The 72,089-nt window shown below is 40.6% G+C and overlaps 1 protein-coding gene across 1 annotated transcript; it reads right to left on the bottom strand.

Moving 5' to 3' along the window:
- Positions 1–40,090: 40,090 nt before the first annotated feature.
- On the bottom strand, positions 40,091–55,135 carry TSPAN8 (tetraspanin 8). The gene is made up of 8 exons (XM_051632631.1): positions 54,959–55,135; positions 50,282–50,344; positions 47,515–47,643; positions 46,835–46,909; positions 46,642–46,749; positions 44,891–45,040; positions 42,963–43,046; positions 40,091–40,382 (listed from the first exon to the last, which is right to left on the bottom strand). The coding sequence occupies exons 1-8, from the start codon at positions 55,016–55,018 to the stop codon at positions 40,329–40,331; spliced, it is 723 nt and encodes a 240-aa protein (XP_051488591.1). The 5' UTR covers positions 55,019–55,135; the 3' UTR covers positions 40,091–40,328.
- Positions 55,136–72,089: the final 16,954 nt, after the last annotated feature.

The following is a 72,089-nucleotide window of genomic DNA, read 5'->3' as shown; positions in this document are numbered from 1 at the left end:
GATTCTGCTCACCAAGCAGAGAGATTTGCAGGTCCAATAGCTGAAAAATAATGAGATCATGTCTGAAAGCCAAATCTTCCATTTTCTTCAGCTCGTCACATGAGGAACTGCAGAAGTTTGCATTCAGTAGGGCCCACTAATAAATTTCATTTGATAGCACATGTGGAATTTAATTTGCCACTGTTTCACCTACATTTGGTTCAGCTGCATTAGTAGTTTATATTTTTAAACCATATATCCATGCCACTGTGCTAGAACAGGCTTCCCTGATTTTGTCTGGAATGTATATTTAAATACAATAATATTTCTAAACAACTGGCATAATAACAACTACATTGGGCTACTCAAGCACTGTTCAGTTTATTCGCTATAGAGTCTCCAAAAAGATGCAAACACACTTGACAGAAAATCAAACCTGAAACCTTTACTGAGTTTCAGTAATCCCCCTGACATGTCAAACATGGCAATTTCTGCTAAATTACTCTTCTGCTCCTGTGCCCTCACAGCAGTTTGTTGAACAGTCTCTACAGGACATTTGCATGTGATTATAGTCCAGAGTTACAGGCTCTGGGAAGAAAAAACTCTCTCTTGGTTCGTCACTCCAGCAGCAGTGCTACAGACCTGTAGTCTTGCAGTAGAAATTGCACCACAATGAGACCAGAAAGAAGAGAGACTGGGAACTCTTGACCTGAAGTCCCAAAGGGCAGCCTGCAAAGGCTTTTTACTGCCAGGATGGGTTTTATTGCATCTATTGTTGTATCCACTGAATTCACAGTATTGACTTGTGGATAAATTTTCTTATGTGTCTAGTAACCTTGTGCACTAGACAGATGCAGTGTAGTTTCTGTCAACTTGTGTTTGCCAGTGATCTTACCCAACATGATAGAAGTTGGACCATCTCACTGAGATCCATTTACAGAATCCAAACCTTTGATCAGTCTTGTATGGATGTTTTGCCTCAATCTTGGTAGTTTCCATTTAGACAGTACAACAAAAAACCCAATAAAACCTAGCTCAGCCGCAGAGCTAATGAGGCTTGGACATTTTATCCTCACTGTACAGCAGTGATGATCTGTTTATATACCACCTTTTATCCAGGCAGATTCCAAAGAAGTACACAAAACTGTGATTGTGTATACAAGACTTCACTCAGTGCGAGCCTGTGGGTCCCTCAGGAGTGGAGTTCTGCAGCTGTTTAAACAATGCACAGCAGAACTCAGCAGTTCAGGAAGGAAGACATTTTCAGGCCAAGGCTGGAAGAGCAATTTAGACTCAAGATATGTTAACCTTCATGTTTGGCTGAAGAGGTATAGCCAAATGCCAGCTTCAAAAGGAACCTGGGCAGTAGCACCTTTACCATCTCACTTGAGCTTTTCGTGTCATGGCTCTGAAATGCAGTAAGGTAGTCCTTACAGACGACTTGGGACAGTGAGGTTCCTCAAAGCAGCTTTCACACGGTAAAATGGCTTTCTACTCTGAGAGTTTAACCCAGGAAATAGAGAGGGTCACGTTCAATACTGCTAAACTATCTTTTCTAAACAGAAGTTTGCTACACTGGAAGTCAGAGGGCAAGCATGTGCTGAGGGCAACACCTACCCTTCACTCATTGTTCATGGTCTTAATCCAGCTCCTGCAGCTAAGTTTACCAAAGCAATTTTTATCAGTCAGTTTTTTGAAAAGCAGCAGGGTTAGGCACTATCTTGGGGTCTGGTCTGGCCTTCTCAAGAGTTTAGGCACTGCTTAACAGTGCAGAACTGCAATTTGAATTTGGGTATCTCAAGCCTGTCTACATTTGTCTTTGGACTCCTGAGTGAGTTAGGAATCTAACTCTAGAAGAGACTTTTTAATTAACTAAACGAATCCGGCTTTCCAATTTGCATGAGGAACACCCATACACTTAAACTCCAGAGGGAGCTAGAAGCCATTCCTAAGAACTAGAATCCTGAGACAGAAACAGCCCAGAGAAGACTGCTGCTCCCCTCACCCAGACACAGGTGTCACCCTCAGCTCCAGCCAGACTTTTTGCAGGAGCTGTTACTGCTCTGTTTCTCCTTCCAGGGCAGGGAAGGTGCATTATAGTTTGTGTCATCTGCTGCCTACCTTTGAAGACAGTGGAGAGCAAGAGGCACTTTCAGGACTTGATTCTCCTGACCAAATCAGATACCTGGGGCAGGATATGGTTTAAGAAAAACATATCAGAAGTAGGTACTTAAGTGGAAGTAATATGTCTGAGCTTTCAGAACAGTCATGGAGATCTGGTCAAGGTATTCTCTGGAGACCAGAGAATAACTCAGTTCATACCATGACACAGTCACCTATAGTGGGCTGAACTGCCCTGTGATTCTCCTTCTCTGTCTAGACTATATATCCACTGACCACAGCAGACATTTGAAAACCTGGGTCACATTTAGACAACTACATGTAGATCCTGTATTCAGCTGTCAGTCTGGAGATGAATCTTACCCCTACCTTAATGCCGAGGTGAATTCCAGGCTATTTCTCACCACTTTCTACAAAGGGAGAACAGATAGCTTGGGAGTGAGCAAGTTCATGCTCTCATCATCTGAGATGTGTTCCCATAGCAGTGGCTTTCCTCAGCTGCCAGCCTGAGCTGAGACTGAGCAGGTCCTATGCCAACTCTGGGTGCTCTAATCTTCCTCCTGTCTGCCATGGTGAAAAGAATATGTCAGGCAGCATGAACAAGTGCCTGTCTCCAGTAGGAAAAGGGTAATTATGTTGCTTCATGGCCTCTCCTGCAATCCTAACATTTCCGCTTCCCAAAGCTAGTCTAAGGAATGTGTCCAAGCTGAGGAAGGAGCACTCATGTTGGGACAGGAGAACTGGTGCCAGGGTAGGAGTAATGGAGCTACTGGCTCTCCCAGAGCCATTCTGTGTATCAAGGCAGCAACCTACGCAAGCAGCAAACTTGACAAACCTGACAGTCACCCACATAAGCAGTTTGTGCACCCAGACCCCAGGAGCTTGGCTGTGCTCTGATACTGCTGTCATAGCAGAACCCATCCCAGCACTCAACCACTTTTCATATTTATTAAAAATACATCTTGCAGTATTGTGAGGATCCTGTGACAATCTCTTATCTGAAAGGTGCTGGCTCCACCTAACTTTGCTCCCAGATACCTGGTTGCCAAGTTTGTGTACAGACAAGATGAAACACATATGAGGGTTAAGGGGATTGTTAATTAAGTGATTCTGCTATCATACTGTAAGCTTAATCTTGGCACCATAGAAGCAGGGCTACTGAACTCACCAGAGGAAGGAAGAAAGGGAGATCAGGCCCTGGAGCTCATTCAAGTTAGAGTTCCAGTTCTGCAATCAGGTTCCCTGGTGTCAATAAGGTTTTTTTCTTGGGCTCACATTGGCAAATGGGGACTTAGTTACATATTTCTGATTAAAACTAAACAGAAAGTGACTGTGCAACCTTTTCCTTATGCTAAAAATGTACAGCTGTGTGCCAAATATGCAAGATTAAAGAATATAACAGAACTGAACCAGTATAAAAATAGGCTACAGTAAGCATACATTTTTATAGCTACATATTTTTTCCAGTTGAAGCCACCCAGTCCATCTTTCTTCAAATAATTGTCATTAATCAAATACAAATACAGGCCCCATGGGCCTAACTCAGATTTAAAGCTAAGCACATGTGTGAGTGTTTGTTGGTCTGGAGTCTTAGTTGTTGCAGTTTTATTGAAAAATATTCTACAATAGATTTATTTTCCTCCACCTCCCCTCCTCCCACCCAACAAATCAAGTTACAGTGGGATGGATCCAATCACATATATCAAGTATAGTCTTACCCACCAAAAAAAAAAAAACAAACGCTGAAACAAATCTGCTTTTTCCATTGTCAACAGCAGATACCATCAAGAGTCTTGCTTTAAATCTTACAGGCAGAGAGCAGACACAGCACCATGCAGCACAGCAATGGTTACAGAGGAAACAAGTAAGCTCTTCAGGAAAAGCAGGAGCTAAAGTTCAGGTAGGTCACTCCTCCCTCAGGCAGTTCCTCCCAATATGCCAGAGACACAGCAGCTTTCTGACACACAGCAAGTGCCCAGATTTGAACTCAGAACAAAAAGACAGCTTGTGCTCTGAACTGTCAAAACATGCCTCATGCTCTTGCTATTCTGGGAGAAGTCTTACTGATTTCAGCAGGATTCCTTATGATTGTAAAGATGAGTGTCTGAGCTTTTGCACAACTTACTGTATATACATTATATTCTTAAAGAAGTTTTTACTGTGTATACAGGTGCATGTATTTAGATCTATGCATACTTAGGTGCTGTGTGTACGTACATACCTTCCATTCATATACATACACAGAGGAAAATTATTTTCCCACCCACAACTAAGAGGAACAAAGAAAAAGCCCAAAGCCTGATAACCCTTGGTACCCCAACAAACTCAAAGAACCCAAGAAAGCATGAAGAAACAAGAGAGCAGAATGTGGCCTTCTCCTCCTACCATGAGGAGTCCAGACTATAGCCTTACCGTGGTCCCAGGCTGTAATAGCATCCTCAGCCACATCTTTCTGTGAAAACCTCCTTTCTGCAACATACTCCAGCATTTCACATTCCTCCTCTCCACAACAGAGCTTTTGGATACACGAAGTCAGCCAGACTTTTTTTTTTTTTCCTTTTTTTTTTCCCCCCACTTCTAAAATCCTATGACAGATACTTTTGTTTCCAGCTGCCCCATGACTTATTGTAGCAGGAAGATCTGTCATTTCTCTGTATCCCTGTGATAAACCTTTCAGAGAACTCTGCATTTTGGAAATGCTGTTTGTGCTGAAGTAGGTGTTTAACATGTTGAGGAAAACAAGACATCCTGATGCTACTTAAACTCAGTCTGGCCCTTGAAGAAGGATCTGTACAGGGAACAGCTTAGAGTAAACCCTCCACCTTTCCTTTAGGAACGTAACTTAAGATTGGCAGCTGTTACACAGATTTCCAGAGGAATCACAAATGAGTTTGCAGGTTCGTGTGGTCTCTTTTCCACACACCTTCTGCAAACCTTGGACATGACTGAAACAGAAGATAAATTACTCAGGTTCTATGAGGTCAAGGAGCAAGGCCGTCCATGAGGAAAAATTGTATAGAGGGTAAGGGTCGAGGTATGCCTCAAATGTTCTCAGTTATCTATTTTACTACAAACCAAACACGAGAAGAGAAAAGGACTTCTTAATTCCACTCTTCTTCTTCCCCCTTCTTGTAGTAAGGGGATTTGCCTAATTCTTTACAGCTGACCCAGCCCTTCCACCCTGACAATCTTTGTGTAAAGTTTACAGCATGCAGCTGTGGCCCTTCTGCTCAGGGCAAGAAATGTTAACCCTTCCCCTGACAATCCTCGAAGTGGTTATTATATACAGTCCATCACACGAGTCTGATTTGAGACACCACCAGATGGTTGTTATTTAGGTGAAAGCAGACCCAAACAGAATAATAGTCCAAAACACTACAGGGTCAGTTACTAAACTAAATTTGTGATCAGGAGTTGGAAGGAATATGTTGGCATGGAGAAGGGGCATGGATGAGAACTGTTTGTGCTCACTAGTCCCCTTGCATTCCTTCTCTTGAAGAACTTTCAAACAGAAGTGGACAGCTTTTTCTTATATTAACTGTCTTGTTTGGGGGCTTGGGTCAGTTTTTTGTTTTTATTTTTAAAATGTTCTGAGCTGTTCTGAAACACAAACCTTTTTAATGAAAGGTTGAACTTAATTCACAGCAGAGCCAGAAAGAGAGAGCCAACCTTCCGCTGGCACTTCTGCATCTGAAAAGTGAAGAAAACTGACACCTGGAAATGTTGACATTTTGGAAAACAAATCTTACCCAGTTTGACTACAAGCAGGATGCTGGCAAACAACATGACATTGAAGCAGAAGGAATGTAGGAAAACTTACAAAACAAAACCTGAGAGGACTATTAAGGAAATAATGTGTATTGCATAGTGCCATGGCTAATGAATTTGTATTTCCACGTTTCAAGTAATGGACAGAACATGGTAGATACTGCTTATCTTTGCCCTCATAACCACTGCACAGGTATTAACACTAATGATTGAAGTAGACTATTGAAACTGTTGGATTTATACTGCTCTACCTCAAATAAGCACAACAGTTTCCTTTAGGGCTTTGCAGATAGTCGGTATTTCAGTTTGGAGGCCAAGTTATACACCGATTTGCTTCAGATTGAACTGAGATTAGATTTTCTTTGGGTTTATTTTCCTCACCAAAGTGAGAAACCAGAAAAGTTCCGCTTTACAGAAAATAAACAAGCAAATAAAATGGAGGGTAAGACCCCTGATGCTGCTGGAGGATTGTTCATCCTTTCAGGCTGGAGCCAGCTGGTCCATTGCTGCAGGAATGTGATATGGCCACCTGGCCACCACTCCCCGACTGACTACAGATCTTGGGGGACTCAGGGAGACATCCCTATCCCACAAGACATGCACCACAGACTGCAGCACTTTAATCCTTCTGCTGGACTTCTCCCCTCCTTTCCCCATCTCTCCCCCTTAAACCTGTGTCCCACCAGCATACTGTGCTGGAACGGCTCTGCCAGGTCAGAGCGAGGGCTGTGCTGGTTGGTGGTAGTGCCTTCACCTGGGAGGGGGAACTGCTGGTTTTGGTGATGGGAATTTCTCCCACCTGGGGAGTACTGGGGTCATCAGCCAGAACAGTCTGGATTACATAACCAGTATATTTTGTAAACAGGCTTTGCTGCAAACTGGACAACTTCCTTTCCAACCTACTGTACTTGGGGCAGTATTCTGTTCTCTGGACATAAAGTGTTCACCCTTTTTAGCTTCAGGCACCTCATGAGTTAGTTCACTTAATGTCTGAAACACCCTTTCTTCAATGTTTATAAGGGAAGACCATCGTCATCACTTTTCTACCATGGAAGCGCTAGCTCAGCAGCAGGCAGGGCTGGGGGAACAAAGCCCAAACACTTCCCTTGCTGCATCTTAGTAGAGAAGTCCCTGTTACAATGACATGCTCTCCACTGGTGTCCATACACCCTCATACATACTGTCATTCACATCCCTTCTCCATTTGGGCTAGTTTATAAGCTGCTCAAGAAAAGAGATTTTTGAATGATAGCCTGCTGTGTAGATTTGTGGTGCAAATAGATGTATTATGACAATGTTTGGAATGCAAAGGCAAATAAAATAAAGCCCTAACATTAACCTACATTTAGTCCAAGCAGAATAGAATTAGAATATAAAATAAGAATTAGTATATAAAAGGAAGGTTTGTAAACCAAAAACAATTTGCAAGCAAAAAAACCTCAGGAGCAAATCTCCACTCATTTGGTGGGTATATTTTCATCCCATAATGCTAGCCTTGTTGCATTGTTTTTTTCTTATTTTCTCTACTATTATATCTAATTTTTTTATTATTTTAATAGAAAACTCAAGAAAGTTTGTGTTGTAGGAGCTTTTCCTGTGATAGGAACCAACAGAAACAACATCACAATCACTTGGGGGCCCTTTAGCTTAAACAGTACTCAGGCTGGGTATTTTGAAAAACACTATCTTCAGTAAATAAACCCATATACTAAGGTTTTCAGAGCCTGAGCTATCGTGGGTCATACCATAGAAACAACCTTCCTCCTGAACCTGGTTTTTCTTATCAGATTATTGGCATTTCATCTAGCTATTTATGGAAAAAGTAACCAGAATCCTCCAAGTCTGTCTCTGGAGACTACATTCCCAACTCAGCTGAAAGGTAGACATATCTGTGGGTCTGAAATTTCTGCAAGGGTAGAAGACTTTGGTCAGTTTCTTGAAAGATGGGATTATAATGGAAAATAGTGTTAGTATAAAGAAATAGCACTGGTGGTATAATTTGGCAGAAAAATAAAGGCCATCCGAACAAAAGGGTTTGCATTTCTGGAAAAATAATTTTAGTTTTGTGCCAACACTGTCTGGACTGAACAAAAATATGATTTACACCTTTCTCAAACCTTGAACCCGTTGCCAAAAGTACGTAAGAAAAGTCAAAATCCTAAGGAGTAAATTTCTTGGGCTGCCATTTCCAACTAGTAAGTTTGATAAATAAAACTTAATTTTTACATCTGCCATAGATTCTAGAGTATGATTAATAGCTCGAACGTTGTGGCCAGTAGCCAATGTATGTATGTGATTACAGCAATCTTAAATATAGTACATTTTGAATAAATATGCCAAAAAAGAGTATAAAAAACACTCCATGCATGCTTGGAAAAAATCTTGTCTCAGTGTCAAATATTAAATCCTTATGAAAGTTAAATACCACAGGCATCGTTAGGCGGAATCACAGAAGCATGGGGTGCCACTGGCATCAACTCAGCTTTGGGAGCTCGATCATTGAAACACCATTTCTGTTCATTTTGGTTTTTATGTTTTGTTTCAGCTGATTTCCTACATATGGTAGTGAAAAAAAACCCACCCAAACCCTAAGCCCCCTAATTTGCCGAAAGTACCATGTTAAACTGGTTGTCTTTAAGATTCAACTGCCAAAAAAAGAGGAAAAATAGATATATTTTTAAATCTTGTTCATTTAAAAATTATATTCTGCTAACTCAAATTTTGTGATCGTCACTGTTTCACTCACCTCTTAAAGGGGCATCATGTTCTCACCTGTGCTGAAGCAGCAGAAGGGTAATAATCATTAAACTCTTCTGAATTTACACCACAGAATTACTCATTTAATGGATTTTTTATCAAGGAGAGTTCACAGGGATTTCAGAAGAAATTCAGGATATCCTCCCAATCCTTATATCTGCAGGGCAAGGATTTTTTTATTCTTCCTCTTGCCTTACCTTCATGCCATTGCCTCTTCTCCTGCAGTCCCTCCGTTGTTCGATCTTCCTTCAGCACCTCCACCACACCTCTGCTCTGCAGGGAGAAACTGCACCAAAGGATCAGTTTTAGGTAGGAGCAAAAAGAGTGGAAGCTCCTGGAATTTCAGAGCTTAACGAAGGCGTGTTAAGCCAATCAATAATTTTGGCTTTAATACCAGCCATGTGGTTTTAACAACTTTTTTTGATGAGAACTTACTCTGTGTGTCTCTCTTTTGTGCATTAGTTTTCAAGACCTGAGTTCTTTAAGCCTCCTCTCTCTGTAAAAAGTGGAAAGTAACCTTGCAATAGTTTTAGGGTGATTTTTTTTTTTTTTCTTCCTAGAATGCTTCTCTGTCTTCAGTAGAAATTTTGGACACCAGATTCCCAATTCTGCTAAACTGTTCAGAGCAAATTTTTTTGCAGAAAGATGCAAACATCAGCTGTACAATGGAAACTGAATAGCAACCTTAACTTTTCAGGGAGGGGAGGAAGAAGTATCTTTGTTATTAAAAGTTATCCTCTGCCTAGCTCCAAATGGGTGAGGTTTAATCTGCAATAGCCACATTTCTTAACTGATTATACTCTTAAACTATGATAACCTCTAATAGCAAGGCTTACTCTGCTCTAAGCAATGAATTCTGAGCCAACATATGTATTAAGCAGTATTGACATCCAGTGGACAGTTGGAATAATTACAAGCATGCAGATAACCAAGTGCAATTGTCCAGTTTGTGTTCTGAGTTAATCTTGAAAAGAGCAGTCTACTTACCTTAACCTATAAATGCTATCTTCCTATAAAATATAACTCTTAACCTTAGTGTATTCCCTTTGTTAAGAAAAACTGATACAATATGATACAAATTCTACCATTTCTCTGTAAAAGGTTTTCTTTTGTGTACAGTTTCCTTTTCTTCCACAGACTTCCCCGGTTTTGTTACAGCTGCTCAAAAGTAATGTCTGGGAAGCAGGTGCTGTTGTTTTTTATGGGAAAGGAGACATCAGAGTAAATGTCTGACTGTTTTCCAGGGCACATTGAAGTGTACCTGTCTTTGAAAACAGTATTATAATGGAATTTAAAGTCAGATTTGAAGTCTCATATTTGATCCTGTTACCTGAAAGTTAGAGAAGAAGGACATGCAAGAGCTGCCTAAGTATCTACTCATTGAAGTGGAAGCAATGTCCATTCTAGATGCTGCAGTGAAGGAAGAATCGGTACAAGACTTGGACCAGCAGCTATAACCTCCTCAGCTCTAGTCTAAAGAGAATCTGCTGATCCCATCTGATTCTAGCAGAGTTATGTTCTTATCAAAGCAAACTAATTGTAAAAGGCTCACTTTCTCCTGCAAAAGCTGTTGATTACTCATTGTAAAACTAACCACTTGTCAGCTCTCAGCAATCAAAAACTGAACAACTTTTGAGAAAAGTGGTGGAGATTGGGTGGAAATCACCGTAAGACTGAAAAGGAAAAAATGGAACACAAACAGTACCAATGCATTTTGTATAACTAAAATGTTTGTCTTTGTCACTGTGTTCTCTTTCTATGCCTTGGTGAAATCTATTCTGGGACACTGGAGATCTCCAGACATCAGCAGCAGAAAGTTGAGAATATGTCTACCAGTCACCAGTTCAAAATGTGCCTCCTTACTGTACTTTGATCACCTATGTGATCTGAGTTGGCTGCCTTTAGTTTTGCCAAAAGGCATTCACATTCTACAAAAAAAGACTGGAAGTGTGAATTCAGGCTCCAGTGAATTTGCTAAACATCTGGAAAAAATGTGTCTGATGATGAGCGGAGAGCTACCTGCAGGGATACAACATGTGTCCGCATCCAGGTGGACCATGGGGATGAAAAAAGAAGGCTGCTCACGACACATGTCTAGCTTCTGGACAATGCTGGCAGACAGTACAGGCAGTGTGTTGCAAACAGGTGAGTAAAGCACTAAAAAGACCATTTAAGAGTACTGTGAGTGCCGTGGGATGCATGTCATACAAATTGCCACATCCAGGCTGAATCCACCTGAGAGGCTCTGAAGATATCATCACCAAGATCTGAAGCACAGATGCCCATGGGAGATCCTCACTGGGGAAGCCTTCATGTGTGAACTAACAGAATACTTGCTGATAACAAGCTGATATGGCCCAAAGCCACCATTCTTTGGAATAAGGCCAAGTCTGCAAAATTCCTTGCACAACAGATGTAATATGCATCTATATATCTGTATGTATATCTCTGTGCGTGTAAAATGTCACCCATTTTGTGAAATTGAAGTAACACCAGTTATTTTTGCTGGTAACAGTGTACAGGCTGCTGTTTAACTCTCATGCTATAGTCATCTGGTGAGTTAGATCAGGGCATTCAGTTAATAATTTACTTTTGCAACCTCCCCGATTGATCCACCTGCATAATGTAATTGTTCTGTCTGCCCTTTACCTTCACATTTCTCCTTGTTGTACCAAAGAACACTAATTGGTCCCTACTCTTAATTATGTCTATTTTTTTCTGCAATTAAAAGGTTTCCATTTGTTTTAATGTATTCAGTAATTTGTTGTATAATTACTGTTGCTTTTCCAAGTTTGTCTTGTAAATGTTCTGTTTGCTGTTGACTTCTCTCACTTAGTGAATTTCCATGGGATACTTGGAAGTATGAATGACAGAAAAGGCGCTACAAAGATATTAATAGAATTTTAGATCTCTGATTAATTTGTTAGATTTTTAAGGAAGATTTTTTTAGGAAGCCACAAATTGCAGGGTTAATAAAACACATAAATAGAAGTCTGTGTGTAAGACTATTTTTTTAAAAAAGGAACACAGGTATATTTCAGAAAGAAAAGCAAGCCACAAAGAATTTTCAATTTCTAAATATAATTGTAAAGTAACATGCCAGCTAATTTTTATTAAATACACACCAGTTGACTAGCAAGGAACATACTGAGGTTTGACCACCACAAGAGGTCCGTATCAGTCATTACAGAGCCAGGCTTCAGTGCTGTCCACTGCAATGGAGTGTGTCCTTAGTGCTCAGCTTATTTTTTTAATCCTTTCTTCACTGGTGATATTCTCCAGCTTTCTGCAGAATTTATGTAGAAGGGAGCAGCTCAGGCAGATTCAGCACCCAGCACTTCCAGGCATCCAGCTGGCAGGGGCTCCCTGGGGCTGACCAAGGCAAGGGGGAATTGCAGCAGGGGTCTGGCACCTGCAACCCTGGGAAGAGAGGCAGCAGCACTGGAGCTGGCTCAGCACACAGATCCCCCCTGTGCCAGAGGGTCTGGCTCAGGGTTGCTCAGAGGAAGAGCAGATAACTGTTTACATTACAAGAAGCCTTTATCTGAAGGGGCACCTGCGCTGATATTGCAACTTCACTTCTGAGGAGCACGAGGCACTGTCTGCTTCCTTACTCTTAGAAAGTTGTTAGACATGAGCAGCTCTGTGGGACTGAAAATCCCCTCGTCTGGTTTTCAGACACTTGCAATAAAAGGGGCTATATACAGCTCTTTATCTCATGCCACCGAAGAAAAGCATGTGGTTTATTTTGCTTTGGTTTGTTGAATTTTCTAATAGCATATCTGAAACCCATTGTCTTTGCAGTGAAATCTCTATCCAAGAATCAAAAATCATGCTTGAGTCTACGTACTGGCTTTCTTCAGTGTGTAGATGCCCACAGTCAGAAATCTCTCTTTGCCTTAGAACCTGTGCTTTTATAACTATTGGAGTCTGCATGCATATAAATGAGTAGTCTTATTCTGTAATTCATAATTTTGTGTATTTTTTAACTCATTTTTAGTTGCCATGGATTTGGTTGTATTGGCAATATCTACTGTAATTAAACCTAGAAACTCATCCATTTGTCCCCATCAACGGCATTCATCCTTATTATTAATAACTTATTGCTTTGAGTCAAATGTGGGAGTGCTATGGAGTCACAAGACTTCATGTCCTGGAGATTAATGAGGAAGAAAAAATTTCACAAAATAACTTCATAATTCTCCGTATATAAGCTTCAAATTGAATCCCTGTAGCAAGTAGGAGACATATTCACCAAGGCTAACTTCTAAACCATCTCACTGGCATTTGAAAATTCAGTTTAGCTCTAGGAGCTGTGGAGGTGATGTATAGTTTCTGGTTTTAGGCCTTCTCTTGTCCCCTTCCATCTCCTTTTCAATTCTTGTGAGACTGAGTTAACTCCCTGCTACAATTGCTCTTGGATTTCTCAGAGCTAGTGAGGTAGTTTCTTCACAATGTTGCAGGGAGAGGTTTTGTTCACTGTAGCTACTCATCCCTTCAAAACTGAGGACCTCAGACCTGTCTTAGAATTTTGAAGTTCTTCATCAAAAAGAAAGAATTAAAGACAGTATTCTTGACCTCTCCTAGTTTTATAAATTCTGTTGTCTTATATATGCTCAGTCTACTTTTTTTCTTTTATGTGCCATACATTTAAGAGACGTGAAGTAATTTGTTGTTCCATTCCATCACTCTCTTGCCAGAGTCTTGTAAGCTTCCAGAGCATTTAGAAAACTTGTAAGAGCTGCCATCTCTACATGGAGAAGATTCAAGGCACTATCAGGTAGTCTATCTGCCATAGCTAAAAATATAAAATACCATTGTTCAGGATTCACTTAGAGTCAATACAGGCAATGTAACCTTCCCTTTGGGGATCTTTCCTTAAAGAACATATAAAATTATACCCAACTATCTGGGATCACATTGTGTCCCACTTGAGCCTCTGTTCTTTTGCTGCTAAAAACCTTTTCAGTGGTAACTAGATTTTTGCAAGATAAATTCTCCTGACTATGTCTCCTTTAAATAAGAAACTACCATGATGACTACTAAGTAAGAAACAGGCAGAGCCCAGCTCACACCCAGGTTCACAGCTGTGATGGCACGATGAGCACACTCTTGCCTGCTTCTGGCTGGTGCCTGTTAGTGCCGTCAGGCTGTGCACAAGCCCAGCACCTGCCAGGGACCCTTTCCACAAAGCAGCCTGGCATCTCTGTTTTGAAAAGGGCAGCTGAGTTCAGGTCTGTGGACTAGATCTGCCATGCCAGATGGCAGTTAGTACAGAGAACAATCCCTGGCTTCCTTTAGTTGGTGGTGTAGGCACCACCTTTCAGACAACATAAAACTATTATCAGTTATATCAGATGTATGAATTCAAAAAACCTATTTACACATTTTCTTTCCAAAACCTAATAGCAGTAAAGATGAGATTGCATTATGCTCTCCAAGTGGGTACACAGGCTGAATTACTGTGACCTTGCAGTATCAGCTCCACCTATTTTTTGGTAACAAAAAGCATGGAGGGATGTTCTCAGCAGATTCGAGTACAGCAATTGGATTGTCTTATCCTAAACTCCTGTGTTTGAATGAGGTGACTCACTGCCTAGCTATACCAATTTCTCTTCATGCACAGGGGGAATAGCTTAGATTTTGGACATCTAGCTAGACACAGCTAGAAAAGAGCCTCTGGAGTTTGAAACTCAGTTTCAATGAAGCGAGAAAGGAAATCCCGCCATTGATGATGTGACAAAATAAATCTTCTGCAGCAAAGGTGCAACTGCTCCCTCAGTGGGCCAAGACCTGATGCTTGGTGGTATTGTGATCTTGTTCCGCTTACTTGCTCAAAGCAACCTACTAATTTATTGGAATGAGTGGAGTGAGCAAAAGTCTCCTTCTACACCCTGCTAGAGGTTGTTCAGAACAAAGAGACTTCTGTACTTTTCATACGTGAGGCACCTTGTTAAAATTCTCTTCAAGAACCGCAGCTATTACTAATTAAACTTCCTTACCATCAAAGTAGCCACATAAATCAGCCACCCAATAATGGTTCTATGAAAAATACTTTATCAAGCCTTCTGAACACTGCTTTAATGCAGTGCAACTGAAAAACAACAGAAGATCAACAACTTTATTTCCTCTGGTCAAATACTAAACCAACAAGCTTAAGTGAAAAACAACTTTTATTTTATACCTACAGCTTTGGTTCAATCAACAGCTTTGCATGCAGTATATGATGAATTCAGCTTTTACCAAAGACATATGCATATGCAAATGGCCTTAATATCAGCCTTATTCCTTGGCTCTCATGTGCCATTCTTAGATGTGCTACAGAACATGATAAAATGAACCTGCAATGGTAGTGATATATTAGGTGATGTTTCTTGCTCATGTTACTTTTTATCATCTTTCTCAGCTGTTAAAAGCCCCTTTCTGCCATTCTCTTCTTCCTTTTTTTTTTTTCCCCATTTTTGTTTACAGTTCCTGAATATCAAATCTATATGAGTTTCCTGTAATACTCATCTCCACAGAGTTTTGGATTCACACCTGCCTGGAAATCATATACTATTTAAGTTAACATTAAATTTGGCTCTGATTCTTCCATGCTTGGCCACCAGCTCCCTTAGTCTTGAGTACCATTTTTGTCCAAATGCGGATTCTCACTGCATGTGTCTTTTGCTCCCTGTCCTGAGCTATTGCATATTGCTGATGTCCTCAAGTTCTTTCTGTCATGAAAACTGGGTAAAAATTAAGTCTTGGGAAAACAGAATAGTTTAAATATGCCCAGAAGCGTTTTACCTACTTCCACTTAAGAGCCAACTAGTAGAAAGAGCAAATTAAGATGACTGAGATGTTTTGGAGTTTTTTTTGTTTTGTTTTGTTTTCATTCTGATTAACGACTTTTTGCATTTGACAGAGATCAAGGCAGATCATCTGGTTACTTGGCTGCTAGACACATAAAGTATCTTAATCTCCTCTGTTATCTATTTTGTGTGGTGCCAGTGTCTGCATCTTCTGGGGCTTCACATATGCAAAATCATCCAGTGACGAGTAATACTGTCTTGATTTAAGGAGATGGCATTTTAAATTAAAGGAGGAGGATCTATTCCCAGCATGACTCTGTAAGAAAGTAGAGGTTGAGAAATTCTCTAGTGAGAAAATTCTTTGAAGATCTACACTCTGGTATAATATTACCGAATGAAAGCTTAGACCCTGTGAAGTATGTCAACATTGCTGCTCATTTCTGTCAGCCCGGAGCTGCTTCCAATGTCTTCAACAGAACAAAGGATTTAGGGACTGGGAGACTTTTCTAATAATAGAAGTGGAATTTTGGCTGCCTATTCTTCGCAGAAACAGTCATAGCAGCAGGTGAGAAAGAAGTCAGAGCTGTTTAGTAAATGGAAATTTTATGTACAACAAAGGAGAGGTTGTTTCACAACATTCGGAGATACTCTAGATCTTTCTTGATGTATACACAAGCTGTGGGGTAAGTAACCTTCTTCGTCCTGCATTTGGATACACTAGGTGTGTTTTGGTGATATAGTAGTTGATAGAGCTGCTATAATCAACACCAATAAATTCTGGAAAGCAAACAGACTTGTGGAATGATAGATATAACAGAAATCACAGTGATACAGATCTCATCTCCACCCATCCGGCCTGTGTAACTATAAAATAAACCAAAGGAGAAAACAAAAACAAATCGGTTGCAAGAGCTATGGGATTTCTTCTTTAGACCAATGCCAGCTAATGGACCCCCTCAAGAAAACAAAATTCTTTATAGTTTTAAAAATATTTTCCATTTTCAAAGTTGCTCACAAATTAATTTCCTGAAAGGAGAAAAAAGAGAGGAACCGATTAGGCAAGCTAAACTAAAAGCAAAAGAAGAGCAAAACCTCCAGCTATAGTGAGAAAAAAATAATATTTCCGGAAATCTAATAGACTGTTACTTGAGAGTGCTCTGCTGCAATAGTTTCTATAACAAGCCCACCGCCAAATCCACGGGGTTTTCACCATTCAGCTGTGCTCTGCAGCCATTAGGGCAAATTTGAACAAACCTATGAGAGATGGAGTAGTTCCTATATCTCATCTTTCCCCTGAAGCATACTGTAACTGTCTGTCCTGATAACCTGTGCTGATCAGCAGAAGATGTAAAGATCCAATGCTTCAGCAAGGGTCCAAATAATTCCAGCCAATCTGAAACACTAAAGAGACAGACCTGATTTACAGATGTCTTTAAACCGATAACTGTTTTGTAGTTTGTGACTACAGAGTCTCAGTCCTCTCTACCTTTTTGCTGACTGAACATTCACCAGCTCTATCCACTAATGCAGTCAAAGGCCTCACACATCTCATGAGAAATTCCTTCAGTTCTGTCATGTGGTTTACTGGAAAGGCAGCAGAAGCAGTATTTAAATTAAAAGAGCATCTGAATGGAGCCTCCTTTTGCTTGTGTCTCAGGATCAGTTGACTCTAGTGTTTTTGAAGATGTGGATTCTACTGCAGCTTTTCACACACTTGGGGCAGTCAGAAATCCCGGTCTCTCTGTCTTTGGACAATTCTCCAAAGTATGTAAGCCCTAAATATCACTGAAAACAACTGAAGTGTTCAAAATATAAGGAATAAAAAATCTCCAGTAAGCAAGCTTACTAACCTTATCCCTCCCAGAAATTTGGCTAAAATGTTTCCTTTTGACTGAATTGTGAGAAATAATGCTCAAAGAAGAACTTGCATTCTTAATGTCACCCTCACTTCATTTGTATCATCAGTAGACTGCAGATTAGAGCATGAACCCTGCCTGGGTATTGTACACACCAGGCTATTGCCACAAGTGATTTCAAAGCAGTACACAACCAAGGGGCTGAATGCTTCCTTCCTCCTGCGCAGCAGGTCTTGAGCTTGGCACAACGTGAAACCTGCTGCTGCTGCTGCCCCTGCCCACACCCTGCTTCTAAAATCTTCTTACAGTTTCTCAGATTTCTTTTCAATAGCTTCAATTTTCCACTCTGAGGAACAGTGAAGGATCAAGGGAATCGCATCTCTTTGAAAAGAGATGTGATTAGTCACTCAGAGAGGAAAAAAAATCTCATCAGGATTCATTCTGTGTGGAGGAAGAGACTAGGCTTCATGCCAGAGTACTATTAGTTCTACCTGGAAACAGATTAAATTCTAGGTCACCATTCTGGACATGGAAACCTTTTGCTTCTTCCTCATTTTCAGCAGGGCTCTGGAGTTTTTGGCAGTGTTTTGAGCATTGTGCTCTATAAAGCAGTGTTAAATACTGCACAGTTATAGTCAGGAAACACCTCGAAGTCCCCTAATGTCAATTAGCTACTTCCTCTGCAAAGTTGTAAGCAGATGCATGAGAGCAGCTCTCCAGGAATATACTTGCTAACAGGTGCATTATTAGGAAGGAAAGAAGGCTGTTTATGCTAACCGGAAGTCCCCTTCAAAATCGCTCGTCCAGTGTTTTCTGTCTGCTGCTGGCCCCACTCTTGCCTCTCACTTTTAACCCACATGTGTTGGATAATTAAGATTTCAAACGATGCATGAAGGGCCTCAGCTTCTAGTGACTCATAACTTCAGGGATTATCCAAGATTACCAGAAGGCTTATGATTCCCTTATGATTCCAAAAGAGAATCTGTCCATAACACATTGGTTTTCATAGATGCTGTAAGATTAAAATTACAGGGAGTGCTGATGGTAAAGACAAATGACAGCAAGCCAGGTCATCCACTGGTATAAACTGGGGAAGCATCACTGCAGCAGGCAGCAGAACTTTGCCAAAACACACCAGATTGATGAACCAGCCCATTGCAAGCAACTGTCACATCATGGCTTTTTTTGTTTCCATTATAACAATCCAGTTTCTTTCTCACTGTTCATCTCTCAAGGTGCAGACAGACAAACACAGGTTTTTCATCTAGGTTTAGATCACCAAACTCATGGTTTTACACAAACACATGTGAGGGTGTTTGGCGTGGAACCAACAACCACACATTTGTATTCGATCTTTATCTTTTAATACACTAAGTCCATTCAGATCATAAATGATGTTCTCATGCTAAGAAGCCATTCCTATTTCTAGCTCCATCATCAATGGGTAATAAAGCATTCAAACTGGAAGAGATCAGCTACATACTATACTTGAAAACACGAACCCTAAGGAAGAATAAGTGCTTGCAATAAACTGTTGCAGAACTTGGAGTAAATTGGTGATAAATAATGCAACTTGTCTTGAGAAATGCACTGGCACAGTCTTGTGCTCTTCTGAGAGAGAAACACACGTTCTGTCTTGGTCTCATTTCACAGAGGTGGTGAATTAAAACAAATTAAAATGCTTGTACCAGCTTCAAGTTACAAGCTGGAGACCTCTACACAAGCAATTTGAAGGTGCTTTTAGAATTTGAGAATGACTTCATCTGCCAGCTTATTTGGACCAAAAGCTCTTCAGAGATGGCAATGAGTGCACTGAACAAGCTCACAGTCAAATAATTTGATCCTGTTGCCACTTCTGTGCTGCATCTGACATACTTCAGATTGCATGGATGCTATTCTATTGGACTACTTAGCCCTCTCCTTCCAGGAACAGCCAATACATGGATATATATTGCTTCATTTGAAGTATTCTCACATATTGTGTGCTCAATGGGAAGAGGCATGGTGTGTTAAATCTATACCAGATTAAGGCTTTCCTTCTGAGCCATTTGGCCCTCATGTTTTCCTTGGGCATTTTGCAAGTCTCCAGTTAACTTAGGAGCCTAAATCCCATTTAAAAACTGACTCACAGCAGATCTGCACCACAGAGGGAAACAGGGTGCCCAGATGGCAAAATTAGTGCTCTCAAGCTACAGGGCAGAAATGTGTGTGAACGGCAGCCCCAGTCTCCAGCCACTGTGGCCAGGTCAACCAGGTGAAATGCTGAGCTGAAATGCTCTGCCCCAAGCTGGGGTACAGCACAGATTAGATGCCCAGATTCCTGCCACTGCTGGAACAATCATGGTGTCTCCTGCATAGTGTCTCCTCATCATTCGCTGTGACATGACACAAGTGTATCCTTAAGCTTTGAAATTTTAGGGAAGAGGTCCTAGAATCACTGCCATGCTTTTGTAAATGTTACTATTCTGCCTTAATCAGGAAAGGTCTATTACTGCTTCAGCAACAGATATAGGGACTGAGTAAAGGAAAGAATATGGAATTTGGCCCAGAGCCCTTTTAAGTGCACTTCTATGGGTAATATAATAGCTGTATTATAAAATGTTAATGTTAGCATAAAAATCTGGGGAATTTCAGGTCCAAACTGGGTTAACTTATTTCTTTTACCTTCTTTCCTCTCAAGAAGCTTGTTTTCTTTTTATTGCATTCCAATAACGAGAGACCATTTCACACAGGTACATCTGCAATATGTTACAGGCAGCATAGAATATTAAAACAACCTGTGCTACTGCTAGTGAAACTAATAAGGGAGGTAAAACTTTTCACAGGCTGAGAGGAAAAAGGTGCCTATAGCAGGAACTCCATTACCGAACTCCATTACAGAAAGTATTGCACTGAACAATGAAGTAATTTCCAATTCAAAGTCCTGTTTGAAGCAACAACTCTGCTACTCAAAGAGAGAAGCTGGACTAGGGCGAAGTGGTGGTGGTGGCCAGGCAGTTCACATGAGGCTATGTTTAGATATGAATCAGGTTTTTAAAACAAAACAGTAATTTAAGAAAATAAAAATGAGGAGAATATAAAACAGAAAGAGAGGAAGTTTATACATTAACCTTACTACATAGGGAGGGGTAAACCTGTCTGCCCTAATCCTCTAAATCAACATGTGAAAGTTCACCTCCAATGTCATTAAGTTTGTGAGTGGCAAAAAGATCAGCTGTGAAATAGATAACACTGCCAGGAGAGACAGAACAATTCAGCTGAGAAATGAAGAGGTGAAAGGGGAAAAATGAGCAGAAGGAGCAAAAAGGGGGAGTGGGAAGGGTAACTGCATGAGAGAAGCCAGAGAAACAGAGAGGAAGAGCCAAATGGAAAAACAAACAAATAGTTTCTGTTTTGGTTAAGGCTTAGGATTCCTGCTCCACAGAAAAATTACCATTTCCAGACCTATTTATTTTTTATTTCAAACTGGAAGGAAAAGTCAGAAAGACAAAAGAAATTTATAATGGAATTTTGTTTTTAAATTGCTGTTTGTGGTTCTGGCCACCCACCTGCTTACCAGACTGGCTCCCAGCACAAATTCTGACAGAATCAACACATTCCACCAAAATGTCACTGTCCAGTGGAAAGTGGCTCCTCTGGAAATACTCTGTCCAGTTGTATATCCTGTCACTGCTTTTTTAAGCTGTGTGGGTACCTGAGGGGAGCTTGGCTTCAAGAATAAGAACACAATATGGTCTGCTAGGGCACATAATTTTTCAGTTTAGATTCCAAAAAGGAAGTTACTAATGTGTAGCCCAGCTTTCCAAGAGAAAAAAAACAGCAAAACTATTTTATTGTTGCACCTCTACTGGTAGAGGAAGAGGGGAGAAATGTGGGAGGAAGGGGACAAGACAGACACATGTTCACTTAAATAATGTGTCTGTATATATGAGAGGAAATTCACAGAAATTAATTTATTCTGCAGCCCCCCAAAGGACTCATTGCTCCATATTTTGTTCTGACTCCAACTGTCCTAGGCTTTCTTATATTTATTGGGAGTTTGGTAAACGACTACTAGCTCTTTGCTGGTGAGTTGGTCAAGTCTCAAGTTCTGAACATTCACAACTGGCTCCTATCTCATGTTCTTCCCTGATGAAAGTCGTACCTTGTAAACGGGGAGAGCAACACCATGATGTCTTCCCAGTTTGTGATCCCAGGAAAAACCATCTCTCCCACAGTTTGCACCCTCAAGGTGCAGGTCTGGAAGGCCTTTTACAGTTGCAGCCTGTGCCCAGGTTCCTAAAACCTCACTTTTTCTTCAGAGACAATCAGGCCAGAGAGTTGACATGGCCCAGATAGGACAACATTGATGGGTGTGGACTGTGATGGGGATGGAACAAGCCTAGGGGCAAGAATGGGACATCATCAGTGTCATAGAAACATTGGATGGTTTGGGTTGGAAGGGACCTTAAAGATCATCTAATTCCAACCCCACTGCATGAGCAAGGACACATCCCACTAGATCAGATTGCTCAAAGCTCCATCCAACCTGACCTTGAACACTGCCAGGGATAGGGCATCCACAGCTTCCCTGGGCAACCTGTGCCAGTGTCTCATCACCTTCCCAGTGAAGCCTTCAGATCATCTTCGTGGCCCTCCTCTGGACTGTCTCCAGGAGCTCCATGTCCTTCTTATGCTGGGGGCTGCAGAATACATTACTCAAGGTGGGGTCTCACAAGAGCCGAGTAGAGGGGGAGAATCATCTCCCTTGACCTGCTGGCCACATTTCTTTTGATGCAACCTAGGACACAGTTGGCTTTCTGGGCTGCAGGTACACATTGCTGGCTGCTGTTGAGCTTCTCGTCCACCATCACCCCCAAGTCCTTCTCCTCCTGACTGTTTTTGATCCATTCTACACCCAGCCTGTATTTGTGCTTGGGATTACTCCAACCCAAACTGGGCTTTAGCCACTGGACCACTGCATGGGCCGTGGGAGACCAGGAACAAGGAGGTCTGGAAATAAAGATCAGTAGCATTTACAGGTGGAGAGGAGTGAAGGGGCTTGGAGCAAGAAGGAGTTTGGAGACCTGCAGATTGAAAAATGCTGGAGGACTGGGGTTGAAAAGGTGAGCAGAAGAGCATTGGGTGGAAACAGGATGGAGGCTTGTGGTGGGTAAGTCAGAGAGATAACATGGGGCAGTTTACCATCACCCACCATCTCACCACATGAGGCTCTTCGTTCCTTTTACTGTGTTTAATTTTCTTGCAATCAAGTGCCAAGCTGAGCTGTCTGCTTTATCTTGAATCTGCCACACTGGCTGAGCAGGCCTGAGATGTCCTAGAGCAGGGGAAATGCCACGGCCAAGTACTATTGTAACCTGGACCACATAATTAGAAACTGTGGTCTGAGGCTGGCATCGTGCCCCCCCCCATGTGGCTCTTCAAGGCAGATATGCCTCATCATATAACTCCATGCAGCTGAGGCCACTCTTGAGGAAATTTGCACTGGTGTATATGAAACTAGAGGGAAGAAAAATATCCAGCTACAGAGGAACACATTACTTTGATTTGAGATCTTAGATGTCTATATCCCTGCCTCTGAAAGCAATCCAGGCTCTGTGAATTCACTTGCACATATAGATCTTTGGCAGATGAACCAGAGAAAAATATATGACTCTGCTATACATCATTAATATGTTAGTTTATCTAAGGTAAGGGACATAATACTGGCTAAGAAGGCCCTTTTCAGCTGTATCAGTTCTTTGAAAATTATTTGGAAGCAGCTCCGTTTTTCATTCAGATTCAGTGTTCATTTCCAATAAATTTGTTTCAGTACCCCTTACATTTATGCTTCTTTCAGCCTGTTTTCCTTCCATTTGGCAATCTGCAAGTGTAACTCTAGCTGTTAGCTGTTGGACCTGGTTGCTGCAATGGGAACTGGCTGAGGTCTTAAATTATGTTTGAGAGCTGGATTCCACTTTAATAAAATCAAAGAGACCTTTCCATTAACTTTAACATGAACAGCAGAGAAATCAGAAATGAGGAATATTTTACTGTTTAAAAATATCCAGGAAGTTCCACAGTCCTGAACTTCAATAGATGTTCAGTGGATGTTTGTATCAGGATGCAAAGATGGAATATAAGGCTGATTTATCTGAATACAGACTTTAAAATTAAATTAGTAGATATATTTACCATCAGATTCTACCCTAACACACATATTCCTCCTTTCAAGTGTATTGTGTTCAAATTCTGCACTATCTACATGAACAAACTACTATTTGTTTTAGTTTGCCTTCTTATAATTTGCTTTTTCACAGTTCCAGAACTTCTCAGGTGTCAACTCTACAAGTAGTGGTTCTGTACAGATAATGGAGGTGTTCTCAGAAAACAGGCTCTTTATACTAATGTAACAAGCCAGAGACATCCTAAAAGACAGGCTAGTGCTATGCTGCTTTGTAACATCCTGCTGATTTGCACAAAAACCCCTTTGTTGATTCCCCTTGGTGTTTTTTTCTGACCTTCAGCTGTGAACTCCCTGGAGGCAGAGACCCTCGCCTTTTAATTGTATGGAAACTCCTTAGCCCAAGAGGAATGTTACCATGAGCAAAAGATAATTTTGAAACTTTGTGAAGCTGCAAATGTTAGATGGCAAGACCTTTCCCTGTGGTGATGTGTACTTTCTCACATAAATGGTCTCCCCAAAAATTGGCTGGACTCCTGCTGAGAATAAATGCTTACCATTTCAAGTAAAAACTATGATCAAGATCTTAAAGCTTTACTGTTAGCCAGACAGACAATAATTCATTTGTACTTGATTTTTCATTAACTCCTTTTTTGCTGTTTAAGGGAATCTTCCCAAGGCTTTTTCTAGTTGTATTAACCCTAAGATCTTTATCTTCCATGTGCTTTTCTTCTATACGAAGGGAAAAAGTGAAACCACATGAAACTGGGTAAAGCACCAGAAAATATTTATGAAATTTCTGGTGAAGTGTTTTGGCATAACTACATAACAATAACATACTATATTAATTAACTTTAACAAACAAACCAAATAGACTATTAAAAAGCAAAATGAAGAAGAAAGTACACATGCGGTGTAACTTTACACTTTGACAATCCAGAGGACAGATTTACCAGCCTGTTTACTGCTTCTCTTGATGAAGAAGAGCAAACCCAAAAGCCATAGGCAGGATCTGCAGTAAAGAACAGGAGGGGAAATCCCAGTCAATCTAGGTCTCACTGGTGCCAGTAAATGAGCAAGATCTACAACACTGTTAAGGATACAGCATTTGCAATCTTATAATTCATATTGAGGTGATCAAACTTGATGATGGTAAAGGGAATGAATGCTCAGCAGGGCACTCAAGTGTCTCCTGAAGTGACAAGAAGGTATTCCTCATTTACTTTCCTGCAAGCATGGATTAATATTTGGTCTACAGGTATCTACTTCTCTTTTATTTCAGAAAATAAATGGTTCCTTAATCAAGAATTATTTCAGTGTCATACAGCACACCTGAGTGTATGCTCTGTGCGATAGTTGGAGGGACAAACTCACTTGATCAGTCCAAGCATTCTCCACTGCTGAGCTGAATTCAGGTTAATAGACAGACCACTGTCATACAAACAGTTTGCCTTGACTATAAGCAAGCAAGCTTGGACAGTAGAAGCATAAAAGTTGATTTCATGTGGCAGTTCAGGTAGACTACTTTATTGTATTTCTAAGGATCAATTTATCTTCAGGTAGAGCTACAGGCTGATTTATTTTGCAAGCATTTCTGTGCTACACTGCCTGTCCTTATTAATATACAGCTTGTTCAGACCACCTCATTGTAGGTCTGCACTGTGGTACATAGACATACTCTAAATGTGCAAGTAGAGACCAGTTCCTTCCCTGGAGAAGGGACACAGCAAACAGGAGGTGGGAGAAAGGAGAAACATCAGCTCCACACAGCTCTTGCCCAAAATCACAAAGAAAGAGGAATCAGGAAGAGGGAGAACCAAGAGCTCAAAACTGTTTAGATGCAGGTTAATGTGCCAAGTTAATGAAAATCAGACTGTTCAGAGATGGTAAGGAAAGGACCACTCAGGGTCACGGCTCCTCTGCTAAGGGGGAACGTACCCACCTTATTGCTCCCAGTAAATCCAACTCAGAGCTTTAAAAGGCATTTATTTATGCTTGTTCAGAATACTGGGTCTCATGAGGCAATTAAAAAAAAGACTGACGGAGCATTTCTAGAAGTCCAACAGCTATTTCAAATATGAAAGTACAAAGAGTAGGCTGGGATTCAGGGATCTCACAGAGTAAAAAAAACATTTGCCGTGAAGGAAGCACAAGTGGGCTATGTTTCCTACATTAAAGCTGACTAGTTGTGAAAGAGTGATGGGTTTTGTGCATTTTTTATTCTTTCTCATGTGAACTTGTACATCTGTTAGACGTTTGTGTACTAGTTTATAAGTAGTGCATCTACTTAAGCTGCTAAGACACAAAAATACCCCAAAGGAACAAGTATGTTATGTGTACAGCTGTTATAAAACTGGCATTTTCTGTGCTAGGCCAGAAAATTGTCATTGTTGTGGCATTTACACTAATTCAGAATGAATGTTAAAGTTGAAAATATTATTTGAGTTCTCATACAATGAAGATAAGATCTGCACATTTTTTTTTTCCTTTTAGCTAGAGATGGTGTTAAGCTTCCACTGCACTTCATTCCGGCTGTTCCTTCTGAGTTGTCTCACATTTTCTGGAATACCCTGCTTTGATCTATTTGCAAGGAATAATTCCCATTCTTATATATAGAGGCATTTTGGAAGAGGGCAGGGCAGGGCAGTCCTGCTGTTCCAGCTCATGTTTGTTTTCCTTAAAAGAAAGAAAAAATGACTAGAAAACGGGTAAAAAATTGCATTCTTCCCATTCCTATGGGCTTTTTCTGCTCTTTAAATCATCATGTTGCAGAGTTTGGTGGTGCTTTACAAGGAGCTGAAGTGAGCTGACCATTGTGAAAGAAAAAAGGCTTAAAACAGAAAAAAAGTGGCAAAGTGGTAAGGCATGAGGATGAGAGGCAGAAAAAAAAGCCATGAGAAAATTTAATCACCAAAGTCTAGCATGCTGCCTTCTCCTGTCTAATCTGAAGTGTATGCAGTTTGCTCAGTGAACCTTCAGAAAGCCTTGCAAGATTTTAAGAGAGTAAAATCTGTCCCTTAAAAAACAGGAGTAACTTGGGCTCCTGAGGAGAGCTTTTGGGCTGTGAATCTGAGTCAGGAGCAAGGTGGATGCTACACCCATCCCTTTCCTGGCAGGGGGCCCACCTGCCAGCCCATAGGGCATGAGCTGTGCCCATCCATGCCTTTATGATCCCCACACTCCACTTGGAGCACAGCTTACCTGGACACCTACCTTGGATTTGTGAATTCCTCTTCACCCAACCCCTAATATGGCAGTGCCAAGCATCACAAGCTCAGTCCCTTGGCCTATTTGTCTTTAATCAAATCGAAATAGAAAGCGAATGCAGCAAGATCTGCCCAATGCTTACAAGCTTTATCAGGTCTTGTGCTGGCTGTAGTGGTCTCTCATGCCAAGCCTGTCAGCAGGTTATGGAGATGTGCAGAGATGCTCAGCCCATCCTGCCGAGGATTTTCATGTCTTAGCTTTTGTTTTGTCGGCAGCTCAAAGGAAAGCCCTGACCTCCACAGCAGCCTGGCTGTCCAGCTCTGCTTAGTGCCTGCGCCTGTCCAGGCTGCCTTCCTCATTAATGAGAAAAGACACACTCCTGCAGAGGGATTTGTCTCACGTGGGGTTGAGATGGATCCAGATTGAACTGCTGCCAGGGCTCCCAGAGCCCCAGTTTTCCTGCAGCCTCTGCTCCCAACAGCTGGGAGAGGATGGGGAGAAGGGACCCAGGCCATAGGATAATTGGCCTCTGCTGACAAAGTTGAAAGCAAACTAGACATTTTTGGATGGAACTTCTTCTGCTTCCTATCCATCCCCCAGCAAAGTTAGGCCATCCATGTGGAAAGTTTTTATTGTGATAGTCAGCAAAGAAATATGCCATTGAGTAATTTCTGATCTGGCTTAATTTGCAGTTGTTGTCCTGAATAATTTCTGATCTGTCTTTATTTGCAGTTGTCCTGAAACACAGCTTTTTGAACATTAATGAGAATACAGGTTTATAAGTCAGAAGTGAGCAGTTGGAGAGAAGAACTTAACTGGCTGAGCTTACCTTTATTTCTTGTAACTCAAGTAAGGATACCATAAACCCCTTTTCTTAATATCTGTCTATTTATACCATTCCCCATTTCCAGCTGTGGACTAACAGATTGCTGGAAATGGGTGGATGCTCATCTTCACCAAAAAAGATAAATCAGGAAGAAACTGGATTAATGCTGAGAAAGGGAGGTTCATTTTTTAAAAGATACTTGTTCTTGTCACAGTGGAATTAAGAAATCTCGTTCCTCTCACTTGATATATGGCACATTTCTACTCCTGTGTCTCTGTCTGGATACATGCCTAAGCAGCAGACTTTCAAAGTGTCCTTGAGAGTGGCTCATCTTTTGTGCACAAGTTACAGGATAATAAAGTCTCTGTAATAATCATTTATTGTTTCTAATTTCCATCTGTATCCGGGTGTAATGTTCACAGATTCAAAAAGCTGGAATGGGCAGGTATTGGCTAAGTAGCCCACCTGGCTCCACTTATCCCCCTTTCAAATTAGAGGCAATGTAACCCAAAACCTCTATCTTCTGCTTTTTAACATTTCACACAAACTCATTTGGGAAATTTATTGCAGCTTTAAAAGGATCTGACTTTTTTATTTGGTGCGTCACACTGCAAGAACAGTACAGTACCTGTTAGCCAGATGGTACAGGAATAACAGGCCAAAAGGTACCAGATTTCTTATTTAGAGTCTGCTGTGAAACATGCATATCAGATTCAGGTGATATTAATGAAAAAATAATGCTGGAAAAGTTACAAGCCATTATTCCATGCAGAAATGGCATTTTTCCCCTTTTACAAGCGCTTTCCAGTTCAACAAGCTTTGAACTTTCAGATCTTTCTGTTTGCGGGGGTTTGCTTATAACAGTCATGTAGCCAATATGACGACAAGGTTGGAATAGGCCCAGGTATTTTTAATCAGTGAGACCATGCTGCAATGTATAAAACAGATTTAAGCTGCTTTTGCCTTTACGTGACCAAAATTTTCTCTAACTTAATATAAAATCAGTGTAAACCAACTGACCAGACTCCAGAAAAATTTACTGCTCCTTAGCAGGTCAGGCTGCATTACGATCTTAATTGTCAACCCTAATAGGATCTTGTGAGGGTTTTGTGAAAATAGATTTAGTTGCAGAGATTGTAAACGGTGAGGTGGCTCTTCCAGCGTGAGCGCTATCGATGTGCTTTACTGTCATATCAAAATTAATATCCAGTTTTCTTTCTTGTTGGGATTAAACTGGGCCGGATGTCTGCTTTGAGTTTGTAAACCCCTGGTAACAGTGACAAACAGGATGAAAGTCATAGGGGAAAACAGCCCCAGCGCCGGCACTCGGAGCCAGTCGGTCCCCACCCTGCTCTGCTCCCTGTTGTGCACGAAGAAGCCATCCCTCCCACGGGGTTGTTTGCTCACTCATTCGGTTGTTTGTTTGTTTGGAGGGAATTGGGTTCAAGTAGCTCAACTTCAAATGAGAAACACATCCTAATCTAGTGGGACCTGCACTGGAAATAACGCATCAGAGTGTCCTGGCCATTTCTGAAGCCTGATCTGCACTGAAGTTTGGCTGCTGGAGCTTTGTTTTCATTATGAGTTTCCAGACTTGCTGACATAGTCACGCCAGCAGAGCCCTAGCATAGATGGGATCTGCTGGGAAACAGCTTCTTTCGGTCATCTTGCATAGTTCCTTTGGGGAACACTGTCTGTTTTTCTCCTTACAAAAGCTTATTGCTTTAGACGTGCTGTCAGATCCTGCCAGGCCCAGCCGGCATCACAGTTCACAGTGTCCTCACCTTCTGTGATTTTTTCCCTCTTCACATCCATGGTGGCAATCACAAATAACATGGTGGGATGCATGGGGTCACACCTTCTAATTACAGAGCCACACTGGACCCAAGTGACAAGCAGGTTTCCTACCATGACCAAGGAGTCACTAAGGAGAGGTGACAAAGGTGCAGGGACTTGAAAATAAGAGGAAGCTTTAGGTAGACCTGCTCCAAGATATTTGATCCTCCCTTGTGTTCTCCTCTCTTGAATAAGCCAACACACCACTTGGTGCACCAGTATGTAAGTATCTCTAGACTTCTGGCACCATTTCTTGTTTCCTTCCTCCCAGGGAAACCCTTGGTGTTCAAGCACTATCCCAGTTCAGTATCACCAACGGGGCCCTGACTCAGACCCCTCAAAGCCTCCTGCTGCTGGGGCTTTCAGCCTCTTCCTGGGCAGGTCCTCCTTACTACAGGGGCTGACCAGCCCCTTTCAGGTCCTTTCCTTCTCTCGTAAGATCCCCGCAGATCTTGCTTACTCATTTTACAACTCACCACCCTATGGAGTAGCCAGTTTCAAGTGAGACCCACACACGTGAAAGACACTGGGATTTTTAGGCCTCCCACAGCAAATCTAAAATTAAATTAATGCTTAAACCTAACTGATACCCCACTTAATAAAGAAGTTAACTCTAGTGATGGCAGAAGTATGCAAAACAGCTGCAAAATCTAATCACAGCAGGAGGAAGTGTTCGGAACTGTTGGTCTCAACCACTACTAACATCTGTGTGAGCTGTTCTCACCATGTAACATGGAAAATGGTAATTCCTACAATTTTCCTGTTTTGCAGGAGCATCAGAGTTTACCTGATTTGTGAAATGAGATAATGAGTTCAGGTGTCAGATCAAAGTAGTAGAGGAAATTGTCAGTTTCAATAAAGACAGAGTTATATCTTTAACTGTGAATTTTTTGGGTTTTCCAAATTTCATACAGGCCATTTTAAACATGTACAAAGATAAAACTTAGATGAAAAAAATAGTACCTTTCTAACTTAAAATAATATTGACATAATTATCTTGGATTTTCACAAGAAAAAATAAAGATAAACCATTTGTGCATAGGAAATTTATCTTAATGCATGATTATTTTTTTCAGCAAAATGGGTCATTGGCATAAACCTGTGAACATTTTTTTGTTTTCCATAGTTTGATGAAAATTAGACATATTCCATTAAACTCACATGATGTATGTGCAAAATCATTTGAAACAGAAAGGAAAAACATATTCAGACAATACTTTTTTCTTTTTTTCTTTTTTTCTTTTTTTTTTCAGCAAGATTTAAACTGCACACAGCTTCAGTCAAAAGACTTGGAAGGCATCTTAATTTATTTGAGACAGAAGGCCAAAGCCCTCTGCAGAAGTAAACTGGTATTGCTCCACCAAACACATTGGAGCCATGCTAATGGCAAAGGAATCAGCTGATTGACATCAGATGGGGGTTTGGCCCCGTTTCGTCTCCTGGGTGAATGAGATTTTCTCTGTTAAAAAGAACGTTATTCTCTCACAAATGGCACAGCACTGTCGCCATAAACACCAACTCGCTTTTTTGAACAGTTGTTTCCCAAAGTTTCCTTAAACTAAATCAGAGTAAATAGGACAAAACAGTTTTCCATTTCCTAAGATTGTGATGTGGTGCCTTTTGTTGCTGCTCTGAGTTTGCACAAATTCGTTGTATCTGCATGAACATCAGCATTCAGATCCATAAGCCTCTGAATGTTTTCTGGCCACCAGACTGATACTCTTCAAGTTTTGTTAGAAAAAATAAATGCAGTCCTAAGAAAATGACACTTGCTGGTTTAGCTGTTTAAGCGTTTACAATTAACAAGTACCATCCTCTGCAGAATTCTGCAGCTTCTGAAAATAACAGCCTGTAATTTAAAAATCTGAAAAATAATGCTGATATCTTGTTGGTTTACTGCTGTGGTGCAAATTCATCTGGTCTGCTACCTCCTCACCTGCCCCCCAAGAGTCCTTAACTCTCAGTTCCGCTTTCTAACATTTGCAAAAATATACAGAAAAGTCAAAATAGCGAGTTATAAAGTGACTATGAAAGCTTATTTTCTGTGCACAGTGCTAATCCATACACAAGTGGAATGGATGTTTCTTGGCTGCAGGAAGATGCTCGGTGTGGCTCCAATGCTGAGCTGTATTGTGTGCTTGACAACAGGCTGCTGGCATGGAGGCCATCGTAACCTGTACCTCTAGTGGTGACTTGCACATTTTCCAGTGCATCTGGGTCCTGATGATTGTATATCCTTGCTAGAATTTGTCACACTCCAGACTACAAGCAACCTCCAGAGCTCTACAAAGTATATAGCAACACTTCTACATTGATTAGAGTAATAAGACCGTACCATACACAAGATACATGCAAGAGACGTACCCTGGAGAACCAACTGAAAGTAAAAGCCCGAGATCACAAATTTTCCATGTGTCCTATGGCTCTATTGCTGCAGAACACTGTCGTCTGGATATGGAAACACCTCAGGACAGCTCATAAACTTTAACTAAAGCAGACCTTGCTGTCTTGCTTTCTTCTGTCACCTGGGTTTCAAACTACCCAGCATTTGCCATGCCAAAGTAATTTTGTTCCCAAATGCATGAAGAAGTTCCGGAATTGAAAGAGTATCTGAACTACACTTTGTAGCCTTAAATTATTTTATTGATTCCCCTCCTTTCAGCCTTCTCTCCCTTTATGCTCGCTATGAAATTAATTTGGTCATACTGCTTGTGGCTTTGTTGATTCCCAGTCACATCTTCATGTGAACAAGTCACTAAGTCCACAAGCTCTAAAAAAGCATTTGTGTCTGTATCTCAGTCTCAGCCAACTGCTACAGCCCCCAGACTGTATATCTACTGTGCTCTTATTTCCAGTATGGTGTGGAGCTGGTGTGGCCCCGTAGTATTCCTAACAGTATATTACCTGGATATCTATGATTCTATGATTCTATGATTCTATGATTCTATCTAGCTTATAGTAGAGTTTTGACATAATCATTCTGTTGTCAGCACAAACCAAACTTTTCTAGACTTTTAGTTTTTCTACTCAAGCAGTCTGTTGCAATAGCCCAGGTAACTGGTAGCTGACCAATTAAAAATCCATTTCTAGGGCCAAATCAAGAGCCTTGAAGTAAATTCTCTCACTTTAACTCTGCTAAGGTGAGGAAGAAACCTGAGCAGGGCTGCTGGGTATGACACAGGACCCAAGGAATGCACATGGTCTCATCAAGTAGCAGCTGGAACCCAGGCAGAAGACCTTTGCTGTCTAAAAGACACTAAATGCTTTGTTAGGTGGCTGAATCCCACTTAATTTATCCAATCTTAATTTGATAAATAGATACACTGAAGTCCAGAATAGACATGGGAACCTCTATATTTTTTCTTTTTGGAGATATTAGCATGTTTGTGATGTGATTATTATGGTCTGTAATATGTAATAGTATATAAAAGGTGTTCTTCTGTGAAATATTATCTAAATATTCAGTAAGTACTGAGGAAATGTCAACATCCATCACTGTTCTCATATTTTTTGTACATATTTTTTATTCCTGCCTATGTAGTTCCAAGCTCTATAATACATTTATATTCCAATGTAACTTAAAGTGATACCCATCACACAATAGGCACAAATTCAAACCATGGATTTGCAAGCACAGAAAGTTTATACCAGCTATATCATCTATAATTTCAAGCTTCAGAAATGGCTGCCATATGACCAGAAATACATCAAGTGTCCCTCTTGGAAAATATAAAACCCATTCCACCTGCTCACAAAATTTTCCAGAGTAGCGTGAGGTCCACAGCAGTTGTTCCCTTTACATAACCTCGCTGTGGCTATTGCAGTTAGAGCCACACATTATTAAAGTTGACTTGCATTATTAACATCAACTTATGGTTGCTGCCGTCAAAAAAAGATTAGTTTTTCTAGAGTAGTTGATGCAGAGCCAATTTTGGCTCGGAAAAACTGCTGTTGAAGTCTTTTGTCCACAACTTTTTTGCATCTTTAGCACACCTCCTATTCTAAAGCCATAGGCTATTTATTTATTTATTTATTTCCCCTCAGATGCTTTGTCTATTTCTTTGTGTATGTATTTTTAAAAAGAATAAGTTTAAACAAATTAGCTACACTGTACTCTAGAATGACCTCTTTATTCTATTGATTCAAATCCTTTTTCCACTGGCTGGAAGACTGAGAAGTGATACTACAAAAAGGTACTCACAGGAAGCTCCCCTTTTCGCCGTAGGAGTCCATGTGTAGAATGAGAGCAGAATCTTAAATCACAGGGAGAAGGTAATTCAACGTAAGTGTTTGTGCTATGGTATTAAACATGTCAGAGATAGCACATCTGGATCTTTTGTACCATGATCAAGTACTCCAAACCGTACCTGACAGACAATTTCCTGTACTTAATGTGACAAACTCTTTCAGAATCTGGAATCTCTCTTAAAGTAGAGGACATTTTTGAAGTCCAACCACTATAAAACAAGCCCTTGTTTCCTTCCCATTTCAGCACACTCTGTTGTGTTCAGTAGTCTGTAAGTTCTCATTGGTGCTGAGGAACAGTCCCCTTCTTGATCAATTTGCGAGAGGTTCCAGGGATCCATCATGCTTCCCTACAGGTTGGGTTGTAAAGTTCTACCCTGTTGCTCCGATCACATTCCAGTGCATGTATTTAACATTCTGGCTCCCTTAATTCCTCTTCCAGTTCAATTGAGTAAGTTGCTCTCATTCATTTCCTTTTTTAATGTGCTGAAGCTTGTTGCCACATGATCCTTACTCCCCACTCCAGCTGTTTGCCTGTTGTAAACATACATGGAGCTGCAGTAGCCCAGGTATCAAGGCAGCGTGCTCCCAACACCTTTGCTACACTGATGGCAGCGATTGCAATTAACTTCCTATGCAGTAACACAGTGCCAGGGTATTTCTTTGGTATATTCATTCCTATTCACACCATTACCATATACTTTTTATTAAACAATTTCTTCAGTCACTGCTTTTCTTGAAAGAGTCTTTTCTAATCCTGTGCCAGAGGATCTCAACAGTACTTACAGGAGTAGACACTCGTCCAGACAGGGAACAGAAATAAATAATGAAGTCCCTGATGAACAGCCAACATTATTTTCCTTTACTCCACTTCTTAATATTTGTTACTCTTAATGTACTGCTAACCAATTATAAAGTTATTAAGCCTCAGTCAAAGAATGACAAACATGTTTTTAACAATACCCAGTACATCCTAAAAGAATTTTTTTTAACTGAGCCAGTGGTAAGTACATTCAATTCCTTTCTCATCCTCAACAGAATCAAATCTACAGAAAATCTTTCCTGGTCTGAATTAAACTGAAATAATAAAGAACTTAATGTCAAGTTGAGTAATGACAGATTTAATGGTTCAGAGTGTAACTGCTGCTTTAATTCATTAATATAATGAAATAGAGTTGAGGAAACATTTGTATTACAGTGAAGTAATACATTCAACTGAATTTTTAGCAAGAAAACGCATTACAGCAACAAAACGGTCAGTAGTCGTGTCTCAGCTTCGGTTTAGCTGATCTAACAAATCTTTTAGGTAACAAACACCACAAAAGCACAGTTTGAAAGAGCTTAGAAACGCATAATGCACATTTAATAGCAGATGTGAAACTACTGAAACTTTGAGCCTTTTAATGCAACTCCTGGAACCCACTTCACTAATTAATGTCCTTAAGTTAGCAAGATCACAGACTTTCAGTGTGAAAGAGCTAGTATGCTGAAATGCCCTGAGAATGTGTTGTGAAGCTGTCTGAGAGCACACTTGGGTTTGTCCATATTCAATAACTGGTTTTCTTATCAGTTTCCTCCATAACCACATGTGTGCAAGTTCATTAGTATAGTTTAGTTCAGTTTTCATGAAAAATGGGCCAAACAGGTTTTTTTAATCTTGCACTGGTTAATGTAGATGAAGAAACTGGAGTCTCTGATGAATTATACTAGATGAATTTGAGCTCCTCACAGATTAGGAAGGAAGAATATTGTATGTCTCTTATCCCTCTTACTGCCCAAGGACCTCTTGTCTCTTATTCCTTTATGCCTTTTCCACCTCTCTGGTTCCTGTCTTTTAAAGAATTCTGGGCTTCTCCAACAAATTGTATAAAATCTAGGGGTAAGGGGATATTGCTATGGAGAATTGTCGTTCTCCACAAGGAAAAAGAATCTGTAAGTTGATTTGGGACAGAAAGGAAGAGGGCACAATTTTCCCATTTCTCCCCAGTGTCCAAGTTCAGATAGATAAAGAATTCAACCCTATCGAGTGGTGAATGACATCACCCCTCTGCCTTCCTAAGAAATCCAGGCAGGCTCAATGTTTTGCAAAATACACTGAGGCTCAGCTTTCAGTTCAAAACAGAAAGACTTGAAAAGAACAAAAAGGAATTTAATCCAAACCATTGCACATAGAGTTCTTCAGTGAAAGGATGAGGGTATTGCTACTGAAGGGTTTGGAGAAAACCTGCCAGTTTTCTTGATACATAACTTAAAAGAATAATCAAACTGCCATGGATAAAGCCAGAAGAGATCCAAGCCTCCCTTTTGTCCCTGATTGAAGTCCTAATTTAACATTTCCCCAGATCAGTACAGCCTGGTTCCCTCCTAGAGGAGCAGCATCCAGGCAGCTTCCCCAGTCTGAACCTTTGCTGGGGTAGGTTTTGGTTCTGGCCTGGAGCAGCATTAGGTATTTGCTCTATAACTGGCTGATGCAAACAATCCAAAGTCAACTGAGGAAGGCTGAATTCAGCTCAAATCAGCGGAGTTTCTACTATGCCAGAAAACCTTTGGCCAAGAATTTAGCACGGGTCTTACAGCAGAACCAAAGAACTGGCTTTTCATCTTGTGGTTTCAGTCCTTTTTCAGAATTTAAATTTATATTCCTCCATCTTAATTTAAAAATAAAAGCTGCTGCCATAATTAATCATTTCTCTAAACATACTTGGGTTAGATCTGCAGTGCCCTGGTGCCCTTCCCAAAGGAAATGTCAGCAGTTTCTGCTCCTCGGGCACATTTTGTATGGGAGTCTGGGAGTCATACAACTAACAGAGCTGTCTTTTGGGGCACCCTTTGGCTATCAGGTCTGTTGTGATGAGCCCCAGCTGCAACACCAGCTTCTTAGGGGCCCTAATAGGCAGCCAAATTTGGGGCAGGTTTGGTGTTGCATGAAGAACACATTGAACTATCTTTCAACTTAACAGCTGGGATACAAAGGTGGATTTGGGCCAAATTCCCCTCTTGCTGAGCTGGGTGCAGCAAAGCATTGGATCTTGATATGCTCAATAACTTCATTCTTTTTTTCTTTCAAACTAACTTACCCCATTTTGCTTCATTCTTTTTTCATTTTTAAAAATCAGATTTCTGGTTTGTTTGTCTATCTGCCCCAGTCTTTCTCTTCCCCCCCCCAATAATGGACTTGTTAGCACTCCAATGTTTATGGCATTCCTGACATTGCTTTACTGACTTATATTTTACCATACATTATAATTTATTTCTTCTTCTATTCATACTGTATTTTTCCCTCAAATGCAATCCCTTCTAAGAACAACACATTCCTCTGAAATCTCTTAAATGATTTAACAAATCATCCTCTGCAGATAGTTTTACCCATGTCCGGACATCTTATCTGTCATCATTAATAGCTTTTTGGCTTTGACATGATAAATCACCAGTTTGTGTTAAATAGACTTGGTTTTAAGTTGAGATTCAGCTTCTCTAGCAAAGTCAGGGATACATTGTCTTTCTTCCTACCACCCTTCTGTTTGTTATACTCTTTAAGATTATAGTGATACATGCTTTTTCTCCCTTTGCAATTCCAAAGTACTAAGGGCTTGGCTGTGTGTCTTTCCTCTGTATGCTTGATTTTATTGGGTAAGATTGAAAGGAACATAATCTTGGATGAGATTGTGGTGAAACAAAAACAACCTTCCCCGACACCCCACAAAAGAAGACCCTTAAGGTTTTATTGTTCTATCAAGGATTTACTGTCAAATTCCTTTTCAGCAGTTCCAGACATCATGATTAAAAAGTGGTGTGGGCTCAGAAAAATGTCCCATTGTTATTTAGAGTCAATTGCTAACTCAAAATGTTCCCTGATAAGAATCCCAAGAGGACTCCCTGAGGAGTGATGCTGGGATCTTTGTTACAGCATTGTGGCTCTGAGAGGGGCAATCCCACACAGCAGCTGAGTCTCATCCTACCAGCCCAGAGAGTAAGGGGGGCTCATTTCCTAGCAGGTTGTATTATGACTAAGCAAAAAGGTCAATAAATAATCAGGGCACCCTCACAGAATATTGCACTAATGCTCTTCCCTGATTGACCACTGCTTCTACTGATTTTAACAAGTTCAATGTTGCAGAGTGGGATTTATTCACTCTAACTTCATCTATCTGCAATATAAAATTACCTGCCTAACATCTTTGGACATCTATTTTAGAACAAGATGGCTCAAGTAATAGAATCCTGGAAGGGCTTGGGTTGGAAGGGACCTTAAAGATCATCTAGTTCCAACCCCCCTGCATGGGCAGGGACATTTAATGGCACCACATTTTTAACAAAAACTCTACTGCAACATACATCATTATTTTGATGCAATAGGAGGATATTTTGAGGGCTATTTCCAAAACCAGGCTGTAGACAACAAAAATTTAGATGCTTTTATACATCTGACTCCTTCAGAGTAGCATACAGGATCAGACTGGTGTCTAAGCCACTGTACATTGTGCCAACCTCATGTCAATGCTTACCATAAATCCATAACAGTAATACTCCAGTTTTCAGCTGCCTGAAGCTAACCGCTTCTGGCAGGAAGGGTGAGCTGTAATTTCCCCTTCACATCCACCCACAGTACTGAGCCCACTCTGTATGGGACACCCCCTACTCCTTTCTTCAAAGAGGAGACCATTCCTTCTCATGGCAAGGAGGAGGAGGAAGATGTAATTCTCTCTGCTTTTTGCCCTTCTACTCCCATTTTTTAATGTAGTGATAATCCAAGAATCCAGCTACCATCCCATGATCTGTGTGATTCAGACTCCGCTCCCATGATTTCAAGCCCGTGGTAAGATATGCAGAGACAAAAAAACTTGAAGGAGGAACCAGACCAGTGAGTACAGCTGGGTCATGGAGTCATGCTTTTTCTCTAGTCCAACAAAGTTTGAATTCTTCTGGCACAGTTTCTGAGGTTCAGCAGAGAAAAGAGGAAGTGCCAGAACTGTCTGGTAGCTAGATGACTTTCCTGGGAGACACGTGAATTTCTGAAAGCAGCTCTCACTGTTCAGCCTAATGGTCTGAGTGCTAAGGAAAGAGTGGGGATGGGACAGAAACTCTTTGTCTGAATATGTTTTAAAAGAAAGTGGTTGCTGCAAATCAATTTTACCCAAACCCAGTCCTGTCAGTATAAGTCATTGGCAAAGGTCTCTGTGCCAGCAAAGCTTTTAATACATTTATAAGCAAGAGCTGATGGCTCTGTCAAGATGGGAGCAGTCTAGGTGTGCTTTGAGACAGTCACAGGCCCCTGACCTTGAGGAGTCTTAAAGCTGAAGAGCATGGCATGTGGTTTTCTCTTAAGAGCAGCTGTCTGAAGATGTTTAAATCTACTCCTAAAGGTGGGGATACAGCAGGACTGGTGAAAACATCTAGTCCCCAAAGCACAGCAGTGAGGTTGTCAGCATATTGTGGAAAATCTCAGCGGATCCCTATGAGCGTCATCAGATATCTTCATACCTTTAAAAAAATCTGCTCTCTGATGCCATTTACTTTCTTCTGTCAGGGAGCTGCCTGGGCCAGGACCATGTGGGGCCCCCTGGGGTGCCAGGGCAGGGTCTGACAGCCAGGACCCATCCCACCACCCCAGCCAGGGACAGGGCAGCTGGGGAGCACTGGCTCAGCCCCAGCCTCCAGAATTGGGCACCTCCCTGGGGATGGGGGTGGGTTGAGGCCAGGCCAGGACATGGGCCAATGGATGGGCCCAGCTCAGTGGGACCCCAGGGCCAAGCAGGGCAGGTCTGTGAGGAGCTGGAGACAAGCCTTGCTGCAGCATCACTACGTCAGTGGATGATGGCTCCAGGTGGCTGACGTGCTCCAGGGCTGTGGCCATGGGCGGGGGAGCCCCCGAGGGCTGTGCAGGAACAGCCAGGGCTGTCAGTGCCTCAGGGCCCCAATGCTTGTAAGCACTGGTCAATCCAGAGGCAGGTATGCTGTATATTGCTGCTGCTGCTGCTGCATTAGCAGCCATGCCCACTGTTGTCCACCCATGCTGGGGAGCTCACTGCTCGCCTTAGCTGCTCTGGGTGAAGTCTCACCCACATGACTTCTGTGTATGTCTTGCCTCCACATGGGCTTGGATTTCACCCTTGATGCAAATTTGCAAAACACTTGTCACTAAATCCAACCCCTGTATGCAAACCAAGCAGCATTTGAGCCTGAGAGTGACCATCTCACTGCCAGGATATTGATTTAAATGTCCCTGAAGAGAAATGCGGCTTTCCTAGTTGAATGAAAGTCAGTCTTTGTGCTCCTCACAAAGGGAACAAAACCCTGACCATATATACCATATCAAGTGTCAAACTGTCCTGTGACACTGGTAATGAAAACACCCTGCCCCACAAGCTGCCTGGGGGCGTGTGGTTCCCTGGACCAGTAGGCCACCACAAGATTGTTTGCAGCTGCTTGGGGTGACACTGCTATGGTTGGTGTAACACCCATGTGGACACGCTGCATGGGGATCTTGGAGTCTCAACATGACTTAAATGCTATCTTCAGACAAAATAAACTCCTCAGAAACATAAACAAAGACATTTACTGCAAATAAAAATTCACATTCACATCATTAAATCTTAAGAAGTATAAGGAGGTCATTTTGCAAATTGTGGAGCATCCATGTGCGCAAGGGCTGCCGTTTTCATCAGAACAGCTGCCTGGGACATGCGTGTATTTATCTGAATGTGCCAAGCCAAATATCTCTCTATCTACAAAGGTTTTGATTTGGCTGGTGACATCGTTCCGACACTTCCACAGTTTCATTTTCTCTGGATCTGGCAGTAGAGGCTCATAGAAAACACCAAACCAAGTATCTGGAAAGCAAAGACATTTCTGGTATTACTTGGCAGTCCTGGAAATCCCGGGACACAACTGATACACAGTGGGAACATTTTGTTTGCAAACGTGTTGGGTTTACATGCAGGCTAAACCTGCTATGCGGATCTTTTCCAATGTATTTCTTAAAGATTATGAATAACTCTAGAATACAACCATTTTAATGAAATCAGTATGTACCACAGGTAAGACTGCAGACATGATGGAAAGCTTCCATTTGCTTAAAAGATGGACCGCCTCTGTGGATGGGAAAGCCCCATGACTCTGGGAGTTTAAGATGCAGTTGTTAGCTGCAATGAAACAGCAAATGCTGAGAAGTTGAAGAAATGCAGACAGACTTCAATCTTTAATTTTAAAAGAAATATTAGATTCATTAAATGAAATCTGATTTCATTGTGCATTCTGAGAGTTGTTTTCCTTTGAAATCTCTCTTCCACTGTCACTCTCTTTTATGTAAATATATGTGTAAAGGCATACATGTGTATATGTGTAGTGGCATACAACTACACACATATCCAAATGGCAAATGACGTTGCAAGAAATATTTTATATTCACCAGTGATAGATTTGGGATAGAAACACTGGGCCCACTAAAAACACTGTTGCTTGAAATACAAAATTCAGTAGGGTCACCTTCTGTAGTGGGAAATACTGGGTGAAATTCTACAGCCTGTGACAGGCAGCTGGCAAGATCAGGAGATCAGAAAGATTCCTTCTGGATTTAAAATTAACCAGTCTATGAAAATGTTTCACAAAAGTGGAAATTATCCAACTGACACTTAAGAAGCCATGAACACCAGGACTCTACATTTACTTAAAGAAGAAACAACTGAGAGAATACAGAATACAGGAGTATAGCTAGGACAAGGGGATGGACTTACAGCTGGAATAAGTCATCAGGGCTTCCCTGACATATCATGCCTGCATCTCCATTTGCACTCATATGAAACTGGGCTCTTCATCTCAGTGTCATTTCCACTAATAGGTTGAGCTGAAAGCATTACCAGCTCACAAGTGGCATAATGGAGTGGGCATAGGGGGGAATGCTAGGGAAGAGCACTTTTCTTTGTCCCCTTCTTTTTATCTTGGGTTTTCCAGAGCAGAGAAATGGTTAAGCATGTGGCCCTTGATTTGAATTACTTGAGATGTCATCATATGTTAATATCTTTGGAAAGGCTAAATATTTATCAAGTGTAAATTGCCAGTTGACAATTTGTACCAGCTGAAGCTCATATTGTTTATGCATGTTGTTTTCTAACCCTCTTATAATTGGAAGAGGCAGCAACCACAGAAAATGCTAACTGGAGAACAGGAAAGAATGATGGCTGATGAGCTAAAGGCTTCAGCTCCACTAACTGCAGTAACAGGAGCCAAGCGACTTACATCTTACCTTTGGGATACAGGTGCAGTTTTACATTTCTCCTGTATTTTAAAGGCCTTTTAATATTGGTATATTTCACCTCTTTTCCCCCCAAAGTCTACATGCAGGTCAGAGATCTGACCCACTCATATAGCACCTTAAATAACATGAAGCCTGGGCTGAGTAAGAAGTTAGCAGCCTGTCCTCTCCCAGTGCTGCAGCCTGCGTAAGTCTTCCCCACTTACGATTATTTTCCTGGAAATGTATTTTTGACTTGGGGCTCTTGCCCACTCTTCTACCACGAGGAGCTATCCTCTGCCAATGATGTTAAGAAGTTTTCGTTTGGAATAACAAACTGAACTCTACACAGCAATCTTCATCATTTCTGCTTTTCCCTCAAACATCCATCAGCAGAGAGTGGGGGAGGAGGAAAACCACAGAGGAACAATGAAAAGAAAGAAAATTACCAAAGAAAGCAACATGATGAAATCCCCTGTCTCTTTGTCATTTTCCCCTAATCAAAACCTATCATTCATCAAGTAGCTAACTGGATAACCTCACTGTTTTTCCTTGTCTCTTTGGAGAAAATTTTGCATGTTATTCTTCAGTTTATGATGAAGCAATTAAAAGAGCTAACATACTCTGCTTTTTTTACACTCAGAGATATATGGAGCAGCACAGGTGTGCTCTCGGGCACATCCACACACTATCTGGATAGCTAAATTATGCCCTTGGAATAATAGTTTTGTGTCATAATTTCTCCATGATATAAGAATATTCATTTTAGGGACTAAGTTTTCTGATTAGCTTATTTTTTCCTCAAGCAAATGAGAGAAAGAGGAGGAAAAGACCAGCTCTTGTGCCTCATGTCTTCCTGGGGCTGGGTAGCTGCACATCCCTCTGCCCACAGGGCTTGGTCTCAAGGCACAGCCTGGCTCCAGAACTGTCCAATCTTTGCAGAAAAAGTGCTACGTACTTATACAGGCAGCAGGGTGGTCTAATCCCACCTGAAGTTTGCAGCTCAGCAGCCATATACTGTTTATACGAAATAACAGTCACGTTACAGCTAAGGTGAGAGGTGGTTTTCCCTTGTCTACGAATTGAGGAAGCCAGGTGTTTTAATCCCATTCCCAGTGTATTTCTAAGTAGAACATATTGCTTGTCAGCTACTAAATATTTTAATGGTGTACACTGGTACCTCAATAACTGCCAGTCCAAAGGCAATCCCCATAATTATGAGCAGATGGTCTTTAAGGTATTTCACGATCACTTTTCCACAAGGCTGAAAAATGAGAAAAAAATATTAATCATGGTTAAGCAATAGTATCCTAAGGTTATTAGGAATGTATCCTCTAAAATAACTCCTTGCACTCTCTCTTTCCCTCTCAGTGTGTGTTAAGAAAGGCTGTTTTAATTTATTTCGGCTTGTTGTTAACAAAGAACACAAATATCCATACTTCGTGCTCTGAGAAAGTTATCCAGTCTCTACCTTCCCAAAAATGAAGATGAATTTCATAGCTGACCATAAAATGGTACAATCTGAAATGAAGACATGCAACTGTAATGCCTAAAGTTTGCATGGCTTCATGATTTTCACTTGACAAGGAAAGAAACTTTTTTTCTTACTTTCACTTGATAATCATACACCACTAAGAAAGAGCCACTGCAGCAACGACCAGATCTGAAAAAGAATTTCAGTTTCCCACTAATCCGATCTTTGAATTTGAAGCTTCAAGTAACAATATTTGGATATAAAACCTGAATACTAATTTCAACAATGTTTGGTGGCCTTTGGCTGAGGCTGGAAAGAAGAGAGTGACCATATCTGAAGTCCTGTGCAGAGCTACTCTGCTTTTTAATAAATGCCTACATCTGTTCTTATAATGTCTACATCTTCTGCAGGCACTGTCAATACTCCTTTTGCAAGCTGTAGGGAAAGCCAAGTATGGATTAAATCCATCAAAATTATGGTACTATTCCAACACTAGAATTGCCTTCCCCCAAATATAGCCATATTCTTTCACCAGTATTTCCTCCCTCACAATAAATGTATGGATCTTCTCCTTCTAAAAACCTCTCAGTTAAGCTGACTCAGAACAGCACTGAATTTCAAATCTTTTTTCCTGGATCACAACATTGAATGTATTTTCTAGCATTGAACATCACCATGAAAGCTGTGTGCTCACGTGAGAGATCTTGCACCTGCAGTAATTTCACTGATGATTTCTCATGTGTCCTTTGAGGGTTTGCCTGAGGCCAAAAAGACATTAAAATGTGGCCAAAAAAGCCTTTGTATACATTTTATTTCCAGATTGGGTTCTGGCATCCTCTACTTAACCAGCCTACTCCCTTGCTTTAAAACAGTATTTGCTTCTGTGGGACTACACAGGGAGGAAATTAGTGTTCAGGCAGTATCTGGCTAAGGACTTGTGCATTTGAAAAAGTATTTAACCAGAATGAACGTTTGCTAAAATGTGCTTGAGGTAGGTGCAGATTGGCAAACTTCATACCACTAGCATTCTAAAAATGCAGCTATTTTGTGCAACCTTTTTTTTTTTCCTTTTCTTTTTTTTTTATATATGCATGGAGTCCAAATCTCCATATAAGGAGACAGATAAATCTTGAAATTAATTAACTGAGATTTCTGCTGCCCACCTACTGATTTCTGAATATGCTTTCTTGTTTGTCACCAGACATTTTTGCCATATAAGCCGCCACAAGCTTTTCAAAAGGCTTTAGTTGTAGGAAATTATACTTGAAGTATGCTGCCATGAAGCTTACAACATATAAGGTTTCTTTCCAGCAGATCCTGCAAAATGAGTTTGGATCTTTTTGTTAAAGGACTATAAAACCCTAAAGGTCTTGTACTTAATATGTTAATTTTTCAATACCCCTTAATGTTTCAAAAGCCTCTGATTCAAAATGTCTACCACCAGAACGAGCCTGGGTGGGAGCATTTCCTTCTGAAGGAGGAATAAGAACCAAAGGATAGCTGATGTGCTGCTCTGACCCAGAGATATGCCCTTTTGTTGGAAAAAGAACTGCTGTCTATGCCTGCCACTAATGACAACCTTGGGTTAAAAATCTCTTTCTGGAGAGAAGTTTATAACATTATATTTTTCTTACCCTTGTATAAATGTATCTGCCTTGGTAGGACATGCAGAGGTCTGTTGATAGGTTTTTTAGTTCACACTCACAGATTTTATTACCATTAAGAAGAGTATTGAAATTTTTTCCCCAGTCTGCATATCCATTCACCAAACCACAGCACTCGTTCTGCAAAAAAGGAAGAAATTGGGAGCTGAGGCTAAAAGTGGTGATTTGCAGTTTGAGTTGAGTAGGGAAGGGAGAAGAGAAGAACAACAAAGAAATGTCAAGCATCCTTTACATTTCCATTCCAATTATAAGAACGTAGGGGCAAAAGTTGTGCTTGGATTTTTTGTTTGTGTTTGTTTTTGTTTCTGTTTGTTTATGGTGATTTTTTTTAAAAAAGGGAAAAAGACCGATTTTTAGTATACACTGTTCAAAAACCATTAACATACTATAGAGTTAGCAACTGTCGGTGCCAGAATGAAACTGAAACATAGGAGTTTGGAGAATCAAGTCTTCTTTTTGCAGGTTATACTTGGGGAAGGTTAGCAACAGCTCCAGTAACATTCACATTTCATCTATTGAAAAGCCAGGCTGAAAGTATAAATTTCAGGCACATAAAACCCTAAAATCTACAAAAATAACCACCCTGAATGACGGTTAGCCCTTTAAATTAGAAATAGACTGAGGAGGCCAGGGCTACATTTGGGGTTTGTGAAACCTAAACCAGGTGCTGTATCACTTCATGTTCCACTTTATTCAAGCCACTAACGCTCAGGGGTGCAGATTTGGGTTTGAGGTTCTCTCTTTTTTAAGAAGCACCTGGAAATTTTCACATAATTTTGTATAAAAACAAAGGCCGTGTGACATAATATTAATACAGTAATTACAGGATTTTTATTTTGCTCACCCTTCAATCATCTCTCCAGGGAGCTGCTTATCGTTTTAGAATAAGCTGGCTCAGAAACAGTGGAGAGGGCTGGAAGTGAAATGGGGTAGGAGAAGCAGAAGTAATATAAGCCACCCAAATATTGTTTCTTGCTTCCTTTTCTTTCACACCAGCAGGCTTTAAAATCAGAGATATTCTTTAAGCCTACCCATCAAAGGAGACCACCCATTAGGGAATTAAAAAAAAAACAACAGCCAAACAACAGGCACTCTGTGACTGTATAGACACAGGTACTAGTGGGAGGGGCAGGGGTTTATACTCTCAGTGATCTCAGTGACATTCAAGGGTATGCTCTGTCTGATGCCCAGGAGCAAGCTGGCTCTAAGTATCCACCTTCTGGGCTCCCACAGGTGGGAGAAGCCAGGATAGGTATAAGCACAGAGAAAACAAACCTGTTTTATCATATTTTCTCACACGACATGTAATAACTTCATAGCAATAGGATATTCCAAATTAAGTATACTCCTGAAGTTTTCTTTATCCCTTTAGCACCCTTGTCTGAAGAGTACTGGATAGTTCTTAGCTGGGATCCAGTGAAACAGCAATGGCCATTCAGAAGGAAAGTGGTAAGAAAGGGTAAGCTAACTGTCAGTCTCACTGGCATGTTGTGTGTCCTTGCTTCATAGCTCTTACGAGCACTGTTGCTCAAAGAAATCATCACAGAAAGCCCATGTCAAAAAAAAAGAGCAGGAGCCTCTTGCATTTAAGGAAGACCCTTCCCCAACCCCAGGGAATGAAATTCAAATCTGTGGCAGAGTAACCATAAAATGAAGAACACAGAAACACTGGAGATGGAACAGATAGCAACAACCCCTGCCCTTTGTTATATTTTAATTACCATTGTCTCAAACTTCTGGAACTTCTCTTGAAACACTCTATCTTTTTCTTCAGAACTTTTCAATGAATTCACATTCTCCTCAAGCGTCGAGTTAAGGGATGTTTCGATCTGCAAGTCCAAATAATTTATTAGTTTTTACGGTGGGAAAAAAGCTCTGGGAAGACCTCAGTAAAAATGCAAAATAACACTGTACCTGAGAACTGTACACTGCTCCTAAAATACCTCCTGTGACCTGAAGGATCAGGATCAGAAGCAGTCCAATAAAAAACTAGGAAGAAAACAAAAAGAGGAGAAAACTTTTGATCAATATAATATTTTCTAAGTGAAGGCTAAGCTTTCATGTGCTTAAATAGACATGTAGGTAGAATGAAAAGAAGCTCCTGTCACAGCTGCTCCAGTTATTCCTTCTTTGACAATGAGAAAAGGGAGTACTTAAGACAGAGTGTGCTTGGCTGGTGATCAAAATGGGGTGCACACCAGAGTAGTGGCACAATGGGCAATGTGTAAGTGAGAGGTGTTGGGCAGGAGGACAGGGAAGACAGGAGCAGCAATAGGAGCAACTGGGAATTTATGAAATTAAATGGGATGGGTAATGAGGGAGGACTGGTGGAAGGATCTTTGGTGATGGCTGGATAGGAAAAAAGCTTGTGACATGCTCGGGGATGTCTGGATCCTTGTTGATGAGAACACCCATTGTTTTTTCTGCACTAAAATTCAGGAAGGGTACAAGCATAAGGTAAGCAATGAAAGCACATTATCATAATCAAGCATTTGCTTAAACAAAAAGGCTCCCATCCTCATTTGATACTATTTGCAAGGACCTTAAATGTAGCTGTGGCCTGTTAAAGGTAGCCAGTTATTTTTCTTTCCTACCAACAGCAGCATGCACCGACTCTCCTTTATGGCACCACAGCACCCCAGAAACCCAAGGACCATAATGATGGAGCCCACAGCTATCAGCAGATCCACCCCTGCAAACACGTTGCTGTTTATATCCAGCTCCTGAAAAGAGAGAGGAAAAAAAATCTTTCAGCTACAAGAAGATTCTCCTAAAAACATCTGTATCCCCCCAAACAATAACATTATTTCATAACTGATAAACATACTGATTAAAAACTCTGGAGAAATTCTGAATCATAAATAAACAAACCTCTGATTCCCCCTTCCTACAAATTTTCTTGGGGAGCTTGGTAGAACCTGGCTTTTCACAGGTGTTGTCTCTTCACAAGATTAAATTCAACTTTACAGATTCAATAAAGACCTCTTGTCTTTAAAGTGGCTTTCAGTTAGTTTTCAGTCAATGAATCTTCATTTTTTACTAGAAGTAACAAAACTTATTATCTTGAAATCACTCTTACATTAACCAAATATTAAAGAAACAAAACCTCTGTTTGTTATTAGAAGGCCAGGAACACACTCTGTGGCTGTTCCTGACAGAACACTTCTCAGAGTAATGTTAGATATACTTAAGCAGCTTCCTTTTTCTTTTCTTTTTCTTTTCCTTTTTCGCATGATCTCTAATATTACCCTCAGAGATTAGGATGGTATTTGGATGTGTGGGACATTCAACTAAACAATTCATATACCTCAGTATTATTAAATATCAAATTATTCAGTTCCCACAGGACTGACTAAGACAAAGGCCAAAACAGAGAAAAATGTTCAAAGAATATTTTCCAATGTGGCTGGTGCCAAGATTAGTAAAAATATCTGGAAGTTGTCACATTTATCTTCTGATGGAAATTGCAAAGGTATATAGACAAGTATAATTTGAAGAATGTGTTGTTCTTTCCCCTTCCAAGTTGGACTGAACGTCCTGTTATTTATTCTTAGAAAGCTCTATTCATCTACAGCCAAAACCTTCTGTTCTGTTCTGTTATTACCCAGGCAAAACATACATTGGTTTTGAACAGAAACTTTGGCTGCATAGAGGCAAAAATGTCAGAAAATGGTTTCAGTTTTGTTCCCTATTTTTAATTGAAAGGTTTTGGGGAATACTAAGTGTCACTTCAAGAAATGAGTTTAGGGCACACTGAAGTATGCTTTTCTGAATAGGAAATCACTCAAAATTTAAGAAAAGATAATAGTGGTTATGGTTTTCCAAGCTCCCTTGTACTGTCTGAGCCACCATACTGGAGACAATCAACTAGCAAGTATAGAGATTTTAGCTGGTTCTAAAATGTTGACTGAGGAGTGAAAGTTGTCATTCTTCCACAGAAGAAACAGCAGAGCTCTCCACCGTGACCTAATTTATCCCATGGCACAGCATCATCATGAACTGAGTTCTCATACATCTCCTCTGCCAGACTTGAGTCATCTGGGGCTAGCCAAGGGCAACAGCCTCATCAGCCACGTGGCAGGAAATATAAAAAGCTATCATCTTATCTCCACCATCTTTTTATTTCCAGATTAAAACATACTGACTTAAAAATTGTTGTTCCTAACTGACCGACTGTAGTAAAGAAGCAGTGGAGTGACATGAAGATCTGGAATTTAATCTGTGCTAAAGGCTTAATCTGAAAGCTGAAAAAAAATTCTTCCATGTCACAACTGGCCATTTTTTCACTTCTGTGGTCAGAAAACCTTTTTGGAAATAGAAGTTTGCAAATTCAATTTTCAGATTCATTTACATTTCTATGGCCCAAATATACAAGAAGAAACATACTGCTTAAGCCTTGGAGTCATATTGTTGGTTTTGCTAGTATAACAAAGCACCGACATGCAGAGATTCCACAGTGCCTTTCAGAGAAGTATCTATGAGCTGTGAAATCAGCTTCACTCAAGGACAATGGAAAATACATTGCAAGTCAGATACCAGTGCCACTGACAGCACCCTTGGCATAAGGCTGACAGGGCCCACAGGACCAAAAGGCCTTTGCACCGACAGGACCAGCCCCTGTTGCACGTCTGCAACATGAAGGGCTCCTCAAAACTATGTTTTCCTTATCTTTGTGGAAAAGGAAAGTAATAAAGTCTGAAGTAATTTAATAAGCCAGATAAAATCCAGGACGAAAACTCAGGGACTTTCTTATCCCTTCCAGAAAGGCTGTTAGGACATTTTAATCCTAACTAAAGATTTTTGGGTCTCTAAAACTCTTTCCATATAAATATATGTTTTTAAGAAGCCAGTAAAAAGATAAGGGAAAAATCCATGCACCCTTTCAAAGTTGCAGTTTCTGTGGAAATAAGAACTGTGCTATTGAAGATAGTGAGAAAGGTAAAAATATTCCCTAAAAACATACGGAAGTAATGCTAGGAATATATATTACTGTACTATTCTAATAGGGAAAGACATTGAAAAGTTTAGGAGCCTCATGGATCCTCATTATTCTCTCTCACACTGAAATCAATAACAAAACCATCATTAGTTTTCATTAGAGGAGAAAAAGAGAAATTCCCAGAAGAAATCAGTGTGCATCTGCAAGAACCTACATAATAACACTGGAAGATGTCAATCACTTTATCTGACTACCTGAACCACTATTTTTAATCTCAAACATCATAAAATGCATTAACCTTTACCCACACAAACCAGCCTAACAAAAACATAGCAAAGTTGTGGAAGTGAAGATGGGAAACAAAAGCATCTGCAGAAGCTTCCCACATTTTACATGGTTCTGGTATGACTGCCAACACTTACCTGCTGAGCATCTTTGCTAACACGTATCCATATTGACACACCCAAAATAATGGAACCACACAGCTGCAATGGAAAATAAAGAATATTTAGAAATATCTGCAATTTTAGATTAACATTCAGCATCTAAATTGCACCAGATGCTGAAAAATCTGAAATCATTTGTTTGGCAAAGTGAAAGAAACATGAATTGCTGGAGCACAGAATATTGATTCATATCCAGGAAACTTCATAAGAGTAGTTAAATCTTCAGCTATGCACCAAATCCCTGATGTTTCTACCTCAGAGGACTCCACGTTTCCTTGATAATTTATACATGTGGTTGGGAAGCACACAGAAATTCTGTCAGATGAGAGAGGATTATAAATTGCTATAGTATGTCTGTATCATGGCTGTAAAGAACATTATTCCTTTAGTAATGGAAACACACGAGATTTGATAAGAGATGTTTGTGTAAATATTGTTTCTAGAATTATCAGGACACTTATCTAGAGATATATTTTCAATGACAAAACTATCAGGAAAAGTTCAAAGTAAAATCTTTGTGATGTTTCTTTAGCAACAATATGTGACCATCTCCAAGCCTTAGAATATTCCTCCTGTAAAATGCCCATGGTTACTGTTTCCCTTACAAGGCGTTGAAGTCACAGCAGATGAATCCCAGGTCCTGACGCATTCCCTAATCACTAGTTGCCTCCCTGTTTCATTGATCATTGACGTGCCACTCCACTATGCACCCGTCACTCTATTCCTAACCTTGTCCATGATGATTCTTACACAGAATTCCTCTTTGCTAAGAATTGGGACAGGTAATTAAGAGGGTAATCAGGTATAAGGATTGTGCCTGTTCAGAGAACTGGTAGGAAAGAGAGATCACTGAGGACCAGAGACTAGTTAGATTTAAAACTATCTTTCTGTATGTCATTAATACTTGAGTTATAAATGGCCCTGAAATATTGTTACGAGCTTCCCATGAAGACAGGGACTTCTCCTAACCTTTAAAAATTGAGTTATTTTTATATGTTCTAGATAATTTTAAAAAAAAAAATACTTTCCCAGCAAAAGGCTTCATATGATTTTCAGCATCAAAGACCATAATGACTTTGTCAGATTATTTAATATGGAACAGAGCCAGCACTCAGACATGAGTACCACACATTTTCCTGGTATATGTAAAGCCCCTATAAGTACATTTTAAACATGAAAAGGAAAGTTGTACAATTGATGACAGCTACATCATGTTATCATATTTAACCAGAACTCCCCACTGAAACCTTCTGAATCCCATGGAGTCTGCCCAGAAACGGATGGAATTATATGACTCCATATTTGAGTCCTGTTCAGCAGCACCATGTGAGCCATGTGGCTGTGCACCAGACAACATGGGCTCGCTAATCCAAACATTTCCATTAAAGCAGCTATTGCTACAAATCCAAACCAAATTTGACCCACTATCTTATTTATCATATAGGACCTCCCCTAAAAATACACCGCAGCAGTGAAAGTAAATATAGCTGCATGTACAGGAACTTAGGAATCAGATGGGAATACTACAATATCTATTTCCTTCATTCAAAAAAGGACACATCCTTTATAAATACAAAATTTTTAGGAAGCTGTATATAATTTAATTATAAAAATAGGTTTAGTTTAGGCTGACAAAAATGCTGCAGGTCAGTAAAATATTTTATTTTTTTTTTCTGTTTATTTTCATAATATACAAGGTGTAGCAGAACACATAAAGAAAAGTTTTGAAATAACAAATCAAAATTGTGTGCTCCCAAAGAGTCCAAGTAGAACATTTCAAGTTTTCTGGAATACTCCATCCTAATTATTAAGTTTTCTTAAAATTTGACTAAAGAAAGTTTCATTTCAGGAAATTTCATTTTTTATGAAACAGTATTTTCCAATGGAATAAAAAGTTTATTTGAAAAGTTTCTCACCCATTTTCCCAAAAGTGGATGTCTGCCATAGTTTTGCCTCATCATGGTCTCCTAAACTGATCAGAACCAGAACCCTCAAATTCAATAGTTTTGTCTCTTCTCTAGCCCTTCAGTCTTGGTGTGATGAAGAAATACAGCCTAGTTAAATTAGTATCACCTAGATGAGCCTGCTGTGACTCTGGACGAGCAGTATATCAGGAATCTGTACTTCTCAGACATGGGAATACCAATCCTACAGAGAATTCCCTCCACTGCACATGCTTTTTAAGCCATAAGTTTAAGGGTGTCAAGGGGAGTTTTCTACAAGATTGTTCAAGTTCAGGAAACCATTTGACCGAGATGCTTGAAATGAACAGTTCTGGGAAGGTCCCACAGAGAATGAGGTCTATGGCTCAACATAACTGCTAAGTTCATGCTGCTACTTTCAGGAATGGAGATGGTCAGGTGTGGGGTGTGGTGAAGGGGCCACTTTCATTTTAGATGGGACCAGAAGTCTGATATCAACAACAGAGCAAGTATTGCTCTGCCACTAATTGGGTTGCCTCAAACTAGGATCAAACACCAATAATTAGTGCAAAGAAAAGGTAATTCTACACCTTTGCATGATGTGGAGTAGCAGAGTGACAGAATGAGGCAGGCAGCAGGTGAGAATGAATATCCTGCATACTCTGAAAAAGGGAAAGAGGAAAAAACTGACCTACTCATCAGGTTCAATGCACAAAACACAAAACTGACCTAAGGATTAATTTAAGGACTCTTAAAAGCTCTATATAGGTACCCGGCTCCAACACACAGACCTTCAAAAGCCCATGCTCAACTTTATTTCACCAAACTAGAAGGATGCAAAATTCTGTGGGCACACTAGAGCCCAGCATGGGCTCATGGGGCTGTAGATTCCCAGGGAGCAAACATTTAAAAAGCCCGAGCCACTTTGCAGAGCTAGCTTAGGCTACTCCAGGGCTTACACACTTAGTCCTATACTGTAAGAGCTGCTTAGAAAAAGGCATCAGAAGGCTGGAAAGCCCATTCCCAGTTCCCCTAAGATGAGACACTCCCAGAGAGATTGCAAAAGGCTTAAAATGAAAGGACACTAGGTAAATATGCAGCCATTGCTCTTATCTAGTTAAGGATAAAGTCACATGCACTTTCTACTATCAGTTTAATTTTCCACTTGCCAACTGCCTTGGGCACCTGCGAGAGCAGCTATGGGACCAGTGGTTGCAAAGATCTCACTGTTCCCTGTACTTAACTACAGCAATTTGATGATTTCCAGGAATTTGAGACAGGAATGTGAATCAAAGAATTCAGCTTCATTATACTCCATCAGCCCATATTCCTGTTTGTACCACATCTGTTCTTCCCTATCTTGATAGTCCTAAACACTTCCCTTTAAAATAAGTACCTATATCTGCGTTCCTGTCCTCCTCTGTCCCATCGAGGCAGTGACATCCTCAGCAAATCAGGTTTTTCCTACCTTTGGCATAAAGATAGGTTCAGAAAGTTTGTTTCATGCCTGCTTGTTTCCTGACCTTTCAAGACTCCCCCAGGGATCACATAATGTGTTTTTTCCTAGGAAACCCATGCTATCACTGGAGGCTTAGGCGTGGGGCATTACTCACATGTTTGTTCTAGAAGTAGTTCAGAGCTTTTCTAATACTAGTCTAAGACTGTGTTTTAGCTTATGGTAAATACTGATGAATGTGAACAGGAAAAACTTCCTGAGTGGCAGGAATTTCAAGTCAGAAACTTATGGACTATTTTGAGTACCGTTGCAGAATAACTTTGACATAGATAGATGCCACTTATCTTGCCTTGATGGAGGTGGAGAATGAAGAGGGGGGAGGCAGTCCAAACCATCACTGGCCTGTCAGGAATTTCATTCTGAAGTTCACAAGCAATCAAATAATTTTGCTAATTCTTCTTATTTTGGCTAGCCACAAATTTTCCATGGCTACTGTTTGTGGTCCCTGTAGAATGGTATCACCTTTTCACTTGCAAAAAAATCCCTTGAGGCAAAGCCCATAATGTGGGCAGTAGTTCCACTTCTGGTTTCAGTGAACCTCTGGTGAACCTAACAAATCTCTGTCAGGAAAGCTGACAGCGAGGTTGAACCATGAGAGAAATATTCTTTAACTCAAACCTTTCCAGAGCTTCCAGAATCTGAAATCCTTGCAAACAAGCTGAGATGTGGTTAATAGACAAATCCAGTTCAAACAATACCCAGAAATCTGCCTGCTGCCCTGTGTTCTATCTGCCTTGAAACAGCTATCGGCAGTAATGCCAACCCATCCCATTTTACAAACAGTTACTGTCCACCATCAGAAATTAATTATGACACTGAACATAAAACAAAGAACCACAAGGAAGGATATGAAATTTCCATGTCTTCTGTTGCTTTTTAAGGATTGTGTCAATTAAGCAAGAGAACGATGCATTGTAAGTGGAGATTCTGTTATCTTCTGACTGAAATGAGTGATGTCCCTTGACATGAGGAGCACAATATGGGCAGGGAGACATACTCATGGCTGGTCTACTTCTGAATGTGAAGGGAAAGTTATGTTCAAGGAAAAATTCAAAGACTAGGACAGAAGTTAAAGATATTCTGCCCTTCCTGATTTAGAATCATGCTCTGGTTCCACTTATGCTCTATTTTCTCTATGGTCCCTTCAATTACAGCATTCAGATAATGTTGAACACATTTCGTGCATCACTAATAACAATTTAAACACCAGCTTACCCAAAATATGAAGTTGAAGATGAACATGGAGTACTTCATGCAGCTGCTTACACCCGCCATTTTCAGCAAGCTGAGACAAAAACAAGCACTGCAGAAGAAGCTTTCCTAAGAGTTTGACCTCAATAAAAAAGTTGTTCCCGTGTCTTCAGAAAACCTTTCAAACCATGTAAAATACACCATGCTCTGCTGCTGGGAGCAAAAGTTGTGACCAAGGCATCGACAATTATTTAAATAGTTCCTATACCACAGGTAAATATTAACCAGAGCATTGGGGAAGCACTACCAGGTGTTATCTCTGAGTCTCCAGGCTTTTATTGTGTCTTTGTGATTTGTACTTTTTGTATGGCCCTGTTAGTCTTGTCCTACGCCTCAAAAGCAAATAGGTAATGCAGCAAAAGTCATCTTTCCATAGGGAAGAGAGCATAAAAATATGTTACTGACCTACTTTAAGAGGCGGAAATTATTGCATTTATTAATGTCTTGGAGTTACAGGGTTTACTCTCACTGCCCACTGATCACTGGCATAATTCATTTGGTCGTGTTCACTCTTCCTCTCCAGACATTTAACTGGCATAAAGGGATTGATCTCTGTTCTCCTGGCAGAGCAGCGAGTAGGAATCTGCCACCATTTTCTACCTCTCAGTGTCTTCTTTCCTCTTCCTCACTAAATCAGGACTCCAGGAACCTGAGCACTTTGGTGCACAAAACATCCTCCTGTGCAGGTTTCCAAAAGTGTTGTGAACCCCAGCAGAGCCATCAGAGTTCTGGCATCAGATGCAGGTTACCTCTCAGCAACAGGAGCTAGATTCATCCCAGCAGACAAGGTAATAAACCTGTTTCATTACTTTTGTTTTATGTCTTGTTTGTTTTCTTTTGTGCTCCTCAAACAAGGAATCTCCAGGGGAGAGTAAAGGTATCATTGCTCTGGTTTTTCTATCAGCCCACTTTCTGGAGTAGCCCCATACAGCAGACTTTTGGAGGAATAAAAGTCAGACACACATTCCCATGAGTTCATCATAAAAATAAATAAATAAATAAAAAGAACGTTTATTTTGCAGGTGAGCACAAAGGATTTAAACATGAGAGATTAAGGACATGCTGGACTGAACTGATTTATGAAGCTCCCTTGGCCCAAGTCCACATTTCAGTCTTCACTGTCAGTTTGCATTCTTTGATTTCACTGTATTTGGAAAAAAAGGGAAAGTGTTAGTATATAACACACCTGTAGATGGTGACAAAAAGGTGTAACTTAGAGCCTGGCTTCGCAGGATCCACCAAAACAAAATCTGTTCTACCTTGAAAAGAACTTCCTCCTGATGCTGTCTGAACCAGCTTGTAAAGAAGGTGTGGTGTTGTAATCTCCCAATTTGCTTTTACTAATTATGTTTAAATAGACACAACCATTCCTATTTCTATGAGTGGTTCTACACATGCCTTTGACTTTCTGGGTTCCTTTCTGGAGCAATAAGCTTTTTTCTAACTCTAGGACATCAGCTGTCTGACTAGCTTATTTCACAATATCCACCCTGAATCTTGAGAATGTTCCTAAAAATAATTGTGCTCATGAAATACAGATTTTTTAGGGACTGGGAGAAACAACTGTGTGGTATGGTTTAGATCTAAAGCACTCAACAAATAAGTAAGTTGAGAAATGTGGGTGTCATTATGGAGGGATGCCATAGCCACAGATGAATCATGAGAAAAGGACCATTTAAAATTGTATGAAAAGGGCCATGAAGGGTAATAAGAGAATCACAGATGACATGGATTTGAAGAGATAAGTATGCAATCACACCATGCATTGCCGTAAATTAAGTTTATTATAAGCAGAGTTCAGAAATGGCATTTTGTGCCCAAAACTACACAGCTATAAATCTTCATGATGAGTAGATACTCATTTGAGAAGGCCTGAGCTGTAGCGCTGTTGTCTGTGAGATGTCACAGATGAGATGTCAGAGATGTGTGAAGGGAACCGTGCTAGGGCTGTAATCACGCAGGAAGTGAGGGGGAGTGCTCACACACACCAAGGCCCTTCAAAAAATCCCGGTGTGCAAGGACCTTTCACATGCGAGAGGCTCACCCCCTCTTCTCCTCCCCTGTGCTTTTCTGCACAGCATTCTCTGATTTTGGGCAGATAGGGAGCTGCCCTGGAATGACTTCTGGAGTTGTATACAGCCCCAGGCCTGTCTGAGGGCAGAGAGCTTCACAGCATCTCTGGACCCTTCTCTAGACTCCATCCTCAGGAGATGTAAGACCAGGACCACTGAGTTTCTCATTCAGTCTTGGACATTTAAATAGCTGAAGATAGATATGATTAGATCAGAAACCTGTTTTCACATACAATTTTATGGCTGTGGATGTTCAATAAATTTGCCAGAACTTCTGGGATATTTTTTTAGGTTTGTTTTTTGTTTGTTTGTTTGTTTGTTTTTAAATATGCCTATTGAATGTTAACCACATGCAAGTTCTAGTTAGATCCCAGCTCTTCCTAAACCTTGAAGAACCTACCTGCATTTTTTATATTTACTGATCTCTTTGGAAAAAATGAAAATAGACTTTCTTAAGACCTGATAGATGCTCCTTTTCTAAGACGGCAAATAGAAAATAATGTCAAAGTTACATACATTTCCTAGTGGGTTTCCATTGTGCTAAACAAGACTTCTGAACAGAAACTGAGTATCTGAATTTACTACAATACCCACATGTTTCATATCTGTACTTAAATATACGCCAAGTAAAAATGTATCATCTAAGATTAAAAGCAAACAAGCAGTTGCCATTCAGGGACAGATTTTCTAGTTAAATCTTCTGTATGAGTTGATGATTTCTGATTTCCTGGCCACACAGTGTTTTTTTATATGTCTTGGAGAAGAGGAAAGCCACAATTATGGCACAGATTACATTTGCAATTGTACTTATTTGCAGTAAGTATGAAGGTCATGCAGATAATTGCAGAGGCTTATGAAGGACAGCAATGGCATGGGAAAATTTGCCACTAATTGGTTGCATGTGAAATTGCTCCTATTACCCCTCCACTATTTAGTTGCTCAGCTATGCCCTGCCAATAATAAAGTCTGTGCCACAGAGTGCTCAAAAGCTTTTCCCAGTAAAGAAGTTGTAAAACCCCATGCATCACTGTGCCTCCTTGCAGAGGAGGAGGGTTATCAGTGCTCAGCCTGGGTGCAGCACAGGGTGGGGGCCTCTGACGCAGCACACGCACCATGACAGGGGAGCTGTGGTGACTTGCTGACTTTGCCCAGTCTGTCACACCAGACACCAGAGAGGCAGAAGCATATTTTGGCAGAGAAAAAATGCCAGTATACCTGTAATGAACCTGAAGCAAAGTATCTCCCCTTTAACACTTCCCAAGCAGCTACATTCGGTTTTATAATGCTTTTATCTTCCTTTGCCTCTGAGCTTTTTCTCACTGCGAGTTTTTTTCTTCTTTTTTTCACAACCTCCATTTCCCTTCGAGAGGTGCCTCTCCATGGTCGGACTGTGACCAAAGCCCCATATCGGATGTATAAGGAGTCATACATTCAGGTTCAGACTTGAAAAACGGGTTTGTCCTGGATAGCAGCAAGCTCTTTGAACAGTCAGATGTGAATACTGGATAATAAAAGTTTGTTTGCCATTGGAATTTCTGCTCAGTGCAGCAAAAAAAAAAAACACAACAGAAAAGACAGGTAAGAACTATATTTAGTGTGGAGCTTTCAACCTCAGAAAGATCAGCAGATTTCTGGATCTGCTGAAACACTAGGGAGAACACATCTAAACTGTGCAGAGGCAGATCTCAGGCTGTCACAGCATTAGTCCTTCAGCTGAAAGGTACTTTCCCTGTTGCAACTTCATCTCTTGCCCTGAGATCTCTACTCAATACGAGTTGCTGCATTTCCTCATTAAACACCAGTCTATACTGTAGTGCAAAGTAGAGGAGCTTTTTCACACTTCCACAATAAGTTGCTCACCCCTGATGCGAGGTGAAACAAACGCTGAGGGCCATCAGCCTTGACAGCATTTTGACACTCAACTAAAGGGGGAATGCTGCCTAAAGAAGATATGTTAGCAGTCCAAACAATAGCACAAGTAACTTCAAACCACTGTGAAATGGGAGCAACTGGTTTTGTCCTTAAAGGTATTTGCAACACTGGGTCCAGCCTGAGACTGCTGTCAGTCTGTTGCACCTCATGTCTTGGGTTCAACCTCAGCAAATAGATCTTACTGCAATACCGTAATAGCTAGTAATACTTTGGTTGGGAAACTGAGGCATATTCCCATATCTGACTCTTAGCAAAAATACTACAGAGCCCTAAATTATCTCATTTATGGAGAATATCTTTCCTCTAGGCCCCGAGATCAAGGGTAAGAGTGGAAAGCATGACAAAAATATACCTGAAAACTCCAAAGGCTGAATAAAAAGTAGAAGAAAGAAGACAGCACTATTGCATTGAATCCCATGAGTCTTACAGCATTTTCATTATTTTGGGTGTCTGACTTGTAACTGACAATATTATACATGGGTAAACTTTTTGCAAACTAGAGTCTGTAAACTGTGCCCTTAAACTGCCTGTTTTTTTTCACTGAGGAAAAAGTGAGCCGAGGAAACAGAAGTCATATGAGATGGATTTCACTCAAGAGCCTTCCCAGCAGTACAGCATCTCTGTTTCACAGCAGACCCTTTCCACTCTTTCAGTGCTTTAAAGGAAGTACATGCTTTTTTCCCTTTTAAGATTTCTTTACTCTCTTAGAGAGAAGTAAAAGTGAGGGGGTGAGAGGATGGAAAGAGAAAGGAAATTAGGATCTAGCCTTCATATTTTCATATTTAACACTGTGGGCAAGTCTGCACAGTTTTTGCCATGAGATGACTTTTTTCTTGACCCAGCCCCAAGATGTGTAGCTGCCTTGTTGTGATGTGCAGTCCAAAGCAGCAAGACCAGCCTCTCAGAAGCACCTATTTGTTGCAGCTCAGCAGTGCACTGACCCCAGCACCACCCCAGTTCCACCTCAGTGCAAGCTAGAATCCATCCAGAAAGCAGTCTGATGTGACCCCTTGGTGTCAAATACTGCTACTGACTTCTTTGTTTTCCTCCTTCCTACCACCCCCTTAACTGTTACAGGGATGAACAAATATGGGTCTCAGAGCAGGTTTTAGAGCCTCTCAGTTTCCTATGGGCTATATGAGTGAACTAGGCTGCTATTAGTGCCATACTGGGAACAGATTTCTTGTTGTTCAGGCTTTTACTTTCACTTTGAAATAGCAGATGTTTGTAGCCATTAAAAATGTAAACCCTTCTTTCATGATGACTGTGTTCCTCTGCACTCCAGCCAGTAAAAATGTAAACTTCACATGAAAGATACAGCCCAACACACAAGTTTGTAAGCAACCTAGCTCAGAAGAGGCAGTGGCTTGACCATCAAAACAAACCTAGATGTCCCATCCCTATCCATACATTCAAGAGCAGGCAAATCCTTCTGTCCCATGCTAGCCCAAGCTCCTTGGTTAAGCTGGTTCTGACCACTCTTCATGAGGCCTGGAAAAAAGCAACATGGCTATGTAAACACTTGTCCCATAACAGGCATTCGGAGCAGGACTGCTGTGGCCCAGGTGCATGTGCTGGCCGTTGGGGTCTTGGTCAAAGGTGCATCATGCCCTCCATCTGACCACACTTCTCATGTTAGCACTGGAAATCTTGTCCCTGGAGAAAGTATTTAAATGGGAATATGTCTCCACAAAAGCTTCCTGTTCTGACAGAAGAGTTTCATAAGAAAACCCCTAGCCAGCTCTGTGCTGGACTCCAATCCAGGTGCTCTGTGGCCTGACGCCAACATCACTCATATGTTCCTGCTTTAGCAAGATCTAGTGTCTCAGACACTCTCACTTCCCCTAAAGTAACAACTCTTCCACCAGAAAACAAACCCTGTGCAGCAGGTCTGCCTTTGGTCCACTATCCCTCGCAAAGGATGCATCCTCCTCTTCCCTTACACTGCTGGTTTTCTTCTAAGCCTTTCATCTGAAAATTCTCTGAAATACATATTTTTAAGCTTTCATTTACATTTGGCTCATATTAAAACAAAGTCCTTAAGTATGAATAAACTCACATACCTAATCCACATATTTCTCTTTTCACCTTTCCTGCCTCACCAGACCTTTTCCTTTACTGCTAGCCTTCTTGGCTGCTTTACATCCTTTATGCTCATTGATGTACTTCATGAACTAAGCTGTTCTTTTATGTCAGGGCTTCAGTCAGGGATTTCCTATTTCCCCATGCCTTGTCAGAATTCATTGAAACTAGGTGTCTCCAGGCTTGAAGTATTTTGTTGGTTTCAAGATGAATTCGTCATGGATTGACATGATAGTCAGTGTCAGTTTCACTGTCTAGCCTGTAAGTATATTATTAAGCCTAACTTTGTTTTAAAAATTGTATCTTGAAATGGTCTGTGCTGTAAACTACAGATTGCTTTGAAGAGAGATGCCTTAAAAATATAGAGAACAGCCTTTATCAGTGAAGAATCAAAAGGCTTCAGATGCATATTTAGAATATCACCTTCTCTTTCAAGCAGGAGATAGCTGGTCTAGGAGTTTTTCTTCTGGAAAAGGACATGCATATTCCATATTCAGGTCTAAACACTGGGAACTTGATTCTGATTTAGTTTATGCCCATGTAAATCAGAAGATGTTTATAAGGCAAGTCACTGTCAGTACAGATTAGAAATTATATATCTAACTGTCCTCTCTGCCCTATTTTTTCTGAGGGAAATAGAATAAACCTGCCAGAACAATGTGACACTTTCTCTCTGAATTTTCCTTGCTGCCTTCCAGCCATGGGTGGGAAGTGTCCCAAACGATTTGAGACCCAGACAGTTATGCAGTTATTTTGTGATCCAAATATCAGATACTCACATGTTAGAAAAGAAGAATTAGGTTATTCTGTTGCTGTTTAAGAGACAGCAGTTATGTAACTATAATTGTATTATTCCCTATAAAGATGATTTCTTAGTGCCTTACATGAAAACTCTACATAATATGGGCAGGCAGGCAATATGGTCACCAGTAATGTTTAGAATTAGTACCAGGAAGTACATAACAACTGTCATGAAATTTTGCTCCAAAAATGCAGATTTGATATTTATTTTGACAAGTGTATTTCTTCTATTTCAGTATAATATGACACTCAGTGCCCACTTTCACTGAGGCATACCTCTGTTTGGCAAAGTAAGTAAACACATACAAAAATTAAAAACCAAATATAAGTAAGCAAGCTTTAGCTTTCAACATTATTAATTCCTTAAGTCTCATTTAGGGTAAAACATCTGTGCTCTGAAAGTTGAATGGGAGCTTCTTTATTTTTCTATGGTTGCTGTAGACAAAGTGATGCTATCAAAATAACACTACACAGAGAGTGAGCTTCAGGCTTCTCCACCCCCTGAAATGCAGAGATCCTTTGGGACTGTTCCACCAGATGTGTATAGTCTTTTCACAGCCCAGAGAGGAGTTTCCATCAACCCTCATCTGCTCACTGACCTTCACAAACCTGCTGACATTAAACTTTGTGGCTCTGAAGTGCTCTGTGGACACTGGGGTCCTTTCTGATTCAGATAGTTGTATTGCGTTTTTAGTTTAATCCCCTCACACAAAAACCTTTCATTTCTGCCCCTGAGTGCTGTTTTTTGCAGAGCTTGAATATGAAAATTCTATCATTCGCTGACTATAAACATTTGCTGAAAAAACTTGTATTTCCATTCCCACTTATTTTTGTCCCGCAAGTGCTATTCATTTATCCCCTCTATACATAAAAAAAGGGTCTTTTCTTTCCAAGTGTTTTATTTCTGTAGCAGAAAGGACAGGAAGAGAACTGAAGAGTATTACTGAAAACTTTATGGTAACTACCAAACAGCAGAGTTAGTGACTTTGCCTACTGGCAATCATCCAGATTTGCAACTTGCACATGTGCAATTCACATTTGTACTAAAAACTAATTTCCTACTGAAGCCATTGAAGAAAGATGATGTAAAGAGCCCAGGCCTCAGAAAGCTAAGAAGCCCATGCTGAGGGATTGTGAGCCTTCCAAGACTGCAACCAGGGTTGAGAGTGCTGACCTGCTTTCAGAGGAACTGCAGTACCATCCAGCACTAAGCTCCACATGTGAACCACTACTGTAAAAACAGTTCCTCTTTTTTTCAGCTTTCACAAGCTTTCTGGGATTACCTCCCTCTCAACAGACAAGTACATGGATCTAGGATACTCTTGGCTGTTGCTTAAAGAACATCCTTTTTCTTCAAGAAGTGTCCAAAACCCTCCTTTACTGGCATAGAAAGAAAGAAGACACATACTGGAACAAACCAGGGTGTTTTGTGTCTATGGAAGTTCTTAGAGACCAGCTTAGCCTTTGGGAGGCCATTATGTGCTTCCTCCTTTACTCTCTGGTCCCCTAGACTTATATGATACCAGAAGGGATGAGCTACTGAAGATGAGCCCCTGATTGCCACCATCCACAAAGGATTTCAAAGCTCTACACAGTTAGTATTAGAGCTGACTCAGACACTTTAAAAACCTCCTCTGCAGGGCCAGGAAACACAATCTTTATGGAACTATGGAACTCCTCTGCCTCAGAGTATCTGCCCTAGGTGGAGATTTGGAATGGTAGAAGCCCCTGTAACCCTATAGCTAAAGAACGAATTCAACAACTCATTTGCCAAATTAAGCCAAAATTAAGTTAGCAAACTTCCTATTTCATGTAATCAGAATTGCTATGAGAAATACCTGCTCCTGCAAAAGTATTTGGCCAAGACAAAGCCACATCTTGAGCAACTGTGTTTATATTGGTGGCATGAGCCAGAGGAACTTACAGGAAGTGTGAACTAAAATCAATGCAAATGATGAAACTCTAGCTTTAATTTAAAATAGAATCAAAATGACAGATACCATTTAAAACAGAGGTGTGAATGCCAAAATGAAGAAGAGTAAAAGCTTCATGGCTAAAAGAAAAACGGAATCATTTTTCTGTCATGCCTCCTTTGAGCAGAATTGTTGTAGTTCTTAACTGTTAAGATAATAAAAGACACTTTTCCATTAAGCTCTAGGCTCCCCATAAGCATATGGTTAGGCTTTGTGTCTTCTCTTTGCTAAACCATTTACTATCTCACAGTGAAGAATTTCTTCCTTTTTCATGTCCACAGATGAGATTAACAAGCACACACACTTTATACACTTCATTAATCCTCATGATGATTCATGCGCATAAGGGTCATACTCTAATCCAGGTCAGACCTCAAAAAATACTTGACCTCCAGATGGTTGTGCTGACTGCTGCAGCTAAGAGAAGAGTTTGGTCACATTGCCTCTCTTTTCATAGCACCATAGTACAGATTAAACATATTCAAACTATCATTATAAAATACAGGTTTAACAGAGTGCTGACTATACATTAAAAAGATCTTTTGGGCAAGGGTTTTGATCATTCTGAGATTTGGTTTGAAGCCTGGCACCACTGCACTTTGCTCTTGAAAGAATCTTTGGGTACTAAAAACCAGGCATAACCACAGTGCTGCAAACAACAAGCTTCTTGTCAAGATGTCACACGTAGGGAGAGCATCCTCCAGGATGCAGCTGCTAGTTGCACAGGACTGCTCTGGAAGCTCTGAGATTCCAGAGATCACAGACTCCCTGAGATCTCTGGAAGGGCTGCCAATTTAACACCACAACTGAACAGAAATTTTGCAAGAGAAGAATAACCATTAATCTAATCACTATTTAGCTATGTTTGTCTTCAGCTCCATACTTGATTTTTAAAGCTCATAGCTCTTCAGGAGGAGTAAAATTTATTCCCAGATCTGAATGGCTTCCTCTCCTGTCACTGCATGGAAATCAGTTCTCTTTTGCATATGAGTGTGGCTATTTTGGTTTATTTAGTCTTACCAATCCACTACTCCTAATTTATTCTAGGACAGCCACCCAGAATCCCTGTAATAAGAAAATTTCTTTCCCAGACTTTACCAACAGGTTTCCTTTTACTTAATTGCAGTCACTTAAAAGATAAGCCTGTAATTCAAGTTAGTTTTCTAGCCTGAAGGAGGCCCATCCCAGGTATACAAAATGGGTGAGATGACTTATTGCTGGCATTTATCTCTGTTTTCAAACTATAGAGAGAATTTCAAGGATTAACTCAGTTCATGTGTCAGATTTAGGAAGCTGAAATTAAAGGAAATCTGTGTAAGAAATTAAACGTTGTACTCTACACACAGTGTACTATAAAACAAAGTCTGCTGGCTATATCCAGAGGTAAGACATACAGCTATTTTCCAGTCTGTTGGATTACTTAGAAAATATTTATTCATCCCATGAAGTCTGTTAATCATATGCATAAAGGATTGGATTCTTAGCTGGTGTAAATGGGAATAACTTCACTGAATTCAAAATTGGGCTCAATATAGCAGAAAGAACAAACCACAGGCTGTTAACTCCTCCTGAGACTATTGAAAAGGAATTCATCAGATCAGAATAAATGTAGGAAGTTTAATATATTCCACAATGATCCCTCTGATGTATTTCCTCATAAAGCCTGTCAACGATGGCAAAAAGAAAAAACATCTCAAAGGTCAAAAGCTGTTCTCTCAAACCCCATCTGCAATGCAGTTTCAATACACAGGGCTGCTAAATGTGGTGGATTCTACTCCACATGAAGAATTTAAATTAAATCTGAATACCTTTCTGAAAAGGTATGCTATAGATCAAAGAGATGCTTTTAGCCTGGAGCAAAACCGAATGAGTGGGTTTCTATGGGCTGTATTACATTAGAGTTCAGAATAGATGATCCTAATACTCTCTCTTCACCTGAACATATGAATTCAGCCTTATTTAGCTAGACAGTCCTTCACTGCCATAGGTATGTTGATTTCATTAACTATAAAAATACATCGAATTTAAAAAACAGGTCTTTGAGCTCAGTGAGCACTCCTCAATCACATAAATCAGTGTCTTGTTACTGGAGACATCATCTAATATCCTTTTTTATCAACTTCCATTTTAGCAGTTTGTTTTCTTAACTTCCTCTACCCCCAGTGCTATATTGCCTAGGAAAGTCCTAATTTCCAGTCGGAGTTTACACATGGCCAGTTTACATTTATACAGTTTATTTCTGTCTTTTGACACAACCCCATCTTTCAGCTTCAATAGTTACTTACTTTCAGTTACACCTTTATGAACTGAAAGACTTCTTCGCTACAAAGGCGCCACATTATTCTAGTTTCTCCTCACAAGATGCGTGCCATTCCCCTGCTGAATGTAACTGTGTTTCTCTGTGCCTGCTTCTGTTTGAGTTCATCTTTCCTGAATAAGGGAGCCCCAAACAGGACATGGAGTTCCAGAAGAGACCAGAAAAATAGCTATTCCTCTTTCTAGAGGTAAATGCTCTCCTGTCCATATGTGTCTTTCTTGGCTGTATCACACCAGTAGTGAATCCTTATCCTAGTAAATAATATGCCCAAGTTCCCATCCTCAGTTGATTTTAGCTGATCGCTTTCTGGTTTATATGAGAAGTTTTTTCCTTATCCCTGTCCAAGATAATTACTTGACATTATGTTTTGCAGAAATCCATCCCACTCTAATCCCCTAGTCCTCAGGCTGTTCAGTTTTTCTGTATATCTTGATCATTTGTATCTTGGTCATCTCTCAAACCTTTGTGTCACTAGCATTTCCCATCAGTGCTCCCCCATTCATAGAAACATAGAGTCATAGAATCATGGAATGGTTAAGGTTGGAAGGGACCTTAAAGATCATCAGGTTCAAACCTCCCTTCTATGATGAGGGACACCTCACACTAGACCAGGCTGCACAAAGCCTCATCCAATCTGGCCTTAAACAGGGATGCCCCCCTCCCTGGGAGGGAGGGGGTCATCCACAACCTCCCTAGGCAACCTATTCTTCAAGCTACAGTGAAAATGTTAAGAAAAAAGGTCTCATCTCTGCTCCTTTGCTGCTCCAGCTCTGCTCCTCTATAAAGTAACTTCTTTTATTGCCAGCATCTTCCCTTCCAACACTACCTGATGATATGTCTATTTTAAGCATCTCCTTATAGACCATAGAGTGCTTCCATTCACCTCCACCTTCACTGGTTGAACAGATAACCCCCTAGGCGGCATCCCATCACATGCTTTATAAAGATGGCATAGGGAAGAGCTCCAGTATTTGCATTGTCTGCAGAGGTGGTTGTTTTATGAAGCATATTTCATGTCTTTTAGGACAATGCCAAGGACCTGATACTGTCCTGGGAAGCAGAAGACTTAGGGTCTAAGCAGATCTCAGCCTTGAATGGGGGGAAGAATCCCCACTATCAGTAGACAGTGCATCGTGGAGGGGTATGAAGGCAGGGTGGGCAAACATAATTTACTTCTCCAGAAGCTAGGCTCCTGTGGAGATAAGAAAGCAGAATCCAGATGACTAGAAAGAAAATAAGTTTAGTTCTGTATTACTTTACTTGCTAGGATAATAAACTAACTATGGATCAGTTGAGGGATTCAACTACCATAGGTATTTCTGCATATTGCTTTAAACTGGTCCTTGAATATGTGACTGAAACAGATGATCCCTGAGCTTCCACATTTAAGTATTCACCCCTGCCCAGCACATTGACCTTCAATTTGTTTCAGCAAGGATCTTGCTTTTGAGAGAGCTTTTACTTCCAGCAAGATTATTTGCCCTCCCTGGCATGCCCCAAGTTGTCCTCTCACATTTCTTTTTCAGAGAGACAGCTTTTCTGTGTATTTTTCCTCTTCTTATGTAGATCATGGCTTCAGGATATCTCCGTTCTTCCTCCTGCCTTTTGTGAAGCTAACTATTCTTTCCAAATTCCTTCTTTTCTGCCATCTCTCCCTTCCTGTTCTTCACATAACAGCACAGAAAGCTTATGCCTTAATCACCTGACTTTCAGTTGCCTCTCTATTCTTTTACAATTTTCTTACAGACATACTTCCACGGGTCAACTTACCTACAACAGCCTTGAGATTGCTTTGTTCAGTTCTGAGATTTTTGTGAAGCCTTTTCTCTACCATATCTTCTATATCCATTTGTACTTCTGCATAAGTTGATTCTACAGTCTATTGGTTTTTCTTGGAGTTCTGACAGGTTTCATTTAATGCAAATGTGATTCTAATCAGATTCACATTCTAAATTAATCCATAATATAAAGCGTCTTCCCTGACTAGCTCTACTGATTCTACAATTCTTTGAAATTCTTCTCCTAGTAGTATCCTAGTCATTATTGTCTTCTCCAAGTAGCCCCTGCTTTTAAAGACAAAAATAAACTATGGGTTCTTTAAAAAGAGAAAAAAGGCAGAGCTATATAAAGTTAGCTTTTCGGTGCTTTCCATTCACTTCTGCAATAACTAAATTTTGATTACTAGAATGTAACATCTGGCTGAGATCTCTCAGCATCAAACAAGACTTTCATAACCGACTATTGTGTTTCCAGGCAATGTGTCTCCCAAATTATGACAACAGACCAATACCGAAATAAAATGTGTTTATGAGCCTTCAACTCCTGTGGAGGATGTGAGATCATTGGGCTGAATACTTAACCACATTAGGCTTGTTTGGGTGCCATTGCAGCTTTCATGAGAGAAATTTAAGGTACTTAAACAGCAAACCGCATGTCCTCGGTGCACAGAGGAATCCTCTACGTTCACCAAATTGGTGTAACTACTCTGGCACCAGCAGTAGTTATAGAAAGCCTTTTGGGGCATGTCCAAGCAATAGCAACCCTGACTGCTGGAATACCACAGCAAACAAGGCAGGCTTTTGCAACCCTGACACTTCTCCAAACCGTATGTTCTGCTCCAGCACCAGGAGTGGGGAAGAGAACGGGCAAACAGAAACAAGGCACAGAATCAATGACAACGAAACTACCAGGGAAATCAGGGGAAGGAAGAATATTGTGAGCTACTTAGGGCAACAAAGTCAAGAAAGACAGGGGTTATAAATGGGCAATGATTCAGAGTGAACTATTAATAACTGAAATCAGAGACAGACAAATCATAATGCTCCTGAACTTCTTCCCAGTTGAGGCAATAAAGTCCAGCTTCAAATACACATTTGCACCCCTTAGTTTGTGAGTCATGTAACCTAAGGTTAAGCAAAGGAAACCCTACTTTGAAACCGCACCCAGCCTTTCTCCTCCCTTAGTCTGTTAATAAATAATTTTTGTCGATAACAATAACTGGTATGTGAAACTCATGTATCGATGGAGGCTTCACTCACCTTTACATTACACATTATCTACAAACACACCTTGAGAGATAAGAACGTGTGTGTGATGATGTGTAACTGCTGGTGCCTGGTACATTACTGATTAAGCTAAAATACAGTGTGTACTGTAATGCACAGGTTTGCTGAAGAAACAGGAAGCAAAAGGAACACTGTGGCAAACCAAATGTATTTCTATTAAACATTCCCTCTTTTTCAGCAAGTGCCCAGCTCCTTTACCAGCGTGCAACCGACACAGTACATTTTAGCAAGTTTTAGTAAGGTAATATAGTCCCAGAAATTATAAACTAAACACAGTTTTATCATAACACTTCACACCTTCACCACCTTTTAATTAATTTATTGGAGGCTTTTTGTCTGTTGACTATTTCTTACTTCTCAGTGTGTGAGTCTTTACGTTTATTCAGACTTTGGCCCCAAAAGTCTCCTGCACCTGTGCTATTTCAGAGCCCTGCTGAACCCCCAGTGACCAGCTCTGTGCCCAGAACTTTGCCTGGAAAGGTTCTTTGCTCTATGAGTTGCTTGGGTAGCCAAGCACAATAAACTCCATTTCTTGCTCAGAGCTGTACAGAGACTCTTCCTAACCATGCAAAAATAGCAAATAATTGCTCTAGTAAATATTTGTATCTTACAGGTAAGCAATGTCTGAACAGATTTGGTGAAGTAATTTTTTTTCTGTTAAAATAAACGATAGTACTACCACAAAAAGAACAATTCTCTGTATTTTAAGATCTTATGCAAGGATTATTTAGCTTGTATTGTCTCCACTTTTATGACAAAATTATTGTTCTAGTGCTGGTCAGATGGGCTTAACAACACGTAAAAGTAACCCCATGCAGAACTGAAAAAAAACCAATTTTTTACTTAACTAAACACGGTGAGAGGAATTTTGAAAACCTTAGCACTGCAAAATCACACACACAAATAGGCAGTACTCTGTAAAAGTCACGGTCATTCATAAAATGAAGTGCACAAAGAGCTAAGGGAAAGACCTTTTTATTCCAAAACAAATTTGCAAAGCCAGAAATGAAACAAAGACGAGTGGAAGGTAAGAGAAAGCCGAACAGAAAGTATTAATTATTTTGTGCATGGACACAAATGTAACAAAAGAAGGGAAATGAGAAGCAGCATTTTGCCAGGAAAGCCATCATAAGAGCTTTTAGATGCAGTTGTTCATAGAAATTGGCAGGAAAGGGACTTCTACATCCATACCTCCAAGTCAGAGGTGAATGGGGTGATCACTGGCTTAACTTTATATTTCTGGGACAACATTTGTAAATAGAGACAAGAGAAAGACACATCCAGGGCCAAAATGAAATGAGGAAAAATATATGAGAAACTATGAAGCAGCTTCTTAGGAAAAAGGAGAAAATAGCTGAAATTCTTCTACCTTCTCAGGTAGTACTGTAGCTCAGACCCAAATAGCAGGAACATAAATCCATAGCTGTCACAGTTATTATTGTTTAAATGCCAGCATGAAATGCCTCACAGAAACTATGTGCGTATATATCTTGTAGCTGAGGTTTTCTCAAAAGTTGAAAATGTTACTTACTAACTGGTATGAAAATAAATGCAGCAGAATGCCAATGCAAATCTTGCATGCTGTGAGATAGCTGACAGCATGGTGGATGTATATACCTGGATGGAATTAATGTCACATTTATATATGCAAAATATTTTCAAATAGTCATACCTGACCCAGTAGTGGCAGGGACTAATGTGCACTGAGGTGGGGACAGGCACATCCAGAAAACTGCTTGGGTAAGACTAAATGCATCAGTAATGAAAGCAGAGTGGGATCCCCTTCAGAAGGGACATATAGCTCTCCTTCCATACACACAATTCTGTCCTCTTTGGGAGGTGTCCTTTTAGTAGCCTTCCACCTTACTGAATGTCTATTATTCTTCAGTCTGGAAGCTGAAACGAAAGAGGGGCAGAGGAGGGTCGTTCACAGTCTTTACTCCATCACAACTGAGTGGGGATGATAACCATTACCGTATATGTTCCTGCTACACTGGCCCAAGAAGACAGTCCCTATCTATAAACCAGGCATAAGGCAGTACTAAGTATCACTGTTTGCTGGCCAGAGCACATTAAAGGGATGGCTGTAAGCCAGGCCTGTCAGACAATCAACTGTCTCTTGAGACATACATGGTAAAGCTGTATGGTTGTCTGGGCACATTTTTGTTAGGAGGAAACAAAACACCTTGAGCACCTGTGGGAGTGCACAGCCATTTACTGTCACCATGAAGGAGATTATTTCTTGCTTCCTTTGTCTGGCTTCTTTATTGTCTGAAAGGATGCAACCTGTAGATTTCCTTGCAGAGATTCTGGGCACCTTACCTAGTTGGGCTGGACAAATGTCCTCCCTAACAAGAGGGGGTCAGCTAGCAGCACAAGGTCAAGGTGAAAAACCCTCAGGGAACCACCAGTCTCTTACCTTTGTCATCTGTTCTCTGCTTTTATATGTGTGCTTAGACACTGGATGCTCAGACAGGGATGCCTGTAAGCACTTTAGAACATAATTTCAATAAAGCATAATTGCTACTGTAAGCAAGTTATTTTCCATTATTTCCCACTGTATGACTATATTCTGATCTTCTGTCCTTGGGGAAAAGCCCAGATCCTGCAGCCACCAATCAAAGACCTGTGCAAGAGGCTGAAGCATTTGTTCCCTGGCTCGCAATACTGCAAAGAGGCAGAAGATGGCAGAAGGAAGCCCTGAAATGGAATCCCACCAGCCCAGGTGGGAAAGCCCAGCCCAGAGCTCCTCAGCACGGAGGAAGTAGCTACATCTGACCTCTGTGTGAAGGTGTCTTTTCATCCCAGCATGCTGAAGTGTTTTCTTTGCCTTGGTATATTATGTTTCTTTGA

This window comes from Apus apus, chromosome 1 (assembly GCF_020740795.1).
Source record: "Apus apus isolate bApuApu2 chromosome 1, bApuApu2.pri.cur, whole genome shotgun sequence".
Lineage (NCBI taxonomy): Eukaryota > Metazoa > Chordata > Aves > Apodiformes > Apodidae > Apus > Apus apus.
The sequence above is the reverse complement of the archived record's forward strand: the minus strand, read 5'-3'. Positions and strand labels throughout refer to the sequence as shown.

Bases quoted from the DNA above. Each gene is read 5' to 3' on its own strand.
- TSPAN8 (XM_051632631.1), bottom strand. From the start codon at position 55,018: ATGGCGGGTGTAAGCAGCTGCATGAAGTACTCCATGTTCATCTTCAAC. The intron at 46,910-47,514 runs GTAGGAAAGAAA...TTTTCTTCCTAG, and splicing joins GTCGGTGCATGCTGCTGTTG to TTTTTTATTGGACTGCTTCT. The intron at 45,041-46,641 runs GTAATTAAAATA...CCTTTTTTGCAG, and splicing joins TCCAGAAGTTTGAGACAATG to AACGAGTGCTGTGGTTTGGT.